Source organism: Phragmites australis, chromosome 3 (assembly GCF_958298935.1).
Source record: "Phragmites australis chromosome 3, lpPhrAust1.1, whole genome shotgun sequence".
NCBI lineage: Eukaryota > Viridiplantae > Streptophyta > Magnoliopsida > Poales > Poaceae > Phragmites > Phragmites australis.
Genome location: NC_084923.1, coordinates 32044780 through 32116868, shown reverse-complemented (window position 1 = coordinate 32116868; position 72089 = coordinate 32044780). Strand labels below are relative to the sequence as shown.

The 72089-nt window shown below is 41.9% G+C and overlaps 1 protein-coding gene and 1 pseudogene across 1 annotated transcript; both read left to right on the top strand.

Moving 5' to 3' along the window:
* The first annotated feature begins 16795 nt into the window (after positions 1–16795).
* On the top strand, positions 16796–17612 carry LOC133910660 (agamous-like MADS-box protein AGL80). The gene has a single exon (XM_062352977.1). The coding sequence runs from the start codon at positions 16827–16829 to the stop codon at positions 17610–17612; it is 786 nt and encodes a 261-aa protein (XP_062208961.1). The 5' UTR covers positions 16796–16826.
* A 30874-nt stretch (positions 17613–48486) lies between these two features.
* LOC133910658 (secretory carrier-associated membrane protein 4-like) lies at positions 48487–70296 on the top strand (annotated as a pseudogene).
* Positions 70297–72089: the final 1793 nt, after the last annotated feature.

Sequence of the window (72089 nt, the reverse complement as noted above, 5' to 3'; positions counted from 1 at the left end):
GAGGAGGATAACCTAAGCATGTCAACACCTCTCCAGGACCTATCTTCGTTCTTGATATTTTATTAGACTTGGTTAGGATTTCAAGAGAGAGTAGTTAGAGTTCGTAGCTCTAAACTTTATCTCATCAAGAGTGAGAGGATGAAGGGCGGTTTCCAAGCCAGGTATCTATGAATCTTGCTAAGTTCATATTTCTATTCATCAGTTGCTTAGCAAACTTATGATGCTTTTGATATCCCTTTTGTTTATCTCTTGTTCTTGAAGTTTTAGTTAATTTTTCACTCCTCACTTGTGACAGCAATTTCAAGTGATTTTGTTGGGTCAAAAGGTTGCTAGGACTTGTGTGAGAACATCTAGGGTGATCCCATATAATCTCCCTCACACGAGCAACTTGAAGTCCTTTTTCTAAACATTTTCCTTTCCACTTGTTTCTAGTCAAATCCACAAAATAGAGGTTGAAATCTTGATCTCTTTGATGAGATCTTTTGGATAAAGAAGTTGTGGCTAAAATCATTGGATTTGGACCATGTTTAGTTAGATTTCTAGTTTGGATCTTGTGTTCTGAACTGCAGTTTTTCAGTACTGCAACCAGTTCATAACTTCCGGTTCCTATCCCAAACATCCGTGAACAGTGTTTTCAACAACCAGATCTTTTTGGGACCTTCCTGTAGGTCGGTGCGCTATTCATCTAGTTGGAATTACTATTCATCAGTACTGGTCAGGATTACTGTTCATCAGTACTGATCAGGATTACTGTTTATCTGGTTGGCGTTACTATTTACCAATACTGGTCGGAGTATTGTTCATCAGACTGGTCAGAATTATTGTCCATCTGGTCGGAGTACTGGTCAGAGTACTGTTCATTAGACTGGTCGGTGAACTTTTGCTGTTCGTTGTGAGCGCACTTTCGTGTTGTTTCTACTGTGGTTGGTGTTGCGCTTAGTTTTGGTTCGTTCTTGAGGTGCGTTGGGTTCGAATTGGAGATATGCCTTATTCTTATCAAAGCATTTATTAAACGCTCCTATTCACCCCCCCCCTCTCCGGTCCTTCAATTACCTTATACTTTAAGGACAGTGATAATAGCTGGATCGTCGTCTCTTCTCGTGAAATTATCATATCCGGTTTTATAAAGGGACAAAACCAGATGTAAACCACATATATGCCAGAATAGGATTTCATACATGCAGCGACTTCATCAGTGTATCACACAGTATCATTATTACAACGTGTAACTTAAACAAAATTGAAAGACCTTAAAGTCTTTAACTAAAATACACTAGCAAAATACAACGAAGCTCCTATCTTCCACAGGCAATCGACCAGGGGTCCACCAGCCTAGCAATCTTTATCTTCGTCGATGAGGTAGTCTAGTTCTTCTTCATTGTCTGAGCAGCGTTTGATATACATTTGGATGGAAATAGCAAGTATGAGTACATATCGTACTCTGCAAGTGTGGAAAATAAATGACATTCAAGCTTAAATAAAGGAACAATCTATAATGGATTAAATTTACATAAATGCAAACTATGCCAACAAAGAGTTATAAAAGCATCCTATTTAACTATGTGATTCATCACTAGACTTCCAATTCCGAGAAACATCTCCATATGTTTCTCAACTACCCAAAAAGCACTTCAGATTTCCAAACCATTCGACTTGATACCCTCCACAGGTAACCAAGAACCATCCAACCAAACCAACTAATCATGTGAGCATCCAAGTATCTCATGACCGTGAGCACGGCTGATATTCAGATTTTACACTCTGCAGAGGTTGTCCAGTTTTCCCCATGAGTTGTGATTTTCTTGTTGTCGTGCCGGCCAAGCACTTAACACATGCCTATGGTGTGTTGCCCGGAGATCACTACAAAGCCGTTAAAAAGTTTCATCCAATATGTGCACGTCTGCTAGGTTTCACTACCATCAAAGTGGTTTTCACACCACCCAAAAGCCCTCTTTTGCGTCTTATAGTTTCCAGTAAGTTTTCACCCTTCCCTTTTACTACACATCTTATACCACTAACCAAATGATTCTGACCTTAGCCATCCCCACACATCCACTCTTCTGTTTGGCACGCATAAAAACTAGAATCCACTAATTAATAGGTCAGGCCTGTCCCACACCAGGTTTCATGGTTGGTACGATATTTCTTGGGTTGTCGCTCCATAAACCAGTCCTTACTTAGGTCACTTGAGCAAACACTAAACCAACAACACAACTATGACCACCATCACCAACATCTCTTTGCTCAAGGCCTAAGGTTCTATATTGCTATACCATTACCAGTATTCCCAACTCATAGTTGCATAGTTCATTAGTCATGTTTAACTGGCTACTCATCCATACCCTTGTGCAAAGCTAAGTATAAGCTACCTAACATAACTACTACTGATAACTAGATGACAAGGAATATATGTAACATGATACTATACATAAATAGGATTTAGAATTAATAGCATGCATGCTTCAAATAAAGGACGCATTTAAAAAACTAGGATAAAAATGTTCAAGGACACTTTCCTCTTCCAACTTGCTGCTCAGTGTCGCACCCTGTTTTTCAATTTTCGCAAATTTCAAAATTTTTCCAAGATTAGATTATCAGTTAAATAATTAGAATAGGAAAATACCTATTTTCTAAATTCAAATTTAAATTTAAATAAGGTTATTATTATTTGTTTGAGTGCATTCATGTTGAAATAGGCATGTAGGGTTTATTTGGTTTTTGTTGGAGTTTATTTGGCTTTGTTTGAGTTGATTTTGCTTTGAATTCAAATTTCAAAAGCATTTAAAAAAATTAAAAAAGAACCTAAACCCTTCTCTCGGGCTGCTCCTTCCTCCTTTCGGCCCAAGCACGCCGAGCCGGCCCATCCCCAGACCAACGCCCCTCCCCTCCTTCCCTTCCCTGCATGGGCCACGCCCTGTCACGACCCAACCGTGCACCTGCTTTCCCCCAGCCTGTTCCCGCGCTGCGCACGTGCCTCGGCCCGTGCTGCCACCACTGCCCGCTCCTGAAGATGCCCCAGAGCCTTGCCATTTTCACCGAGCACCACCTCTGTGTGGGGCCCGCTCATCAGAGCCATCTTCTCCGACTCGGATACATCTGTCCGCTGCCGTATCTAATTCCAACTCAAAGTTCCGCCGCCGCTGTAGAGTCCCTAGCCTCCCCGAGAGTCCCGAGCCTACCTATATATGTGCCCGTTCCCCCTCGTGCTCTCCCATCACCAAATCCGCTGAGTTCCATCGCAAATCCCCGGAGATCTGTCTGCCATCGCCGCCATTAGCGCCACCTCTCGTGCCATCCAACCCCATCCGATGCCGCCAGCAGACCTGGCTGCCCTCACTGAAGCCCGAGCCGCCGTCACCTTCGCCTTTTAGCTACCAGAGCACCCTCACCGACGAGTTCCCGAGCTTCACCGCCTCATCCGTCATCAAGACCCACCTTCCCATGCCACCTCGCCCTCAGTAAGCTCCCAAATCGACTCCCCGTGAGCATCTTCATCTATGCCACCGTTCGTTGTCGCCACCGGCAAGCCAGAACCAGATCCCACGGATTTCCGGTGAGTCCGCGCCGCCTTCCCCTCGATGCCGTCGTGCTCCCTCTCTCCGGTTGCCCCTTCACCCTGAGTCGTTAGATCTATCGTGTGCGGCCAAGATTAGAACCCTGCATACCCCTTTGTCTGCCAGTAGAAAGTCACCACGTGGCACATGTAATTCCAGTCAGCGCATGTGCCACATTGGTTGCCACCTCGCCTTGCCACATGAGCCGATCTGCATATGTGTCAATCCGTGTCATCTGCCACGTGACCAAATCATCTTTTCCAATATAAAAATAAATCTAGATATTCCTGAAAATTGGTAATTTTGCAAATAGATCCTTGAACTTTTCTATAACTACAAAAAGAGCCCTATCTTTTTACACTTAGGTCCCTAAACTTTTCCAAAATTACAAAGGTCCCCTGTTTTTACAAAAAGATCCCTAGAATTTTTGTTAATTATAAATTCATCCTTTTCTTTTATAAAATAAATCCTTATCTTGTTTTTAGTGTATCTTTTTCGTCGTAATTCCGTTTTAAGCGATTCTTGCGTCGTTAGATTCGTTTCTCCGAGCTCTATCTTTATAGATAGGTTTTGTCTTATTGTTATTTTTTTTGTGCTCTGTTATTAGTGTGTTTGTTTATGTGCTTTGTTGGTAATTGTGCGATTAGTCGAGAACGTCCCGGATCAACTTGAAGAACGCCAAGATCAAGGGCCAGGATACACTGAGTAGCAGCAAGGAGAACGCAAGTGTCCTTGATCATCTTGAACTTATGATTTAAACTGTTTTGTTTTACGAAATCGCATGCAGTGTCTGTCAATATGATGAGTAGTCACCTATGTTAGGGTTTTCCCTAGATTTTCCCTTATTATCCCTTGGAACCAGGATGGTTTATGGTTAGGTATCTTTGGTGGGTAGATTGCTTAGCCATGCTTTTAGGATACTGGAAAGTGTCATAATCTTGACTAATAAATATATGCAACAATGGTGGTTAACTTATTAATGGTTTAGCAACATGAAACCTTAGCCCTTGAGCATAGGGATGTTGGTGATAGTGGTCATGGTTATGTGATTGGTTTAGTGTTTGCTCAAGTGATCTAAGTAAGGACTGGTTCGTGGAGCGACAACCCGAGAAGTTCTGTACATCCACCAGACTGATATGGGTAGGCTTAGCCGATTAATTAGGGTTCTTATAGTGTTGTGTGTGCCAGATGGGAGGCGTGGATGAGGGAAGTTAATTCTCAAAAACCACAGGGCACAAGAGGGGGCTTCTAGGTGGTAGCACCTAGCGATGAAATTTGGAGTGTTGGTGACACATATTGGGAGGATTCTTTGTAAAGGCTCCATAGTGATCTCCTGTTAACACACCACTAGCATGTGTATAGTGTTTGGCTGGCATTGCAACATGGAGATTTTAGTCATCTGCTTGCAGGTGATGAAATCACGACTCGTGGGAAAGTTGTAGAACCTCTGCAGAGTGTAAAATCTGATATATCAGCCGTGCCCTCGGTTATGGGAGACATGGATCCTCACATGATTAGTTGGTTGTGGGTTGGTTATGGTATGGTGGTGGAATGTGAATGGTTATGGTCGTGGTTTTGGTTCTAGTACAAGGAGTACTAGGTTGTTGTGGTTTATAAGGTGGGGAGCCTTGTAAGATAGTTGTTTGGTGGTTTGGGTTATATTCACTTAATAATTGCTTAATGCTTTTGAGTCCAAATATCTTTTCTTTACTCGCATTTATGCAAATATACCATGTGTTAGCCTGTTTTTGTTGAAAGCCTACATATCATTATTTTTCTATACTTGCTGAGTACTCCATGTGCTCACCCTTGCTATGTCCCACAATACATATGCTGCTCAGTGGAGAACTTTCAAGACTTTCAAGACGACGACATGTTGTTCTAGGAGTGTGTTCCCCAGTCGGTGCCTGTGGAGTGCTTGGTCACTGATGCTTTTACCCCGCTGCTGTTGTTTAGTTTGCTGTCGTTTAGCTAATAGAGTTGTTTAAGTGAAGTCTTTTATGTAAGCGTTGAATGTTTGTAAGTTAAAGTATTGCTTTTTTTTTTACTTCACCTATGATATCCTTATGTGTGTTAAATTTTCTGGGCACACATAACTCACACTTGGTTTTGTCCGTTAAAACCGGGTGTGACACTCAGACTCTTCAAAGACTTGGTCCTGGAGATTCTCGAACTGCTCTTCATCTGCTCTTGAAACACACCGGAAAAGCACACAACCAAAACTAACTAAGAATAGTATACCAAACATTATTAAAACACTTTAAAAATACTATGGTTGGATAAGTATGATTTTAGAAGAATTTAGACGCAAGAATCACCTAAATCAGAGTTAGAATGAAAGAGAACGAACTTTCGGGAGATGGATTAGGTTAAAAAGGAAAGACTGGTTTACTAGAGTTATCTTCCTATAAGAATAGACATTATTGCACAATCACTGTATCAGGCTTGACAATATGATTGCACAAGGTTCAAAAAGTATTAGGCTGACTAGACTTCGCAGATTGGCTAAGGAGGATGATGTGGTGTTGACTTGGCATGATATGCAAGCACCATCTTGGGTTAAAGAAAAGGTACACTGAGGTCCAGTCTCGATCACCCATGATCAAATGGCTGGAGTTCTACTTCTAGGTTAAGGATACTACCAGTAAGTTTTCATAGTAGCAGCAGCTTGGGTTTCATTGAAGATGGCGATCGGGCACATGGCCACTGACATCTATTTTAGGCTTCAGTGGTGTTTCAACGAAATGATGGAAGCATAGCGTAGAATCTAACTCAAAGGTATGATCGGTTATGGAAGGGGTCATCCAAGGTAGAGGCAAAATAGCAATGACTACTGTTAGGTTTGGTGGTGACCATGAAGAGACGCAGTAACAAAGACGCTCGCATTCCAGGAGATTGGCTATGAATTTGAGAAACTGTTTGAACAAAGACGTTCATATATCCTATGAACATAATGCTATAGCACGGGTTTGGGTAGATCATCCCCTCACAGGAAGAACAACCAGCAAAGATAAGATATGTGGTGGCTGCGATATGCTGCGATTGGCAAAAACATTCCGGTGGAGTCGCTACAACAAGTGAAAGGCTTCTAGGGTCATGTAGAATACTTCATGGGACATGTTGTGACGCAAATGGAACATCCATATGGCTTCCAGATTGACGTGGAACACGACAGCAAACTCGATGCGTGCGCAAAACACGCCCAGAAACTGGACAACGGACATGTCGACCTTGATCTCGGTGGTTTGACTGCTCTACTGGATGACTCGGTTGGTGAGGGTGTGGTAACATCATGGGTCATGCTCTGGTGAAAGGGCATGGTGATTTGACTTTTGGTCCAACGGGAACGTCGATGCCAATCGGCGATGGCAAGGCTGTCCGCGACGACGACGACCATGGCAGCGTAGATCGGGCTTTGGCCAGGGCTAGGGTTCGACTAGAGACTTAGTATGATGGTAAAATAGAGGTAAGCAAGGATAAGGAGGATTCGCGAAGATGACAACGTAGCGCATCACGGGCGGCGACGGCGACGACACCAGTGAACGGCGGTGCACGGGCAGGGCTGCTGTGGTGGCTAGGGCATGGAGGGATGTAAAGGGTATAGGGGAGGATGTGCAACACCTATTTATAGGGCTAGGGGTGGCTGGTTGAGGTGTAGTCCAAGCCGGACACGATTTGGATTCGAGTTCGAGTCAGTTAGGATTTTCCTTTTCGTAGCTCTCTATTCTAAGGATGATATATCCACCTTACATACTCTAAATTGAATATTTCTGGACTCTAAATTATATTACTAAAAAAGATCTACAACTTTGGTATTTATTGGAACTTCTGAAAATGCTATTTTGATTTTCAGAAATGCGTCACAAGATAAATTGTTTGAACTGAGACTTATCTGCGCAGCGCTGATTTCGGGAGCCATAACTCCTAGCTTCATTATCTAAAAGGGGATATCCATAGGTTCAAATTGAAGCTTTCGACGAGACCTACAACTTTGGTATTGTCAATATTTGCATTTGAAGCTATGTTGAACTCTGAAACTGCATCAGAAGATAAGATTGTCTAGGACTCAGCGAATATCCACAGATTTCGTGGATTTTTTGTGTTGGGCCTTCTAGATGACTTGTGTGCCACCCAAAAGCTTGGGCTTGGATAGGATTGGGTTTAATATCACCTTAGGAATATCTAGGGTTTTAGAAAAGAAACTTTTGCAGAGAAATTTAAATAGAGTTTGTAATTGAATTGAGCTTGGAGTGAATTTGACAGAACTAAAAAATGAGGTTGACAAGAATGGGAGTAGATAAAGAATTTGAATTTGGATTTAGGTAGAATTTTAGAAAGAGGAGAGATTGGCTTTAAACAAAGATTTGGAGAAGATTTGAATTGAACTAGAGAAGAACCAGGTATGATCAAGGATTGAATAGATGATTAATTCAAGAATTTTGAATTCCAACCATTAAGATTATTAACTAATTTACTACTGAGTTTTGTAAAAACCTTTTTAAAATCTTTTTCATTCAAAACACCAAAGAGAAAGAAAAAGAAAAAGAATTCTAATGCATTTACGTGGCTTTTAGCAAAACTCAACATTCAATGCATACAAAATAATAATATATATGGATTGATTGTTTATAAAAATAGGTTTTAAACCTATTCTATTGGTAAATCTACTTACTAATGTTGGAAATTTGAAAAAGAGTGATAAATTCTAAAAACTAGGGTGTTATAGAATTGCATTCACTGATCCACCCCAAACATTTAGCACAATATCTCAAGGAAGTGCAAACACTATCCATGTAATTGAATTGTAAGAAGCTGGATTGTAAAATCTGAATTGTAAAAACTAGATTGTGGATTGTTACAATCTGGTGGATAGTAGATTGCTAGATTGTTACAATCTGGGTGTTCGATTATAACAATTCAGTTTTTCCAACCAGCTGTTTGTTTCAGCTTTTGAATTTTGATCACAATCCAACTTTTACAATCCAGCTGTTTACAATCACCTTTGTTCTTGTTTTTCTGCAGGCAACCCCACCTGTTCCATCACTCGCTCCTTTTTACCGAGAGGGAATTGTTGGGGATATACTGATGACCGTAAAAATTGCAGTAGGTACCATGCTCAGTCAAACGCACATCAAGAACTGAGGTTGCATCCCTCGAAAACAACACTTGAGGTTCCATCGTACCCACAGGGAGGAGCATTTTCTCCCACATGGCATCCTTCTATGTGCCCTCACGTGATGTATGGGGCTGCTTGGATCATATTGCAACTTACCCCACCAAATATTGGTCATGATTAAATAGTAGGCACAAGATAATTACGCCTTTAAGATAGATGGTAGAGGCCCGTAGGTGGAGCATGCCCACCTGGGTGCCCACATTTAGGTGGGGCAAAGCCTTCGTGGCGACATCTCAAATAAAAACCATAGGAATGATAAAAAAAACTTTAGTCCCAAATAGGAACTAAATAGTAGGTGAGCCCAAATTTGGTTTGCCAACAACAACAATAGACTTGCATGCCATAGAAAAAAAGAGGTGAGAAATTGCTTATGTAAACGTGGTGATCATTTTTGCCATTCATTCCATTGCCAATAACTTGGTAATAATCTTGTCAAATTCTGTCCTATGCTAAATTTTTGCACTGATTTGGATGGTGCCCAAATTGCCTAAACTTTACCAAATTTGTCACTTGGTGCCCAAATTATGCCAGATATATATCAGTTGATTCCTTTTGATGGGGTTGGGGGATCTATCGAATTTCTAGTCATCAATTTGCGTGGAGATTAGTGTTTACCTGTGGGAGGTCATCTTCTCCTGCGAAGCTAGGGTTTGGGGACGAAGTTAGGGTTTGAGCTCTCCCGGGCTGAGAGCAAATCTTGGGGAGGCAGGCTGGCTCGACGATGGATAGTGGACGGGGCGGCGAGGTGGAATTGGTGCCACCGGGAGCGGTGGTCGAGGACCGGCTGTGGGAGGGCATCGGTGAGAGTGAGTACATGCCTATCGTCAGAGATGGGTTTGCAAGGGAGTGGGCGGCAGATGTGGATCAGTCGGCGGAACTCCTACCACCAAAGACGGAAGAGGGGGGGTGGGGGGTGGGGCGTCTCCCTAGAGACAAAGAGATCGACATATTTGAGGGTGATAAGTCTATCAATAGATAAATATATGTACCTTCATCTTAAAACCAGACAAGCATTATGTGGCAACTTATTGCGCCTCCAACTTAGTGGAAAAGCAGATAAATGACCTCAGAGTTCCGCCATCCTCTCATTTTCATTTCTCTCCCCCTTTCTCCCAATTGATACCATCAAGATCGGCAGCCTTTTGGATTATCCTTGTTACAGTTTTTTCATTTGAAGGTTATCAAGGATTTGTACACATCTTCCTATTGTTTATGATATGGAAAAAAAATGGAAACCTGCAAAGTTAATGAAGTATACCGTGAACAGAGACACAAAGTTAGGTAGGTTCAGGCCCCCCAAGTTGGGTAATAGGCCCCCAAGTGGTGTGATACTTTCTTTGAGAACATTATTCCCATAAAAGATATACATAATACTTCTAGTTAAACCTATGAGATAATTTCTGAACCTACCACACCACTTTATTCTGAACAAACACATGAGCTAATCTTGAGGTGAATGATAGTGAGGCTCCAAGGAGGAGTAAGAGATAAAGGACAATAAAATCTTTTGATGATAATTTCACTGTGTACCTTGTGAATGATACTAGATGCAAACTACTGGAATGGGGCAATTCATAGCAAAATAGATTCCATTCTCGCCAATGAGACTAGGGAAGTCATAGATCGACCTTATGGTTAATAGTATAACCACAAGCCTAGGATGAGACAGACCTCGCCGATTAATTTGCTTTACTCTCAGCATGGTATAGAACATTTGGTTGTATGGAATGGAAGAGTGTACTTCTACGGTTTCCATAAGGTACAAGAGGGGCCTACCATTGTTGAGGTGTATTCACGTGGTGGTGAAATCTTAGCGGGTCTGCACATGTTAGAGAGGCTTTGTAAAGACTTTGTAGTGGTCTCTTTGTGCACATCTTGAAAGTGTGTAAGAGTTATTCATTGACCAACAATGCTCGACAAATATGGATGACATGACTTGTGGGTAATGTGTACAACCACTACAGAGTATAAAACTGGTTAATCATTCGTACTCACGGTTAAGAGTGGCATAGAAAACCTCACATGATTAAAACTTGACAGTTTGGTTAGTTTGGTCAATCGTGGTGGTGTGAACTAAGATTGGGGTGTTGTTTAACCTTGGTGATGGGAACCATGGTTGAGGTGTTGGAAGGTTGGTTAAGTCAAGATGGTTGGAATCTTGAGGTGTTCATTTATTATTATTTACTTAACTATTTACTCACTTTTTAGTTATTTTAAAGTAAATGTTGTTTATACAAAAGATCCATATTGTCATATTATGGTTTAAGCTTTCATATGCATATTATTTTTCTCATAACTTACTAAGTATGATATGTGCTCTCACTTGCTATCACCAAACAAACTCAGATGAAGAAGATACTGGAGAATTCATGGAGGATGCATTGTTCTAAGGTGTTTTCTATGTTGCTATCATGAAGAATAGAGTCTACGTAGTTCCGCTGAAGTTTTATTTGGATCTTGATCCTCGAATGTCACTGTTTGTAAGACGTTTACATACAATTAAGCTAGATATTGTAATGATTATCATCAATGATATCATTATTTTTTGGGATTGATTCCTGGGCTCAATATATATATATATATATATATATATATATATATATAGACACACACACACACTATTATACTCTCTGTGTTAAAAATAGTTATTTAACACCTCAACACCGTCAAACCTGTCCTGCACCCATAAAAAACACCCCGCAACAGTAATCCAATTTATCGAGACCGTAAAATGCGTATGACCATAAAAACCATTCCGCAACCATAAATTCTAATTTATCGAGACCGTAAAATGCGTATAACCATAAATATCATTCCACGACCGTAAATTCTGATTTATCGAGACCATAAAATGCGTATGACTGTAAAAACCATTCCGCAACCATTAAAAATTGGCTTCTGTAATCGCAAAAATGACTCTTGACAATAAAAATTGTGTAGTTTTTATTGTTAATAGTCATTTTTACGGTCATACACATTTTCGGTCTTGATAAATTAGAATTTACGGTTGTGGGATGTTTTTTACGGGTGCAGAATTGGTTGACGGGGTCGGTTTATTGGGGTGTTAAATATACGCATTTTATGTTCTCGATAAACTGAAATTTACGGTTGCGGAATGATTTTTATGGTCATACATATTTTACGGTCTCAATAAATTGGAAATTACGGTTGTGGGATGTTTTTTTACGGGTGCGTGACCAGTTGATGGGGTTGTGTTGTTGGGGTGTTAAATAGCTATTTTTAGCGCAACAATTAGGACCTAGGAATAACAAGCTATTGGTTAATTGAAGAAGAGTAGTACACAACGCACTGCAGTGAATATGCAATACTCTCAGAATCTGTAAGGTAGATTGTGTCACATCCCAAATCCGTAATCATGTAATTAAGCTTAATCATACTTCTTAAGCATGATAATTAATTTTGAGTAAATTCATTTCAGAACATTAGAGCACTTCATTTGGAGTCTAATAGATGAGCAAAGGAAATTCGGGAGAAGAAAGAATGAAATTCGTAGTTGAAATGGACTTCTTTCTCTAGCTAGTGGGCCCCACCCGGTGGGCCAACCACCCCATCTCCAAAGGGGCAGCAACTCACCTGCTCTCTCTCTCTCTCTCTCTCCCCATCAGCTCAATATGATGTTGTCTAACTTAAAATATTATTTGTGATGTTTAGCAAGTGCTTAGGTCATCGGTAGAAGTTGAGCAGTGAAATATTTCATCGTTCGCGAGCATAGGCTTTAATTACTTGTACAATGATCACAATGATAGGTGGATGGTGTTGGTTGGATGAGACAAGATGTGGGCGGTGTTAGTGGTGTTTCTCCTGCCCGGATGTGGAGTTCCCCTAGGTAGATCGGGAGAGGAACCCGGACACCGTAGACTGCTTGCGTCGTTTAAGCACCGATCGTTGTTGCAGTTAGCTTTAGCATTCACTGTACTTACCACATGTCAATTTAATAGTAAGACAAGCCGAATACCTCTGTAGTTGTAATCATTTTAGCTTGAACATCGATAGTGTGAGCGGGTGGGTTTGTAGAGACACTTGTGGTTGCTTCGGAAGTCAACCAAAGTGGGCTCCTCACCGAGCGATGCACGATTTAAATGGTTGTGGTTTATTGGGAAAAGTTGACATGAGTACCTCCTTTTATGGACCTGTGTGGTCGTGCAAGCCGTATGATCCTCAAATCTTGTGAGTAAAGTTGTACCCCCTACAGGGTGTAAAAACATTTCAAAATGCCACGCTCCCGATCATGAGCATGCTTCTATCCATTTGCAACAGTCGTAGAATTACGAATGTGGATTGAGGTGATTGATAGGTTGAGATGGTGTTTTACAGATATTATTCTAATGGTTCCTTTTACATTATGTTTAGTTGATGTTTATGGGCTAATTTGTTACTTTGGTCAAATATAGATGCTCACACATGTCTATGTCAAATTTGCTTTCACATATGAATTTACTTAACCATGTGGTCATATTCTTACTAACATCACAATGCATAATCCTTGGAGTCGAGCTATTTATATGTACCTATTATGGATTAAGTCTTGCGAGTACTTTCGTACTCACGCTGCTATTTCAAGTGCTACCGGTGGGGAGGAGTTGGTCTTTGACTACTTCACGCCCGCTAAGGGTGGTGGCGGGCATGAGTAGGTAACTACTCGGAGGTTGTGATTTTGTGATGGAGTCTAAGAGTATATGGCTTCATCCTTCTTTTATTGTATAGTCTTTAGTCTTCCGCTGCGTAGTTTCTTTTATTGGTTAGGAGTTGAGTCGGTTTTTATCTCCTCCTAGCTCTCTTTTGTTGTAAATTGTAATTACTTGATAAATACTTAAGAACTTGTAATATAACTTCAATTACTTGCTCTTTCTTAAGCTGCGTTGTGATACTATATGTTGGAGAGACATGCATTCCGATCTTGGGCACAAAACACGTGCCAAGACTACCGGAGTGGTATTCTGGTTAATCATAGTAGCCGTGATTACGCAAATAATCGACTTAGTGATTAATTAGAATACTATATGGATAGTTCCTTACAAGTTACCTATTGCCTTAATGTGTTCCATTGGCTTTAATTTGCAAATATACTATCCTACAGAGCACTCTTGAAAGAACACACCTATATGAGCCTGACTGTTGGTCGTTGTCTATGAGACTTGGGTAATCTTTAATAAGCTTCTGAAGAGACCAAGGAGTATGACTTATACGCTCCACCCGAGGGGTAGCCTACTAGCAGCCAAGTATCAGTTATGACTTTAAGTAAAATTTATTTGTATAAAACTTGCAATTCAAAACATAATCCGTTATCCAAGTTATGAATGAGTATAGCTTAAAGCTCTAGGTGGATATTCAATCTTAACAGGTATCCATCGGAACACCGGTATATCAAACCGTATCTAGAAAAGACAAACCTTTGTGGGACTTTAAGATCTGGTGTGGGATTGTTAGATATATAGGCTGAGCCCATTATATTTGAGAAAAATTCCAAATAAATCTCAATGAATCAACCCTGGAGACAGTATTTTGTAGTTTGTGTGTAGTGTTTTGGCCAATTATTAACAAAAATAATGAAATATAAAACGTTAAAAAAATAAAAAAACATTATTGAAAGCAATCAGAAGAGTTCTGCCAAAAATGAAAAGTAGCGAAGAAACAAAAGTACTAATGGAACGTAATAAAAATAATAGGGGACCAAATGGTGTTGCTTATAACACACGAACAAGAAAACACACATATTATTCTTATTTACGTTGATTTTGTCTTATACTATGCAGAAAAAAAAAACCGGTTCGATGACCCTTTGGATCAAAAGACGCCACAACAATGGTTGCAAATAAAGTTGTTACTGGTGAAGCCAAAATATGTTGACCCTTAATTATTTGAAACATCCCATCGTAAGTAACACAATGGTTCGTATATATTTTATGATTAATCAGATAAAATATGTCAAAATCCCAAAATTGAAATACCAAATGTGATGTAGAAAAAAAGACATACCAGGTAAAGAAAACGCGAGCAAGCACTATTACAGAATATATATCACTGCCGGTCTAAAATTGGCATGACTTCTAGTTTTGAAACCGGCAGTGATAATTATAGATTATCATAGTCAGCTTATGTACCGGTAGTAATAGTAAGTATTACTGCCAGTTCAAATTGAGAATCAAGAGTGATAATCCATTCATATGTGCAAAAATACTTTACTACGAAATCTTCAGTATGGAGATCTGCCTAAGTTTGATCTCAAATTTAGATAGAGACACCATACCAAAATTTTCGTGGTAGAGTATTTTACATCTTAAATTTAGATAAATAGGAATGGCTGTTGCAAAGCTACTATACTAGAAGCTCTTTGACTTGAGAACATCAAAGAGCTCTTGTTACAACTGTCTTGCGGCATTCGTTTTACATCTTGCGCTATCCGAGTGACAGTAGTACATCTAAATGAATGGTAAAAACATAATCATCTTGAAGCAAATGTATTTTCTACCACTCATTTAGATATGCCTAATACTACAATCTAGCTACTCAACTTGCCACTCGTTTAGTTAGGGATACAAGAAGATGGGGAGACAGGCTTAGGAGATGGGGCGATGGGCTCAAGAGATGGGGAGACAGGCTACAGGCTCAGGAGACAGGGTGACAGGCTCAGGAGACGGGAGACATCGAGGTTGGCGGGACAGTGATGAGCACGGATGATGTGGAAGTTTAGGCCCCAGGGGTAGAGTCAATCGTAGTGGCGACGGTGAATATCGCACCACTTCGACCGTCACTTCCCCTCGTGAGCGGCTTCAGCCTTGGTTGATGACGGTAGCTAGGTGGCTCAGGCTCGAGAGACAACAATGAGCTCAGAGGACATGGAAGTCGGGCACAAGGGGTAGAGGCGGCCGCAGTGGCGATGGTGACTATCGCACCACTTCGACAACCACTACTCCTAGGGAGCGGCTTCTGAAGATTGGGAACGAAGTGAGACGGGACGTTGCTGAGGGAGACATACTCGGGATTTATAGAAGAATAATCATTGCTAGCTTGTAATATGAGTCAATAGAGATAAGGATTATCATTGTCGGTTTGTATTTGCTCACTTATTGCTACCAGTGAGTTTTTGAACCGGCAGTAATAGATATTATCACTGCTGGTTCGTAATACGAACTAGCAATGACATATCATTGCTGGTTCTAGCTATGAACTGGTAGTGATATTAACTATTATTATTGGTTTTTAAGGATTCATGGTTAGATCTACTGGTTCAGCTTTTGAACCATCAGTAATACCTTATCACTACCAGTTATTTCTGAATTGACAGCGAAAGAGAGATAGAGATAACCCTTTCTATAGTAGTGAATGAATCACTATCCATTACTTTGCATTTTTGCATATATAATTAGACTAAGGCCCTGTTTGGCCAAGCTCTGACGCACTCCCTCAGATCTAAATTGCATGTCATTTTAGGATTCATATTGGTCAAACTTGTTTTTAGCTTTGAAAAATCAATAAATTTTTTTTGTCAAAGTGTCACTTGTAGACTGTGTTGATGTGTTGAACGACTTCTATTTTTGATTACAGGAAGTAGTTACAAAGACTGTAGAGCTAAAACCTAGTTGTTGAAGGCTCCTAAGGATACTCAAAGCGCAAAAACAGGTTTTCCAAATTGCGACATGTTTGGCCAGATATTTAATACTAGCTCTGGCTAAGAAGCTCGGTTTTGGAGTCGGGCCAAATGGCACCTTCCCGAACACATGGAGCAGTTCTCGCCAATCGACGCCATGTTGTGCACGCATCTCTTCCAGATTGATCATTAAAGTTTGTTTTGCTGTGATCATCTGGCTACCAATGGTCATTTCTAGATGTACACAATTAAGGGGGAGAAGATATGCTAGCTAGCAGAACATAAATCAACCGGCTTGCGCGTACTAATTCTTGCGATCTTCCTAATCTTCACACATAATTCCTTTCCATATCACGGCATTGGCTCCAATCTGTATCTTTTCCTTCCACAAGGTGATCCTCTGCTATAAAAACACACCACCTTTCCTTTCCTTCCATCTCGCACCAACACAGCCATTTTCCCTTTTGATTTGCAGGTGCCTTTTTCCATGGCTCGCAAGAAGGTGACCCTGCAGTGGATCGCCAACGACTCGACGCGGCGCGCGACGTTCAAGAAGCGCCGCAAGGGCCTGATGAAGAAGGCGAGCGAGCTGTCCACGCTCTGCGACGTGGACGCCTGCGTCGTGGTGTACGGCGACGGAGAGTCGCAGCCGGAGGTGTGGCCGTCGGTCCCCGAGGCGGCGCGCGTCCTCGCCCGCTTCAAGGCCATGCCGGAGCTGGACCAGTGCAAGAAGATGATGGACATGGAGGGCTTCCTCAGGCAGCGCATCGACAAGCTCAAGGAGCAGGTGCACAAGGCGCAGCGCGAGAACCGCGAGCGCGAGACCACGCTCCTCCTTCACGACGCCATCGTCGGCCGCCGCCCGGGCCTCGCGGGTCTATCCGTCGAGGAGATCGCCAGCCTCGGCTGGATGGTGGAGAATCGCCTCCAGAACGTCAGGAACGCCATCGAGCGCCTCCAGGGGCAGGGTGTCCCGACGACGGCGCTGCAGCTGCAGCTGCAGCTGCCGCAGGCATCCCTATCGCTGGTGCCTTACACCACCGGCGCCGGCCACAGGGACGTGCAGGCGCTGCACCCGCAGAGCTGGATGATGGACGAGACCAAGGTCGAAGGAGACCTTGGCGCGCTAGTCTACAGTAGCTTCGGCGGTGGGCGCGGGAGCTTCGGAGGCGCCGGTGCCCGCGCCGGGGGCGACATGCTGCCGCAGCTTGGCAATATGGGTGCCGGATTCGCGTGGCCTCATCCAGCTGGTCCCTCTTGCCCTCCCATGTAAGGAGGCTCCGTATCGTATATGCATGCACGCATGCATGCCATATCTATCGTATCGTGTCATCGTGTCCCGTTTCGTCTTTTATTTTGTTTACTTCATTTCTGGTTGTCACTTTACCGGTAAGGTTCCGAAATATTATACCTGTCATGTGACATGTTTAAGTTATATTGTTCGTGGATGCCCTGTTATTTTTGTTCGAACAAAAATTATCACTATACTGTTAAATTGTTTCATCCTCGATAGAATGCCAGGGGTGGATCCAGCCAAAAGAATCATTGGTGTGAACTCTATAGAATCATGGTGTATCTCGTGTAATGAACATTTAGTTTTTATAGAGATTATCAAACTTCATCGGTGTCACATGACACAACTGAACCACCCTGGATCCGCCCCTATATGATGCTATATATTGTTGTCAAATGTATGCACAAAGTAGCCAGGGCTCGAGAACGGTTTTGCTTGAACACAAAAGTTTGAGGCAGTTTCTCACGACTGAAATAAGATCGTGCTCCGGTTTATCTTTATCTTCTACACACGATAGAGGCGATATCTTCCTGGTTATTGCCCCTTTGGCTAGATTAGGGTTTGTAGATCCATCGGTGCTCCATGCCCCATGTACTTAGAGGGAGGGCAGAATGTAGTTGGGATGTGAGAGGTGGACGTAAGCAGAGAAACACAGATGAGTTATTAGGAGGAGGTGGTGGTGGATATTTCTATGGATGGTTTCCGCCGGTATAAGGAAAGGTGGCATGGGAGAGTGTGGTCCCTAAAGTAGAGAAAGGATAGTGGTAGGTGTGGTTGGGGGTGGAAAAGGGAGTGCGGGGGCGGTAATGGAGTTTGGAGGTACCCGCCGATGAAGGCGAGGTGGTGCCTCGGAGAGGAGCATGTTGTGGCTCTAGGGAGGAGTGGGGATTAGAGTTTGACGACAGTAAAAATCTAAAATTAGATCATATATATAAGTATATTTACCGAAATAGATAATATGTAGTCGTATTTATTAATTTAGTATCCGTATTCGGCGCACGGTGTACCGAAAAAGCCATTTTCAATACACGGTGTGTCGAATATGGTACTGTTGCACGTATTCGGCACACTGTATGTTAAAAATGGACTGTGTGCCGAATACGGCACTGTTGCCCGTATTTGGCACACTGTGTGCCGAAAACACTTTATTCAGTACCGACATCACCGTGCACCGAAAAGCAGATGTGATATGATCATGTACCGAAAAAGTATTTTTCGGCACACTGTTGCCCGTATTCGACACACCGTGTGCCGGAAAACACTTTTTCGGTACACGATATACCGAAAATCTATTTTCGGTACACGGTGTGCCGAATACAAATGCTAAATTAATAAATACAACTACATATTATCTATTTCGACAAATACGTTCAGATATGTTGTCTAATTTTGGATTTTGGCCTTTGACAACAGATCAAATGTGGTTAATTTATATATTAATTAAAGGAAATAAGGAGGGCCTTTTATGTTTAGGAGGAAGCATGTATGTGGACTGTCCGCTGGCAATCTCGATAGTTCTTGCTCGTCAGAATGGCCCTGCTAGCTCTGTGTTGGCGGGGCTGTTAACTTAGTTCTTGATATGTGTCCTAGGTCAGATTATAGTGATGTATGGAACATGATCTGCATCACCCTAGACATAAGTAGGCCCGGGTTTTCATAGCTGGGCGAAAAAAAGTGTGTTTTTACAGATCAGGGAAGTGTAGTACGTGTGGTTCTTAAAAATACATGAAGCAAATCTGTGGGTTTTCTTTTTGTTACATATGAAAATGAACCTTCGGATTTGAATAGAAGAGACATGAAAATTGACTTGAGCAAGAGTCACTATTTAAAAAACTATTTTTCGAGACACCTAGAGTCTCTTTCTACAGGTGATTCATATGACAACCGACTGAATAGTTGGTGGGACCCCTCTCTGTTTCTGGAAATGACCATTACCACATACGGTTTCTTATAGGGCCATATGTAGTAATCATCCTATAACTACAGACGGGTGACATAAGAAGCCGCCTGTTGTAATGGTCATTTTCAGAGGTGGCTCTTTACGTGGCCCGTCTGTAGTAATTATTTTCAGAGACAGTTCCTTATGTAACCTGCTTCTGGTAATCTCTCTCTAAAACAGTACCTGTTCGGGAGCTCCATTCAGACTGAGCTTGCTCTGTTTGAACAAAGTAGCTCAACGACGGCCGAGAGATTTGAAAATAAAGGGGGAAGTTTTGATTTTGAGTTCCTTTGAGGAGCTGGCTATCTAAGGTAAGCGTATCTCATCTCTAACTAGCATCTTTTTGAAGTTTAGATCTAGATTTAAGACTTAATTAGGGTTTGGATGTAATCTAGAGATGCATATGATTCTAGCCATTTAGATACTTGAATTAGCTAAAATTTGTGGCCAATGTTGATTCAATTGTGTAGATTCACATAATTCTAGCATTATATTTAAAAAATGTAGCTTCAATTTGATTTCTTTAGCCTCTAGGAGGTTTTATCATGAATGAGGATTTTTTTGATATATCTAGATCTAGATGTAGAGGGAAAGATAGAGTAATGAATCCATATTATTTTGAGCCATAAATTTGCATCAATGTAGATTCAATTGCGTAGACATATTATAATCATAATAAGCTCAATTTTTCCCTTTTTTATTATGATTTTCTTATTAATTAATTTATGGATTTAATTTTGTGGTTGAACTTAAAGATGGATAGAACATGTATGTATGTTGTGCCAAGACATGAAGAAATATACATCAAAGGACTCTATACTTTTATTGAAGCCTCCGAGAAGGACGCTATGGCTAAGAAAACAAAGGAAATACACTGTCCATATTCTGACTGCAAGAACCATAAATTCTAGGAGAAATCAAGTTTAATCAAATCACACTTAATCTTGAGAGGTTTTATCAAGGATTACACATCTTGATCTAAATACGGCAAAAAACGTACATGCGAATCAAACGATAACATCGCTGTTGATCAAGTGGATGGTGATGATGAGGGAGTCGAAGGGGACACTGATATTATGATGGATGATGATGATGATTTCGATCTTGAGGAAATGTTGTGCCACGTAGAACCACATGTTTTAAGGGATATGAGAGGTTTAGATAATTTTAAGGCATTACAAAAGGCATCGAAGGAACTTTTGTATGAGGAATCGAATGGTTATGATAAGAAGTTCACGGTGTTACATTCGGTGTTTGAACTTTTAAGGTTGAAGGCCAGTAATGGATGGTCTGACAAGAGTTTCTCATATCCATTGAGTCTCTTAGCAAATATGCTTTTCGAAGGCTAACTCCTTGCCCACCACCACTTATCAAGCGAAGAAGCTTATCTGTCCGTTGTTATTGGATGTGCAAAAAATACACGCTTGTCCGAACCACTGTATCCTCTACCATAAATAGTACGAAGACTTGGATAGATGCCCATTGTGCAATATGAGTTGGTACAAGAGGAATGATGATTGTGAGGACGAAGATGCTTCTGCCAATACGAAGAAAAAGAAGAGTACTGCTGATTGTGATGCAGAATACACTTCTTCCAACGCAGTATGTGCTGCAAGGTGGGACATGATACGACCAAGCTGAATGAGATGTTTGTCTGTATACACTTTTCGGTAATAACACACCTCTAATACTTATATCTCACTATTTATGACGAAGAGTACTATTGAACTAATGAATACGTTGCATTATCATTTGAAGTGTCACAAGCAATTTTATGACAATGTTCTTTGTGGATACTATGTTTGCCAGTTTCTTAGGGTAAACGGGAGGTACACAACGAACCCTGCGGATGTAAGTCATCATTACGCTTGCTAATTCTTATTTGGTTCTGTTTTCGTTGTCACTAGTGTTTTAACTCTTTTAGTTGTGTTTTCATTGCAGGCACAGAGGATCAAATGTACTAACTACTCGCTCACCGATATAGATATCCAAAACATACAACGTGACATGTGACGGTTCATAATGAACAAAGTCATCCACAAGAATGGCAGATTATTCAATCAAGAAGATGAATTGGCTAGCCCTAAGAGGCTTTGTGAGTGGGAGAGGAAAAATACTTTTAGTAATGTTAGTTGAGCTATTGTTGTACTTGTGTTAGATATTGTCTTGTGATGTAAATACGGTATCAAAATACTATTGAAATATGTGATATAAAAATCTATCTTGAAAATATGTTGAAATGTAGAGGGAATAAAATATATATCCATTATAAATTTAGAATGAAATCCATACTATGAGCGGATCCTTATGTCACCCGCCCGTGGTATATTATCTATCTACAGACGGATACTAAAGTGCGCCTCTTGTGGAAACCTATTATTAGAGGCGATCCTATTAAGGAACCGCCTGTAGACATCTGTTACCACAGGTGGTTCCTTAAGTGAACCACATATGGAAACCTATTATATTACTAGAGGCAATTCTCTTAAGGAACCGTCTATGGAAGTGAACTGCTCGTGGTAATAGGTTTCTACCTGCGGTCTCTTTTACGACTGTGAAAATCATTCATTTCCACAGACCTTCAATCAGAGACAGATGGCTAAATGCCTCTGTAAATAGATTACCAGCCACCTCTGCAAATAGTTATATTCCCTCTGATTGTAAATGTAGGTCGTTTTAATCTTTTCAACTATTCTCTAAATATAAGTCATTCTCGAACTTCTATGCATTTGTTTCTCTTTTGTTCCTGTCTTGCTCTTGTTTAATAAATGCTACCACTCTCACAAATGAATGAGTTATCTTTTCCAATACAGAATAAATGAAGGACAATAAGATCATTTAATCTACTTTCTTAATTCTTGTGCACAAATCTAAAACAACTTACATTTACAATCAGAGAAAGTATGTAATAGTGAGTGGAGGACCGATCCAGATAAGGACCACAACAACCACCTATAATTTCCTCTCACAGAGCCGACAACTAGCAATAAATAGTTGTCTAAAATATTACTAAGCAGCAAATATCAAGATGTTTATATGTGCTGAAATTAGGCGCTAGGTTAACCTCGGCAATTTCTTGAATAGAATCGGCCAGCAATTCTATTGAACCCACCGAGGAGCACAACTGAACCGAGAATAAAATCTGTAGGCGCAGCAGAATTAAATCTAACTATTTTGTCATCTCAACAAGCAAAATACCACAGCGACAAGAACAATAGCTTGATCTCTCAGGCCAACCAGCAGGGTAAGCAAGTACTTGTGCCAGTAACAGAAGTTGCAACTATCACCGATAGCGGCAGTAAAAAGAAGCAGCAAGGGTTTGGTTATAACCTGAAGAAGGTGGTCGCCCAAACCCTAACTACTACACCCGTACGTGCTCCTTGTGGATGGATCACGATCAGAGAGGCAAAACTCCAAGAAGTTCAAGAAGGTACCCAGGAAAAAGGTTCCCGATCGATCACGTGCCTAATCTCAATCCAATCAGGAACGGCAACACCACATGGTAGAAAAGACGGCTTCTGCTAACTGGTTAACATCAGTGGTGGAGTAGGATTTTTCGTTAAGTGTGCACTCTAAATTTTTATAAGATTGCAAATTTAATATAAGAGTATAAATTTACCAAATATAGTACAAATATATTAAAAAGGTCCCACAATATCATAAATTAAACAAATAAGTTGAAATTTTCAAAAATTTCAATATAAATAGTTCAAATATGAAATAAAGTTTTACACAAATAGAAGAGTACCATACTACAATTAATCTGACATTATATCAATTTTCCCCTGAGTTAAACTCAACTTGGAAAATAAAAAGAGTATTTATAGATCACTAAAAGCAACTTCATGAGCTAAAACTGTTTTTAGAGTGTTCCTTATGTTCCAAATAGCCCTCCATATTTTTTCCATAATTAATCAATTGGAAAACATAATAGAAAAGGAAAAGAAACAAGAAAACTTAGAAAGAAAAAACCTTTGGACCAAAACTCTAATCCTTTCCGGGTTGAGCCAATGCCAATTCCATCTCTTTTTATCGTTCTTTTCCCAGGCCATCCCATTTATTTCTTCTCTAGGCCTCCTTTCTTTCTTCTTTGAGCTCTATATACTATGAAAATTTTGGGCTAAAAATTTGGGTAGTCCCGAGGTTATCTGGACCCCTACCTGGCTCCACCAATGGTTAACATTAACCAGAAAGCTATCTACTTAAAGGTGTCTCTGTTGTCACTTTCGGCTATGTTGGTCACCCATCCGCGACTCACACTCCCACACAGTGGTCGGTGGGCTTTGTTTTGTCCGCGGTCTGCTCACTTCTCTTCTGGGTTAGCATGTTCCCCTCCCCTAGGTGTGCTCACTTCTCCTCTGAGTCGGCATGTTCCCCTCCCCCAGGTGGGCTCTCTTTGTTAATCACAGTTGTTTGTTCGGATTTGTAATGAGTTTTTGCAAATCTTTTGGTCACCTAAATTGGAACTAGCTTTAGGTGTTAGGAGTAGAGATTTAGGTTGGGGATTTATGGTTTGTCGGTAGGGATTATCTTCGTTCGGTGCTTTAGAGATATAGTCCGGGGAGGCCGGCCTGCGACGACAAATCAGGTGGTGGGAGCCACCGAAGACAGGGGAGGTGGGGAGTTCCGCTGGACTTCAAGAAGAAAGGGTCGCGCCGGTGAAAACGGAGAGAGGAGAAGTGACAGGGAGGGAGAAGCTCCGGCGAGCCTTGCCGGCGCTGTAGATAGGTGACGTGGGTGTGTTAAGGCATCCATCGGGCATGGCAACGCCATTCGAGTCAGGATGGGGATAAAAAAAAAGAACTTTAGAGAGAGGAGGTGAGAGGATAAGATTAAAAAGGATGGGTGATCTATGTGGTCAGATCTAGATCCAACTCCAAAAAAAAGTACTGAGATAAATACTAGATCTCATTGGCTTAAGAAGGAGACGGATCATCCTTGTTTGTTTTTATCTGTTTCTTCTCGTATAGCATAGAAGCAGTAGATGGAATATGCTAAACAACACTTTTACAAAAAGCCCTTGACAGAACCACGTGGAGCATGACGAGTTGGGTAGTTTATCTATTTTTTTTTTTTTTTGGTTTCACGTTTCACGTAGTAGCTTGAGACCTTATATTTATTTTTGCTTCTCGTCTGTTTTTCAACATGTTTCTTTTATATTCAACATTTTCTAAATTTTCTTTTGAGTTCATTTCCCACGAGATATACTATTTACAGATTTTCCTATTTTTCTATTGTATTTTATATTTTGATCAACATTACAAATGACTTGGTAATTCAATATTTTCTTTTTTATATCGCCTGTTGATTCTACATTCTGACCTTTCTGATTTCATTAACATTTGAACAATTTAAAAGGTCATCAGCTAATATTTTGATAAACTATACAGTTAGCATTAGCTAGAAAACTATCTAGTTAACATGCTTTAAGAGGGAAACTAGCTAGTTTCCTTCCCTTTTCTTCATGCGTGCGTTTCTCCGCTCCTCGCTGGGCTTCCTAGCTTCCCGCGAGCGGATGTTTGCACGAACATCCAATCCTGCTTCCTAGTGGCCCGCTTCTTGCTTTCCCTAGTCGGCTTCTTAGTTCTTAGTGGCCGGCTTTCTTTTTCTTGTATTTGGGTTTTGGTTCTTCTTATTAGTGGGCCAATCAGATCCAGCTTCATTTCCTAGCTTCTTTGTCTTCTTTTCTCCAGCACAGACCCACAATTTTTTTCTTTCTTTCTATTAATATGTGTCTTTCTTTTGACTTTTTTTCCTTTTTTTAATAAATTTGTACAAAACTGTTGAAGAATGTCGTATAACCATTATTGAAACAACTTTTTTATGCACTCGACATTTTAAAAAGAGTAACTCGACAATTTAATCTATATGTTTTCAACTTTGTTTGAAAATGTTCAGGCAATATTTTAAAAAATATGACAGCACCCCTTGGAGATGGGAGGAGTGGCGTTTAAAGAGGCAATTCTGGCGTCACGAGAGAGAGGTCTACCGGAAGTGAATCCTGGTGATTCAACTGGCGATCCGGCCGAGGAGTGGTCGGCGGTGGGGCGCGCGACAATCTGTGCCTTCCCTGCCACCCCTATTGCGCAGTTTTGGCCAAGTTCAGCGAAATGCGCACTAGGGTTTGAGGGTTTGGAAGGAGAATCATAGTGACATTAGAGATTTGCAGGTGGAATCTTGGAGTGTTCATACGGGCGGGTCTCGTTCATATGCATCTCCGCAGAGAACAATTGTTCCAAATTCCACTGCGATTTCTTTTGGTAATCTACCGGCGGTGCTGATGGTCTCGAGCGAGAGATTGATTTTTTATTCGAGAAAGGTCTCATCCATCTCCTTGCATGAGGAGGTCCTGGATGCTACAAAGGCAGGAGCCGCCATTGATGAACCTCCAAACTCAAATAGGAATCGGGGTCCACTTGATAGTCCAATTACTACAGGTAAACTGGCCCGACCCAAGTTTGCCTTCAGGACTTGAGTGGACAATATATATGGGCACTCTTGGTCGGATTCGGTAGGTTACTGGGTGTGGTTGCCGAGAGGGAGAGTGCTCGAGGAAGCATATCTATGGTTTCAAGCAATGGCGGCGGAGATTCGTAGATATGGGGCGTCGGCAAGGCAAATTGTTCGAGCAGTGCAACATAGAGTTGACTCTCGTTCATTCGCGGCGGTTGTTAGAGGTGAGATGAATTGCAACACAGGGAAGGAGATGACGACGGGAGGACTCTCCTTTCAATCTGGTCTTGAAGTTGATCCAGATTGAAGGGAAGGGCCTCCGATGGGTAGAGATAGTGAAGAACGACGGCGCTTTGGCAGAAACCAGCAGATTCGCCGAGATGGTCTGTCTAACTTCAGTAGAGATGGTCAGTCTAACTTTGCTAGAGATGGTCCATCCTACTTTGGTAGGGATGGTCATTCCATCTTCAATAGAGATGGTTCTTCCAGTTGTGGTAGAGATGAATAGAGAAACTTCAATCGAGAGGGGTGCCAACAATTTGATAGAGCTCTAGAACTACAGAAAGGTGGAGGAGATCGCTCTGTGCGTGCAGACCAAGGTGGGGGGTACCTTTCATAAGACTAACAAGAGGCGACTTGATGAGAGAGAGGTAAACTCTTTATAGTTGGAGCATGGCCTTCGCAATAAGTTCAAAAGAGACCAAGAGGAGAAGCGCAAGGGTGACTTAGATTTTTCAAAATCTCAAAGAGATGTTGGGCAAGATGGCAATGTGAAAAATTCTGGAGCCCCTGCATGTGACATATACTGCTATAACTTCAATGATACAGGGCATCATAGAGCCTATTGCACCAAACCTTTGAAAGACGCTCGTACTTTCTTGATCTTATGAAGAAGGGGCTTTCCTTAGCTGCGGACTTTGGGATCTTGAGAGTAGACCATGTCTTATGTCAACACTTATTTATGTTCAAAAGCACAATAGCACATGACGAAGTTCAAGTGTCTTCTCTTCAGGAAAATAGAGCACAATTGTTGGATTATATGCGAAGCTGGAGTTTGCAACTTCAAAACTACAGGTTTTAGCCCTCCTACTGGGTGGGCGCTTCCTTCATCTTGTATGCAAGGGAAAGTGGGTTATGGTAAACTGCAAAGTAAACAAAGTATAGAGGTATATAGAGAGGGTTTCCTTCTCCTAATCCATCATCGAGTTTCGAAAGAAAAAAAACTCGATGGTTCGATTGACGGAAGGGTGCGGCGCCCCGAGCTGGCACCCTTCCTCTTGGGCGACCGGAACTAGAGGTGCACCTGCCCGGGTGGGTAGGGGCGCCTATAGTGGAGGGAGCTCTGCGCGCGCACAGCGAATGTGTTACCACGAGAGGTGTTTGAAAAGTGAGATATAGCTTTGTTAAATTTAATAACTTGTAAGCTTGATTTCTCCTTTGGAGAAATGCACGTGCATGTATGCGCATGTACACGCACCTGAACTTCATTCTCGGAATCGGAGATTTTGGTATAAGATCTAGCTCCGCCCTACGCCTTACACTCCATCGGAGGATGTGCTAATTTGACAATCCTTCTATCTGGCCCCCGTACCCGTAGTGGAGTGCCTTGCTACTTTCAATATGAAAAGGAAGATGAGATGGCACGCATGTACACGCACATGCGCATGTAGACTATCTATACGCGCATGCGCATGCGTACTTACTATACGCGCAGGTGCGCGCGCAGTGCTTCTTAGATTAGAGGGGTCTAGCACCACCTCTTCCCCAATCACCTCCTGGCAAAATTCAGGTAGAGACCATTCGGTTGGCAAGGCCGTTTCGGCTCTTTCAAAACTGCGCAGGCGCGCGCGCAGAGCTCCCTCCACTATAGGCGCCCCTACCCACCCGGGCAGGTGCACCTCTAGTTCCAGTCGCCCAAGAGGAAGGGTGCCAGCTCGGGGCGCCGCACCCTTCCGTCAATCGAAAGCTGCTACCGACTCTTTGTCGATGGACACGGATCAATGTTCGTTGTTTGGCGATCGGTTAGCTCAGTCGTGGTGTTATTAAATGAACCAGTTATGTGCTGTGTGCGACTCCCGCAAAGCGAATGAAGGGAATTTGAAGCACCCCTTTTCCATTCATAGAGAGATCCAATCGTCAAAATCACTAACAAGGCTGTGCTCAATGATAGGTTTCTTAGGGAACAACTGATGTCACGACCAGTACTCTTCTAAACGAAGAAAGAGGGATTCGCGCTACCTCCTACCCCTACAGAAGATCAAATGGCGCGAACTTCCAATCGATTCCTGTGGATACTAGAGCTAGTGAAATGGTTGCTACTAAAGCGTAAACTGCTACCTCACCTCAAGTAGTCGCTGCCACTTCTAGCTAGCAGACCCTAGGGAGGAAGTTGGAAAAGATGTTTTCTATTAACCATTAACTGGCGGAGTCATCGGGCGGGACATACTGGAACTTACGAGCAAGAATTGCTCTATGCGAAGAAAGCAAGATGATGAAGCGAAGCTTCGTAGAAAAGGCTCGTTCCGTGCTTGACTTACGAGCTCGTGTAGTAAGGCCTCGCCCTACTTCAATAAGGGCTTATGCACTCCACTCGTAAATGAGCGTTAGAGCTTTTTGAGCGAGCGAGCGAAGCCTTCCTGGAGCTTCCCCCTTCCCTCACCTGAGAATTGCATTTTCACTTTAGTTTCATCGGTTTAGTTGGTTTGGAGGATTAATTGATTGGATACCCAATCCGCATAATCTTTCAAAGTCACTGCTTCTACGACGATAGGTGTAAAGGCATGATTAGTTCCACGAATCTCACTGCACTGAAAGACTCTAGTAAGACAAAAGATTGGTTCTAAAACAGGTAGAGGAGGTAGGATCAACACTCTACTACAGCTGAAAGAAGACTGGACATAAAGCCACAACATCTCAGAAAAAATAGGTCTCAGAGTTTGTGGTTTTGCTTTTCCATGCATGGGATTCTACATCCTTTACATTCCATCTGGGAAAAAGGCTGGTAACAGAAAGGGGGTGTTGTGTGTGATGGCGATTGAGAGAGGTAAAGCTACTTTAGATATAATAGATAAAGAGATGGTACACCTTCTTAGAGGCAAGAAGGGGTGGAAGATCAGATAGATGAGTGACAATGAATTTATGATCACTTTTCCTGATGATGACATGAGATATCAACTTACTAGATTCAAGGGCTTTGAGTTTCAGATAGTGGAGAAGATTGTGATCAAAGATAATGTGAAACCTACAGAAATGTCTGCAGATACTTCCAGTATTTTAGAGGTGATATGGGTAAAAGCCTTTGGTATTCCTGCTTTTGCTAAGGTTGAAGAAGCAATTTCCGCGATACCTTCCCTAGCTAGTGTCCCTTTGGGGATAGATGAGCACTCTTTGAATGGTCCTGGCCCTGTTAGAGTGAAACTAGCATGTAGAGATTCTTGTCAGATTAGAGGAGAGACATAAGTGTTCATAAATAGATAAGGTCATAAGATTACTTGGCAGGTAGATATTGTTGGCAAACACAACTTGTCTACACCACTTGACAATCCCCCCTCTAAATTTGACAAACACAATGACAAGGATGAGGATGAGGGAGAGGATTTTGGTGGAGATTTTGAAGATAGTCATGACTCTGGTTTTGCTAGATGCAAGAACAGGCTAGTGATGAGGAGATTAGTAAGGAAGGAAATAGTAACACCATCAGTAATAAAAAAAATTGATATTGGTGATAGGAATGATGGTTTACAGAGAGAGGAAGTGTTTGAGGAGGCTAAAGCTAATGACAAAAATAAGATATCCATAGAAAAAACAAGTGTTGATAAACAAAATTCAGACTCTTGAACAAAAAGCAGATTTTGCTGAACTTGGTCCACAAGAATGGAGGGTCAGATATCAATTAGAGGAAGAATTAGAGAGTATTTACCACTGTGAGGAAATTCTTTGGCAAGAGAGATGTGGTGAAAATTGGATTTTAAAGGGAGATGCCAATACTAGTTACTTTCATAGTGTTACCAATGGCGCGAAAAAGAAAGTGTACCATTTTTCTCTTGAAGATGGTGATAGAGTTATTTCTAGGGAAACAGACTTAAAGGATCATATAGAGGGCTATTACAAATAGTTATTTGGTAGAGAAGATAGAGATGGGTTGACTCTGGCTACAGATATTTGGTTTGAATCTGGAGCTCATATGAGGAGGCTGCTTGTCTTGTGCAACCTTTTACCTCTAAAGAAATTGAGAAGGCACTTAAAGAGATAAAAACTAATTCAACATCCCTGTTGGCTTCTCAGTGACTTTCTACAAACAGTTTTGGGGGCAATTGAAACATATTTTTCAGAGATGTTTGATCTGTTCCATAAAGGAGAGTTTAACTATGGCTTGATCACTTTGATTCCAAAATTGAAAGAGGTCAACAATATCAAGCAATATTGACCTATATGTCTGTTGGGTGTGGACTACAAGATATTTACCAAGGTTTTGACTTTGCGGCTGACCCCTTTGGCTGGCAGACTTATTAGCAAATCTCAAACTGCTTTCATTCTCGGGAGGTAGATATTAAATGGTATTGTCATCCTGCATGAAGTTCTTCATGAGTTGAAAGTTACCAAAAAATCTGGGGTTATTCTGAAACTAGATTTTGAAAAAGCTTATGACAAGGTCAATAGAGTTTTTTAGAGGAAGTTCTAAGAAGGAAAAACTTCCCAAAAAAGTGGATACAATGGACCAAACAAGCTATTGAGGGTGCTAGAGTTGGGATTAATATCAATGGTTCTCCCGAAGAATATTTTAGAACCTTCAAAGGTTTGAGGCAGGGTTACCCTCTTTCTCCTTTGCTTTTTAATATGGTTGGAGATGCTTTGGATGCAATACTTAACAATGCTAAAAAGGAGGGGCTGCTAAAGGGTTTAGTGCCTCATTTGATTCCTGGTGGAGTTACTCATCTACAATATGCAGATGATACTATTATTCTTCTAGAGTTAGATGGCCAATCAATTATTTACACAAAATTCTTGTTGTACTGCTTTGGGAGTATATCTGGTTTGAAAATTAATTATGAGAAAAGTGATGTGATTGTTTTGGGTGTTCTTGGTCAAGAACAAAAAAGAGTCGCTAACATGTTGAACTACAAAGTGGGTTCACTTCCTATCAAATACTTGGGGATCCCGGTGAGCGATAATCATCTTAGAGTGAGAGATCTGATGTTTGTAGGGGCAGAAGGTAGAAAAGAGAATGGGAACATGGCAGTGTATGTTCCTTTCCTCTGGTGGGAAAACTGTTCTAATTGAGTCCAGTTTAAGTTCTATCCCTAACTACACTATGGGGGTGTATCTCTTGCTAGAAACAGTTCATAAAAAAATGGAATCTATGAGATCAATTTTTTTGGCATGATTAGGGACAGAAGAAGAGGTACCATATGATCAAGTGGGATTTGTTAGCTAAGCCAAAGGACTTTTGGGGGCCTGGGCCTTACTGACACTAGAGTGATGAATATCTGCCTTTTGTCAAAATGGATTGTGAAATTAGAAAGAGGTGATTGTGATCCAGTCTATGAACTTCTGAGGAAGAAATACTTAGGAGGTGGAGGGTTTTATAGTAGCAGCAATTCTGGAGGATCACAATATTGGAAAGGACTATATTCCATTAAAAATTATACAACTCTAGGGTTGGTTTATATCTTAGGGAATGGAAAGAAAATTAGATTTTGGTTAGATGTTTGGTTGGATTCTTATCCACTAAAGATCAAATTTGAGAAGTTGTACAAGATCTGTTTTCAACAAGAAGCAACAGTTCATTAAGTCCTTGTATAGTGCTTTCCTAATCTCACCTTTAGAAGATCTTTTGGACCCCAGGAGGTGGAAGAGTGGGAAACCATGATTAAGATCACAAATCTTGTTTCTTTGTCTGATGAACCAGATTCAGTTATATGGGCTTTTGAAAAAACTGAAAAGTTCAGCACATCTTCTCTTTACAGACATATTACATTCTCAAGGGTTAGAGATGAGAGTATGATGGAGATCTGGGACAGCATGCTACCTCTGAAGATTAGAATTTTCCTTTGTTATTACACAAAAACATGGTTCCTTTTGCCGATCAATTGATTAAAAAAAGTTGGAAAGGTAGTGAATGGTGTAAATTGTGTGGTCTTAGAGAGACTACAGACCACACTATGTTTCAGTGCCCTATTGCGAAATTTGTGTGGCATTCAGTGCCAGATTCTCTTTGGGTTTTTAGAGAGCTGACTCTTAGAAGTAGAAGTTCTAGAGATTATTTGCTTTTAATTTTTCTTTTAGGTGTTCTATGTTAGACTCTTTGGCTAACGTGCAATGATTTTGTTTTTCAAAATAAAATCTGCCCCTCCCCTCAGGCTATCATTTACGGGATGATTTCATTCATGATGCGGTGGAAACTGCTTGCCAAGGCGTCTGATAGTGTGAAGCTAGAGGAAATGATGCAGAAGATCAAGATGGAGGTGGATGTACATCATCAACAACACTTGGTTGCTAGTTCACCAGCAGGAATTGGATAGTCCTGTCGCTTCCTAGCTTTTTGGTGTTCTTCGGACTGATCTATATGTTGTTACACCTGGTTGCTTATAGTTCTTGTTTCGTTAGAGGTTGTTTAGAGCTGCTGGCTGTTAGAGGTTGTTTAGTCAGAGTTGCTTCGGTAGACTTTTCCTGATCACACTTTGTATGCTGTCTCTATATACGCTGGTAACCCCAGCGTGAATTATGGTGCTTTTTATAACGGCGCCAAAGCATTTGGTCTAAAAAAATATTTTAAAAAATATTGAATCAACATTCCAGCAAAGTCTGTCGAGTCGACATATAGTTATTTAATGAAAATGTTGAATCACAACTCTTTAGCACAGCTGCTCCTAAAGAGGCAACAGAGATAAATCAGGCTGATTCCATCTCAGCCATTGCGGTGGTGGGACTGCAGGCACAGATCACGGTGGAAAGCAACCTCCTGCAGTTTACTTCATCGCTGACAAAGAAGGTTGATCCGCCCATCCTCGAAACTCCAAAGAAGAAGCAGAGCACCCGCGCTAGCAGAAGCCAAAAGCAAGTGCTCAGATTGTTGCACAACCAGGAGAAGACACAAGGCGCCGTAGTGAGCGTCTGGCCAACAGGCCGCAGACATCCATGAAAATGGAGCAACAGGCCACAACACTCTGATTAAGAAGAGTGAAACTTTGGCGCCTGATGCCGAGCCTGATGCAGCCTCACACTCCTGCTTCCGTACACATTTTGCGGAGCCTCTGCCGACTGAAACGATCTCAGGTTTTCAGGGACTGTTTGGCATGGAAGGGACAGCCGGGAGCGACTACAATGCCCTGGCCGTTGAAGACGTCGCCTAACCATGGGCGTTCAGTCATCACTGAGCTACCATTTTCCTCCTATGTTAGTTGTAGTATTCTCTGTTGTGATGCTGGGCATGCAACTTTGTGTGTTTTGTATCGTGCTTGTACTGTTTGCTTTTCTTTGTAATCCTTGGAGAAGTGTAAGTAGGATGTTGGGCAAGATTAAGAGTTGTCTCCATGCTGTGTCAGTTGGGATGGACAATATTTAACGGTGTTTTGCTTGACTCTCTCTTGTCTATTTGGTGTCTCACTTTGTTTCCCAATGAGTGAACAAAATTTTGCAGTTCTGAATTGGAACGCCCGAGGTTTAAATAACCTGGCAAGGGAGGGTAAATTCAGTCTCGGCTAAGAGTGATGCCACAAAATCTGTTATTGATTGGTGGATCACGGTGGTGTATGGCCCTAAAGAAGATAGCGACAAGTTAATGTTCCTGGATGAGATCAAACTGCTCCTGCAGACAACATCAGACATATGGTTGATAATAGGTGATTTTAATATGATCATCGATGCGCAGGACAAGAGCACATATAACCTAATCCGAAGAATCATGGGCACGTTCAGGGATGCCCTAGAGGACTTGGAGCTGAAAGAGATACAACTTAAGGGCCGAAAGTACACATGGACGAATGATCGTAGTGCTTTTTGCACGAATGATTAAGAACTCATGCTTCCTAACTGCACGATGCATGCTGTTTCATCACTTGGTTCTGATCATTGTCCGATGATTCTTGTGGGAGATGTTACACGCAAAATCTATATATCGAGGATTCTGATTTGAGTCTTTTAGGAGCAAATTGCAGGGTTTCCAAGATATGGTACAACAAGCCTGGAACCAGCCATAGTGACGAATCGCTTTCTGAACCTGCACATCAAGTGGTCCCGGGACCACTTGTCAGTTGCCTTTGCTGGGTGGATTTGAGTAGAAAAGGTAACTAGGGTATTTAGGAAATTCGGGGAAATCTAGGAAAATGAAGAAGGGATTATTGCCCTATTGTTTAAGCGGCTGAATCTTTTATGAATCACAGAAAACTAAATACATCACCAAAAATTGTGAATCCATTTTTTTAGTCTTCTAATGCTATGTTCTACAGTATAAAATATGTTCTACCATGAAAAAGCTGTTCTCAATACCATGAATGATTTAATGTACGAAACCATTAGAAAATCATAATTAATTTTAACTCCAAACAATGTAGAACCACTTTTACTAGTTTCATTGTGATTCAGGGAAAAAGAGAAAAAATATTGTTTAACTAGTAATTTGGCTGAACCTAGTAAAATGCATAGTAAATTGAATATTGCCCCAAACATTATGACACCAACTTTGTGATTTATATTGTTTTAATATACATGTTAAAAATATGTGCACTCATAAAAATGCTACTGGGATTTTGGTATTTGATAAATGTGTTGTAAATTGATAAAATCATAATTAATTCATGAAATGTCCAAAAGTTGTGAAATCATATTTTTAGTTTCCTTATGACATTCTCTGTGTAGTAACAATAATTTCTCATATGAAAATATTTTTTAACATGATTTTTCATACAATACTTAGAGAAGGTTTTCAAAATTGCAACATTCATACAGAAATTAATTAAACATCAAATAATGAAACAACTTCTGAAAATCTTCTTTAGTCAAACCCTACACAGTAGAAATATATACAAGCATGAATTTTTTTGTTCTTAATATAAGCTAAATTCTTCTTCTCATTTAAGCTATCAGCAACCCTTTTGGACAGACCTGCACTAAAATATTTATACCATGTGCATACGGACTCCAAATTTAATAATTCTTATTTCCTTGTTTTCTCTACTCGATGTACTTCATCTCCACCAATTTTCATACATTTTGGAGCACTTTGCATAGTATTTCATTCATATTCATTGCGATGCACTTTTTCTCTCTTTAGAGAACGACGAATCGGAGAGCGACGGGGTTGTGAGTTAGGGTGAACCTGAGGTTTTGGTTGAGTGTGAAGCACCTGAGATTGAAGGAAACAAACTATGAATATTGATCCCTTTTATTTTGGTGAAGGTGATGATGGTTAAATTTATATTATTCTTGTATGTTGTAGATGCATTCTTAGGGTTTTGGTTATCGGTATTGAGTTCGGGTAGAACCCAATTGATATGCTTGTGCCATCCTTGTTTACCTTGTTCAATCTTGATCCTTGCAATCTAGGAATAATGTTGTATAGGTCTAGAATTAAAATTGATGCGATAATTGCTTAGTTATGCTTTAGGTCATCGGTAGAAGTCAAGTGGTGGAAGGTCACCATCATTTACGAGCTATAGGGCTTAAAACTTAATCCATGAGTATGTTCAGTTATGGATGATGGGGATTATGTTCATGAGACATGAGTAGGTGGTAGGGGTAGTTCGAAAAAGGAGTCCCAGATGTCATAGGCTGTTTGAGTTGATTAAGCACCAATCGTTGATGCCGTTGTCTTGAGCACTTACCATACTTTCACATATTTAATAATGGAATGAATGAGAAGATTATCTTATGCCATTTTGATGTTTGGTTGGTGATCCTATGGTGTGTATGGTAAAATGAATTGGAGAATTTATGGTGGCGAGGACCCTAGGGATGTCTGAGAATGGACCTAAATATCCTTTGCGTCATAGGGACTAACGCAAATAGTTGGTAACATGTATGAGAAAGGTTGTCACGAGGAACAAATGGATAGACTCGTGCCGTGTGGGTAAAGATGTACCCCTGCAAGGTGTAAAAACTATTCAAATAGCCACACTCTCGGTAATGAGCACGCTTAATGTACATTGGACATCATCATAGAGTTTCAATGAGTTTGTGGAGTTGGATATATTGTGGACTCTCATGAGGTGTTCATAATGTTGTCTATGTTGGGATAAATATGTGGTTACAGAAATTTACATTCATGTACTTGCTTTCCTTGGAGGTTATGTCATTTATTTTGATCAATGCTAGTCGTTCATGTCACATTGTTGATTAAAATGCTTTCCGCTAAATCGATTAAACTTGTGGACTTCCATTGTTGAATCCATGCACCCTCATTGGCCAGGAATATATATACCCATATTATGTAAATCTTACAAGTACCTTTTGTGGGGAACCATTCAAATTGTATTCTAATTAATCATTAACATGATCATTTATACAATCACGACCACAATGACTAACCAGAATCCGATCCTGGTAGTCTCAGCAAGTGTTTTATACCCAAGATCGGAACACAAGCTTTTACAACATGATTCATCACATCAAGGTATAAGGTAGAATATGCTTAGATGCTTACCTTAGTGCTCAGCTTCACAACCAATGGCAACAAACTCTGGATCACCCTCGATCACGCCCATATCACACTCTGGTCCTTCTTTCTCTAAAGAAGAGCTCAAGCAATGTGATGAGCATGAATGAGGTGCAAAGTGGTATGATACAAGATGCATTAAGAGTGAGGATGCAATACAACAAGCTAAGAGTACAAAGACATGCTAAAGAACAAGAAGTTCTCTAATCCAAGCAACATCTGAAATTCTGACTAAATACCGGAAGTTCCGGATTAAGGTCGGAACTTCCAGTATTTTTCCGAACATGGGTTCTCGGGTTGGCAAGTTTTATTTAACCGGAAGTTTCGGATTAAGATCGGAACTTCCAGGTGTGGTTCCGAACATATCCCACATGATGAAATTTAATCTGAACTTCTAGATTAAGGTTGGAACTTCCGGGTGGTCTGGCAGACGTGAGTTCGCAATGATTTCCTCGCCGATTCAACTTGCATGTTAAAACATATCCCACATGAGCATGTGTTGGCACTAAAGTATGGATTCTAGATTTAAATTACCCACTCCACAAGCATGATTCACTAGCTCTTGCTCACCCAAGCATTCCCCTACGACCTCCAAAGAAACAAGAACGAAGTGGTGCTTCGCAAGTACTCAATCCTAGCCCAAAAACTCGAACTTAACCAAACCAATTTGTGCATTCTCACAAGGGGATCCTAGGAGACTTACCCAAGGTCCTTTGTTGAGGCTGGTGAATGTCAGTTGAGGAAGAAAAATAGAGGAAAAAGCTTAAGGAAGAGAGGCCAAGCTGTTGTTCCACAAGCTTCAACCAAAAGAATTTAGGGAGATGAAGGATAGCTCAAATCCTTCGTGCATGCGCAAAAAGCTTGGATGAAAGGGAAGCTTAGAAGCTAGGGAACGCAGTGGTATGACATGCATACCTTGATTTTAGCTTCTTGAGGGAGGATTTGGGGGAGAAATGGAGGGAGTTGAGGGACGAGAGCAGCTCCTTTCTTTGGGCTGCTTTGAGAGGGAGTGAGAGCATGAGAGTGAGAGTGAGAGTGAGGGGAGCTGCTGCTCTTGTTGCAGCCAAAAGAGAGAGAGGAAGTGGTGGGGCCAACTTAGCTCATCTGGGCCCACATGTAAGAGTCTCTTGTCTATTTCAGCTGCTATTTATTTTCCTTCTCTCCTCATTTTTTTTCTCTCCTTTTTCTTGACCCAAACCGAGGTACTCTAGTGCTCCAAAAATTCTAGGAATTTTTGTACAACAATTGCATTACGAGATGAACCAATTTTAATTGGATTCACCAACAACATCTAAGCGGAACTTACCTAAAAGAAAACTCCAAGGTCGGGTATTTTCATAACTCAACAAATATTAAGCCACCATTGGAATTAACAAGCACTTAACAAATGCTCAACAATTAAACATGATGCTTGTGATGCTTATGATGAATGATTATGCATAATGACATGTCTACGATATTTGGGATGTGACACCTTTGTACTCACCTTCTTTTGTTGATTGTTTTGTAGGTGAAGTGTAGGTGTGGGTTTCTTGTACACCGCTGGGTGCAGGGAGGTGCTTGCTATACTACTACTAACCCAGTGGTGCTTATGGGCAATGTGCCACTGGTCTTTTGTTTACTTTTACAAATCCTTCCGCTGTGATTTCGAAGTCAAAATGCAAGGATTAAACTTGTTGTATAACTTTAATACCTAGCGATATGTGAAGTTTATTTCAGAACTTGATGAACATGTTGTAGTAAGCTCTCATGTTTAAATTTCAGAACCTAGCACTTATCATTTGGAACATGTAAAATATTTGAAGACTTGTAATGTAATTTAAAATTGCATTCTATTATGTCTTGTGATGAATACATGTATGTGACGAAATACTGATATATGTGTGATCTTGAGCATGTGGATAACAAATATCGGGGACTATCAATTGTTTTTGTTTTAATTGAGAGTTGGCTGCCATGGTATAGGTTTTAGATGTGGTTTAACATTTGAATCACATTGTTGTGAGCTCATGCTAAGTCTCATCAAAATGGACAGCTGACCTACTTAACTCAATCAAGGACGATTTGGATGTTTCTCACACTTCAGTGACCCACTTTGAGATGATAGTACAGAAGCTTCCCCGCGTGGCCACCAAAGGCACACTTCTCGAGGTTGAGGCAGAAACCAGCCGCCTGATGGTTGTCAAAGGTTTCTTGGAGATCCGCCAAATGACAAGCCTCACGCCCACTCTTCAATACATTGTCATCAATTTATAACTCAACATTGTGCGCCAACTGTTGGGCCAGGACCTTGTACACCAACCGGGAAATGGTAGCCTCGTTGTTCCACAACACAAATGGCATGTGAACGAAGTAGTACGTGCCGAAGGGCATGATGAAGTTTTTCTTATCCTTGTCTTCCTTCTCTATCTATACTTGATGGTACTTGGAGTAAGCGCCAGGGAAGCTCATCATCTTACATCAGGCGGTGGAGTCGACCAGCTGGTCTATGTGGCACAGGGTAAAGGGATATCATGGGCACGCCTTGTTCATGCTAGTGAAGTTGATGCACATTCACCACTTGCCCTTGGCCTATTTTATAAGGACGGGGTTAGCCAGCCACTGTGAGGGAACAACTTTGCAGATGACCCCCACCATTAGAAGCTTCTCCATCCCCACCATTTCGTGTTCCATGCGCTCTATAAAAACCTTGGGGAGCCCTTGTCACACATGCTCGATGATGCTTTTGTACACCCCCAAGAGGTATATGGGGACCATACGAATACGTCAGTGTTAGCCCTCAGGACATCCAAGAGCATGGCCTCGGCCTCCGGGGCCAAGTGCATTCCCACCTGTACGGTACGTTCTAGAACACCCTCTTGCAAATGAACGCATTTTACCTCCCTGTCTGGTCAAGGCTTAGGGAGCCATTTTGGTGGGGGGGGGGGGGTCGTAGGCTTCAATGTCTGTCACCCCTGCATCGAGGGTGTGGACGTTCTTTTTGGCAAAAGCCTGCTTGTATTCTATGTGCCTCACCAGCTCCTAGTCGCCGCAGATAGTGATGAGGCCTCCTAGCCTGGGATCTTCATGGAAAGGTAATTATGGTGGGGGACGACCCCGAACTTGTTCATGGTCACCCGCTCAAGGATGACATTGTAGTCATATGGTACATCCATGATGTTGAAGGTTATTAGCTAAGAGCGGGCTTATGGACCCATGCAAAGATTACGGGGAGCTCCAATTGCCCCAACATGTCAATTGATCTGTTGTTAAACTAGTAGAGTAGCCTCTGCTGCAAGCTCAATCTATTGTAAGGATACAAAGCTGATTGAAGGCTTGGACAAAGAGAGGTCCACAAAGCTCCCTTCCTCGACAAGCACCCTTCGAACCTCCATGTTCGCAATGTTGGCGGAGGTGACTAGTGCATCAAAGTGAGTAAAGTCCACCCCTGCTACATCCTCAGAGGTGAAGAAGATGGGCACATTAGACAACCACGAGAAGGCACTCGATTGAGAGGTCATGCCATGGTTGATTCTTTGGGAGTAAGCACATCATTGCCGCTTGGAAGAATACCTAGCTGCACCACCTCCGGTGATGGTGAGGACCACTAGTTTGGCAGGTCCTCCTTTATGTGTTTCCCTATCAGAGGCAGGGTAGAGAGAGAGAGCCATATGCTCGATCGATCTTCCTCCCTCGACATGTTCCCTAGCTTCCCAGGCTACCAGCCACACCGGGTACCCTTTGTGAAGCAAGACGAGGGTCTGGCAGTCATCGATGTTGTGCCCCCAGCCCATGCCATGGAGGGAGCAGTAGTAATCATCGTCGATCCCTCGGGCCTAGTCTCAGTTCCTTCCTATGATTCTACCTCTGCGCTTGTGCTTGCACCCGTGGCCTCATCCGAGCCCCCCCCCCCCGGCATGGTGTGGTGTCCATGTTATAGACTCGGCGCCATTTGTGTAGTTGGACCCGGTGACCCCTGGAGCCTTCTATCTCATCCTGGGTGCATTTAGGGCCCACTAGAGCCCGGGCACATATGGAAAAGAATCCCGTGCTCGGGGTTGTGACCTTGGCCATGGGTGGGGCTAAGTCATCAATCCAGCCCTCATGGTGGATTTTCTCTTCCTCTGCATGCACGTACTTCTTGAATTTGTTCATGAGCTCCTTACAGTACAGACCGGCTTTCTGTTTAGCCGATCAAGCAATAACCCCAAAATGAGCCCCTGTATAGCTGTGTCGATCACTGTCATTGCAGACATTCCCCTCACTTGAGACTTGACCTTTGTGAAGCGGCAGAACAACTTGCAGAGGGTCTCCCCTGGTCGTTACTTGATGGCGCGAATATGTTGTCGGATGTGGTCAGCTCGACATAGGTGCCCTAGAAGTTGTTATAGCAGGTGTCTCACAGGTGGGCCCAGACGTAGATAGAGCTGGGGTCCAATGAGTTTTACCATCATAGCACCACCTCCTTTAGTGCTATGAGAAAGCACTTCACCATGGTGGCATAGTTGCCCTAGTTTGGCTCGATGGCTAACTGTAGGAGTGCGCTAAGGCTATGTTTGGTTTTCCATACCATGATATTCATGCATTGGATGGTCCAGGATCGGACCTCGTCCACGCCTTTGGTTGGTTGGACCAAACCAAACCATCATGGATGGAGAGGTACCAGTTTCGAGAATATTCAATCTAGATGTTGAACCGTCCCATGCGCTGCAATCGAGTGGACCACACCATCCAGGAACCATACCATTCGCCCTTTTCTTGTTCCCCTTCTCCTAGATTTCGCTGGGCAATCGAGGGGAGAAGAGACAATGTTGTCCTCCATTGCCCCCTCACAAGTCAACGCGCCGGCCGAGCATGCCTCAATCCGGATCTAGGAAACCTCTTTCCTTCGAATGCGACTGCACGTCTCTTCCTTCTCCCATAGGTGCCCTCGTCGTACTCCTCATCTGTCATGTGCTTGCACAGAGTGGAGATCCATCCATCCAGACTCAGTTGATTCATCCTTGTGTTCATTAGTTTGGATGCCATGGCTTGCTTGGATGGATCGCTTGTTTTGTTCTACGGAGTTCTGTTTATTGCGGTCAACGCTCAAACCTGAATCTTTTGTTCTGGGATGGATGCTCCTATCCAAATCCTTCTGGGGTGAATTGACCTTATGGATGGATTACTAACGCATAAAATAGTTTTTTTTATTGAACCAGTCTCTTGTATTTTAAACAGTCTTGCTAGAAATTGAAACACATGTTATCGTTCACCTCGTATGTGCATTCGGTCTCAAATTATAATTGCTGTCAACCATAAGTTTGGCTGCATTTGCATGGTTTCTTAACATATATCTAAAAATTCGATATGGTTGTGTCGACCATACTACCTTTTGCTGAACTGGCCTTTTATAGTTTTATACGCTTGCATTCATCAGTCAGCAAGCACTTTACAATCAGTTTTGCTGTCTTAGTTTCTGAATCTTGGTGCTTGATAAGAATCTTAAACAAATTGCAATGTTAATTTTGGAAACTTCAGAACTCGGTTCTTAGTTAACTTATGTGGACAACTTAAGGACTTACTATAGAACGAGTCAAAAGTAGTGGTACATCAGTGCTGGTTGTACTGGAACCGGAACTAAAGATGTATCAGTGCCAGTTCTTAAGCTTTCACGTGTGAACAATGAGTGAGCCGTTAAGAATCTGCACTAAAACCATTTATCAGTGCCAGTTCGTGACTGGAACCGACACCGATACATTAGTGCTGGTTCCAGCTATGAACCGGTACTGATAAATCAGTATCAGTGCCGGTTCTAGCCACAAATCTGTACTGATGATTGCTACTATCACAGCTTATCTTAAAAAAAATCATAACTTTTACACACGAAGTCAAATGGGAAAAACCTTATATGAAAATTGTAGATTTCGACGAGATCTATAACTTTGTAGTTGATAACTTTTTAATTTGAGATCATTTAAATGTCCAAATAATCTTAACAAAGTTTCAGCTGTGTTTGATGACAACTCATCATAAAAAATTCATAACCTTTTCATACTAAGTTGGATGGAGACAAACTTTATATGAAAATGCTCTCAACGAGATCTACAACTTTGTAGTTGATCAGTTTTTTATTTGAGGTCATTTAGATGTCCATATAGCCATTCAAAGGTTCGGTTAGAAGATGTCAAAAGAATTGATTTTGCTATTATAATCGAGAACGAACGATAGCTGAGATGATTAGAGCGGTCACGCGAGAGGGTCTGCTGTGAGGTCATGAGTTCAAGTCCTTGTTCCCGCATATGAGCAAAAATCGCGTGACTTGTGCGCTCGGGAGAGCAGCGTGACTGGTCGGGTGCCTCTGGTTGCAAAAAAAACATTTCTTGCTTTTTCAGCCCCAAAAAGTTTGAATCGGAGAAAACCATATCAGTGTCGGTTGGTGGCTCCAACCGGCATTGATATGATTTTTAGTGTCAGTTCCAGACTCGGCACTAGTAGTCATTGACTATCAGTGCCGAGTAATCAGTGACGTTTGATTATCAATACCGAGTAATCAGTGACGTTTCAAAACCCGTCATTGATGACGATTTCAAACCGCCACTGATGTCGTGTTCTGCAGTAATTGATTTCAGATTCTGTGGGCTGCTTGTCAGATCATATGTGTCAATATTGCTCTATTTGTAGGCTGCTTGACAGATAATGTATGTGTGTATATGGAGCTACTCTTTTATATAAGTCTTCGAGAAATTTTAGGAACAAATGCCATAGATGAGTTTCGGATTATACATAGAGTTTTATGGTGAACCCTCCATTGATTTTTTGACAAAATTTTCATACATGTTTGTATTTCCTTGAGTCATGTAGATGGACAAGAGGAAGCTTAAAGGCAGAAAGTTGTTGCTCATTGGTGCTGCTGCATGTGGCTGCTTCTATGGTTGTTTTCTATGTCCGGTCTAGATTAAGAATAGGAAAGAACCTATTACATGTGGTCCAATTGAGAAAAGGGATAAGACTAGAATTGACTATATGAACAATAAAATCTACAAGAATAATACAACCTGCACAAATATGATTAGGCTTAAGAGAGAATCATTCTTCCAAGTTTGTGTTCGTGTTTTAAGGTTGTGTCCTTGTGCTGATAGCCATAACATTTCGACTGTGGTTTTGCTAGTTCAGACTTGATAAGAACAAGAACAATGATGTGATAATCTAGAATATTATAGACCTTTGTCTTGTGTTATTGTTTGGTGAACCTCTCTTAGTACTTGAAATATTGAATTGTATGTGTTCTTGCATTTTTGCAAGCAAGATGAATTCGATTATCCAATTGGTTTTTGTGTCCAAGGTATATTTGACTTGTATGAGTTCTTTTATGTTGCTAGCTGTTGTAACTTGTATGGATCATAGATTTTTTTTCTTTGAGATGATTAAACATGTCCAGGTCGAGCCAATTATTAAAAAAACATTACTAGCCTTATGTAACATTTATATTCGTGAAATCAAATTTGGTATTCATCTAAAAAGAATCAAATTTGGTCTTATTCACAAACTACGTGAGCAAAAGAACTTGAAAAAGTATGTAAAACAATTAGTGGAGATAAACTCTCCAAGTCAAAGCTAAACCATATATCCTACCAACCAAACAAGATCTTGTACCAGCTCATACCATTCCGTACATCCAACCAAACATAAGTCCGTATCATACCGTTCAACTAACCAAACATGATATTGTATCATCCCATACAAGATCATCCCATTCAAAATGAATCATCCCATTCATGTATCATTCCATTCTAGAAACCAAACACAACCTAACTCATCTGGGTCAGTCTCCCCCTCATACATAGGGAGCTTGGGTATGTGGAGGGGGACTCAGGATTGTATGATGGTGATTCGTGGTGTCGAACCCTCCGTGCCAGTCGCTCCGGCCCTAGGATGATCACGTCAACAAGGTGCGAGGGCATTGGCTGGTGCGGTGACTCCGATGATGCCAGTTCCTTGCCCAGACGATGGCTTGGACCTGGATCCTCCATGAGGTGGCCCTGGTGGACCTCCAACCCCCCAGAGAGAGGAGCCATGGATGGCATCGAACCCACGGTGGCCAGTTGGTAGCTGCACCGCGAGAAGAGCGTATTGCAAGTATGCAGCAACTCCATTTGCGCCTGCAAGGCCATGATGTGGACTTGGTCTTCACCCTCATGTTTGGCAGTGAGCGCGGCGGCGCTGGAGCGTGTGAGGTCGACACCGTCACCCCTGTTGGCCCTCGCAAGTGGTCAATCTACCCCAAAGGTGGAGCCTCGTGTGAACGTCTTGCACGGGTGCCTTGGCTCCTAGCACTACTACAGAATCCATCATAAATAGCACCTCATCAGTGTCGGCTTAGTTAAAATTAGCACTAATGCATCATTAGTGTCGGTTCATACCAAACTAGCATCATCAGTATATCACTGCCATTTTTTAATAATCATCGTTGCCAGTTCGTAATAAAAATTGACAGTGATACTAACACTGCTGGTTTTTAATACTAACCGGCAGTGAAGCCATGTCCAGACCCGAACTTTTGATGGATTGTAGTTTTGGCTCGCACATTGACGTCCAGCGCGGCTCGCTCTTTGTGCCTTATCCGATCACGCATAGCCCTTCCCATCACTCTCTCTCTCTCTGTCCTCAGCTATTCCCTCCCTCCTCCACCTCTCTCCTCAGCTCCTCCCTCCCACCTCCGCCTCTTTCCAAGATCTAGATCTCCACTCCCTCCGAGCGCGTGCGGTGGCCTCTTCCTCCCCTCGCCCCTCCCCCACTAGCCCTCCTCCACTCGCAAGATCCATGGCGAGATCCAGCCATGGATCTCGCTAGGGCAATGGGCGTGAGGAGGAGGCAGAGGTGTGCATGAGAGACTGCCGCTGAGATCTCGGAAGGGAGAGAGGGTGGCGTGGTGTGCTAGCCTACGATGGGAGTCGGGCTCGTCAATGAGAGAGCAAGGGCGCGGCGGAGCTTCTTGGCCGAGTGGCGGCGACGCGGAGGAGTTACGGGCCGGCTGGCAGTCGGTGCGGAGGACGCACGAGCACGAGCGCGGGTGGCACGACTTGGCGCAATGGCCTTGCATAGACCAGGGTCGCGACGCGAAGGGACGGCATGGCTCGGGCTGGCTGCGCTAGAGACAGGCCACGAAGGCGGACAGGTGGAGTAGTGGCACGGCGGTAGGGTGCACGGCGGCGGTGCACAACGGCAATTGCGCACGGGCGAGCGGTGGTGTGCGCATGATGGTGCGCATCGGTGGTTCTTTGGACAGCGTGGTGCTCTGTGATTGGCATGTGTGATGTGACAGTGGCCTTCTTGCCGGCTCGTTTTCTGCTGCAGAGCGGAACAAGGACGAGCTGTGGTACGGCAGTGGCATTGGAGCACGCCAGCGATAGTGATAGCTGAGCCGGCTTGATTTTGAGTTGGCTCCTTTTTTTTCTCCTCAAAACACCTATCCCTAGCCCGACAGTGATAGGTTCCGATTTTCACTACTGAGTAAGCTCGGCTGTGATAGAATTTTGGAACCTGTAGTGAACTTGCTTTATGTGGTAGTGCTGGTGGGAGGCGGTCGTGCGCTTGACCTCCGCTTCCCGGACCTGCCCGTTGGTGGACTCATTATCCTCCGCGTGTCCCTTCGAGCTCGCTAGGCAAAGGCTTAGACGCTTCACGCGCTCAGATTTCCTCTTCGCTGCCATCAGCTGCGAGGACGAGTCAGCGGCCTTGGGTGTCTTCTTCGCAGGCCCTCTTATGGGTGCCATTGTTCAGCTCTCCTTCACTTCTTCCCAATGGTCGCCGCTAGTTGTTGGGGGATCAAAGATTGTTGTGACAGGAAATGAGGCGAGCAACCCTCCCTTGTGGGGAGTCCCAAGCTTGGAGAGAAAATGGAGAGCCTGAGAATGGTTTTCTGGGAGACATATACCGTTGTGAACGAGAAGAATGCAACTGTTGCTGACTTGTGGATGGTGAAAACTTAAAATGTACTTTTCGCAGATGCGTTAGTGATAGATTAATGCGTATGTGGTTGGAAGTCTGTCAATTAACTCAAACTATTTCGTTTCCCGATGAAGAGGATAGTTTGGTTTGGCAATTGGATTCTAAAGGTCCGTACAGCTCAGAGTCCTTGTACAAGATAATCAATTTCAAAGGTATTATGCATGTGTGCATTCCCAGTGTGTGGAATATCAACATACCAACGAGAGTCCATTTCTTTTTATGCTGCTTTCTAAAAATAAAAACTTAACTAGAGATAATCTTAGTAAACGTCAAAATATTAGAGACCAATCTTGTCTCTTTTGTGCTGAGCCAGAAACAGGGCAGCATTTGTTCTTTAACTGTGCAATTGCTAAGCATATGTGGGCAGTGGTGTCTGAGTGGTTAGGTGTTGAAATAGGATGGTCTTATGAACATGCTGCCAAATTTTGGCTTAGTAATAAAAAGTACCTGGTTTTGAATATGGTTAGTTCTGCTGCATTGTGGGGATTATGGAAGTTAAGAAATTATATGTGTTTTCAGCAGGTGGAGTTGAGTGGAATGAACCGATTATGGAGAACGGTATCAGGTATGTTGAGGAAATGGATGGTGCTATGTCCAAGGATCAACCTCGAGGAGCTGGAAAGGGTGATCAAGAAGATGGAAGAGTACATGAGCAGGCCTATCGGACTGTCAATCGGAGATCAATGAAGACACCGAGGTACATCATGGGGGTCAAGAGAGAAAGCCAAGACCAACAAGAGGATGGCGCTGCCAGATGTGGAAAATGTCAGAGTTTATTTGTAAACAAAATGATCTGTAGTTGATCAGGTGTTTTGTTGGTCAGGAAACAGTAGAGTAAAAAGAGAGAACTTATCCTGGATGAGATGAAGAACTCTGGTACCCTAGAGTCCAGCAAATGTGTGAACATGAATGTTATATGGTCCAACTATTTTTAGTTGAGACCGGGGAAATAAAAAGCTCTTTAACTCTAAAAAAAATTTAGTACAGAGGGTGTTAAAAAGGAGTTTTGGACAAAAAATATAAGCCTGCTGGTTGCATTCTAAGGAAAACAAGCAAACTAGCCTGTAAGATTTTTTGTAAGATATTATAATGTTGGAGTTCCTTTTCTCCAATTTTTTCCTGTAGAAAATCTGAATTTAGCATTCATATCCTATCCTCTATTTTGTGCTCGCATCTTCTTCTTCTTCTTCGAGTCATGTAACTATTGAGCTTGCCGCATCTGGCACCTTCTACGAAGCTAGCATCACCCCTTGATCCCAACAGGATTATCGAGAATAAAATTTAGGGCCAAGAAAATAGGCAAGATGTCTGCTCTAGGACCCGATAGGAGCCTGCGCATTATGCTGCCATTTGGGCGGCAAGGCGCGACCAATGCAGGTGCACGTTTTCTGAGTATAGTGAAAAACTAAAAGAAAAAGCACATACAACAATTCCGTCGCTATTACCGGCTACCATCTAACCAAATGGCATTGATCAAACGGCAAGCTGGATAGGCAGGTACGCCAGGAACATATCGAAGTCCGGACAAGGGATCGAAGAAATCATCAGCAAGGACGGTTGGAGAGATCGTTACTATCACCACATTATTAAAATTCGCGTCTTACCGTGCAAGGAGGAGTACCAAGATCAGCTTCATTCTTAACGTAGTTTAGTTAATTGTTGGCATCTGTCAGGATGCGTGGCTTGTCGCCAGGGGCGCTGCCGCATGAGCAGACGGCACCTTGTCTGCAGGCGGGCAGTATGTACAGGTTATGCAGGCGGCATAAGCTACCATTTGCGGCATAAGCTACATACAAGAGCTGTAGAAGAAGCTCGATCGAGGCGGTCGAGGAGAGGAGAGGATGGCGGGGAGGTGGAGGCACGACAACCCGTTCGAGGAGGGCGAGGGAGACGTCGTCAATCCCTTCTCGGTACGCACGTTTCTGATCCATTGAGCAAGCGCTCGACCGGCCCTCCCCTGGTTTCTCCATCTAGCTAGGTTTAACCTCGTCTTTCATCAGGTGCTGATTTCATTCTTGCACTGTCAATGCGTGCTTGTTTAGCACTTTGCTAGGTTCTTGATCGGTTGGGTTAATTTTTTCCTACGAGTCTAGGCACTTTCGATGTCGATCGTCCACGCACAACCTTGCAGTTGCTTCAGAACTATTGCTCCTTGCGATTAGATTACACCATGTCGATCTCCTCGTCATCTCATCATGTTCTCCCTTTATTGGACAAGCGGACAAGAGTCGCGACTAGGCAACCTTTACCTTCATTTCTATTTTCGTGGTAACATGATGGAAACGGTATAAAAGATTTACATTTTGAAAGTGCTTCATGGAACAAATACAATTATATATACTCAGCCGAAGTAGTTTAGCTGTTACGTATACACACTTGATTAACTCCAAAATCAGCACACAACTACACGAGAAACACTCCAATAACCAAACCAGATACAAGTACTCAAGGTACAAACTGAGAGCCTGAGAAAGAAGTCTATTCTGTGTATTCTGTTTGGTGTTCCCTCTCCTGTGACGTTGCCTCCATTCATAAGTGCTTGCTGTTTTCACATCATGTGGAAGTAAGACAAAGAAGAAGGAACTCGTGCCACTGCTCAGCCTTAAGAACAACCTCTATTTTAATCCTGCATAGACCACTAGTTTCTCTGGCCTCATTGCTGTGATGTTCGAACACCCTCGTGTTGCGCCTTTCCAAATCTGCCAAAGTACAAGAGTGATCACTTTGTTTTGGTCCAGTCTATTGGAGCAATCAGGGTTTCAAGGTGAATTTTGCAAAGAGGGCATCAATCGTTGTTTGGCACTTGTCTGAGGCAAGCTTGTCGTCAATTAAGGACTGAGGACTGATCTTTTATGAGTAGCCATGCAATGATTTTGCAGTTTTGTGATTTTTTAGAGATAAAGAAAGTACAACTTTCAGCGTCTATACTAACATGACCTTGAAATGTCAAAGATATATATAGCCTTTTTTTTTATAAAGACGAGTAACTGTGTCGAGTCTAAGACTCAAACCCGGATAAACATGTTCCACCGTAAGGATCTCAACAAACTAAGCTATCTGAGCTATGCTCACTCCTCTGCAGTTTTTTTATGCCCATGATTTCTAATAAATACTCAAGGCTTTTTCTGCTAACTCTCAATGAACTCTCTGATCCCTGCTCCTTACGTCGGCAATCCACTTGTTTCCAATTAACTCCTCCTTAACTGTTATGTTCTTCCTGTTCATGATACAGAACAACTGCAGTGCTACCTTTGTCAATGGTGTGTAGTTCAGCCAAGCGTCTCTCCAGAACCTTGCCTTAGTTCCATCACCTAGATGAATGTGGATGATTGATTGAAGAGTGCCCGCTCGCCCTCGCTGGCCGGAACATCCGTTCCAACTTCCAACCCAAATTACCCTAGGGCCTAGGCTTTTCATGTGCTTTCGGCTGGAACCAGACTTGTCGAAGGGGAAAAGATTAGTAACATATTCACTTCTCTAATCTGATAAGAGGAAATAAATTTATAAAACCTGGTCAGATATTGCTAAGAACAGTGGCGGAGCTCGGATTTTTACGTTAGGTATGCACTCGAACTTTTCATAAGACTTTGAAATCAATATATAGATAAAAAAATTCTTAAAAGCACAATACAAATTATTAAAAAATATATCATAATATCATAAATTCAATAAATAAGTTCAAATTTTGCAAAAATTACAATATAAATTGATCAAATATGAAATAAAGGTCTTACATAAATAGGAAGTTACAATACTACTCTAGATTCTTCACTTTGTGCTTTCAAATAGCTATAAAAGTCTCAATTATACCATCCTTATTCACTTTAGAGAAAATATCCAGCTCAATAAATATGATTAAACCATATAATAGTTCAAAGTTTGGCACAAACCATAGAATCTAATTTCTAAAATTTTGTTAATGAAGTACCATATGAGTAATCTGAATAATAAAGAAAAATAATAAACATTAATATCTGCATCAAACAAATATTAAAACAACTAACAAGATATCAATCCCAACAACAACAACTAGTACTCTATCGTCAATGTATCTGCTCCAACTGCTAGCTAGTGCTGCAGCCACTTCGCTTTCCTCTCTCTTTTCCCTTTTTATATATAAGGATCAAAACTAGTACTTGATTTTCTAGGCAATGATAAAGCAATTAGTAACTCACCTGTTGTTAAGCTTTTACTAAATTTTATCAATAACACCAAGATACATTTTCTTCTATAATGATCATCAACTATTTGTACCGGATAAATTGAAGCTCATGGCATTGCAGTTTTAAAAATTGCAATCAACATTGATCATACAAGATAGGCTAGATGTCTCTTAGACCCACCTAGACTGCTCACTGGATCCGCCTATGACTAGAAATACTAGCAAACTGTTTATAGTATACCTATATATTTTTCACGATGTGATCTATTCTACCGTAGCTTTAGCAAACGATATTACAGACTCTTGCAGTGCGACATACCATAGCAATCAATCAAACGATCTTGTGCAGAATAATTTGACACCATAAAACTATGGCACCTCTACATATCGTTTTCATTTGTTGCATGCCTTGACAAAAACGAGAAGAAAAACCAGCGGAAGGGGTTTAATTCGTTGATAATTCTTGGAGCGTGCATGGCACAAAAACGAATGCCTAACACATACTCTTAGTTGGTGTTACGTGGGATCTCAAATGTTTCCTCGCTATTGTGCTGGGTGGGCACTCGTGCTCTTCGTTCTTCGGAGTTGACAGCGTGGTCGTTTATGTCTAGTGTGTGGCGCGTCTGTTCACTGAGAAAAGGGATAGGGTGTGTGTGTGCACTTATTTTTGTTTTTCTTTCATTTTGGCTGTTGTTTTGTACCAGTTAGCTTCCTTTAATTTCTACTTTTAATATAATGGCTGTTTGGCACTTGTCTGAGGCAAGCTTGTCGTCAAGTAAGGACTGATGACTGATCTTTTATGAGTAGCCATGCAATGATTTTGTAGTTTTGTTATTTTTAGAGATGAAGAAAGTACAACTTCCAGCATCTATACCAATATGACCTTGAGATGTCAAGGATATATATTGCCTTTTTTTTATAAAGACGAGTAACTGTGTCAAGTCTAAGATTCAAACTTGGATAAACATGATCCACCATAAGAATCTTAACAAACTGCTACCTGAGCTATGCTCACTCCACTGAAGTTTTTTTATGCCCATGGTTTCTAATAAATACTCAAGGCTTTTTCTGCTAACTCTCAATATGCGCTTCATGACTCACCTTGTCATTTATTCACCATATGTGTCCTTTTTCAGGTTATATTATTGGGTGTTTTGGCCGTTAGCTGAACATAGCACAGTGTGTCAGAATGCCTAACAAATTGCACAATGAACTCTCTGATCCCTGCTCCTTACGTCGGCAATCCACTTGTTTCCGATTAACTCCTCCTTAACTGTTATGTTCTTCCTGTTCATGATACAGAATAACTGCAGTGCTACCTTTCTCAATGGTGCGGAGTTCAGCCAAGCGTCTCTCCAGAACCTTGCCTTAGTTCCATCACCTAGCCTTAGTTCCATCACCTAGATGAATGTTACTGGTTGCTCTGAAGAGTGCCCGCTCGTCCTCGCTGGCCGGAACATCCGTTCCAACCCAAATTACCCTAGGGCCTAGGCTTTTCATGTGCTTTCGGCTGGAACCAGACCTGTCGAAGGGGAAAAGATTAGTAACATATTCACTTCTCTAATATGATAAGAGGAAATAAATTTATAAAACCTGGTCAGATATTGCTAAGAACAGTGGCGGAGCTCGGATTTTTACATTAGGTAGGCACTCAAACTTTTCATAACACTGCAAAATCAATATATAGATAAAAAAAATTCTTAAAAGCACAATACACATTATTAAAAAATATATCATAATATCATAAATTCAATAAATAAGTTCAAATTTTGCAAAAATTACAATATAAATTGATCAAATATGAAATAAAGGTCTTACATAAATAGGAGATTACAATACTACTCTATCTTCACTTTGCGCTTTCAAATAGCTATAAAAGTCTCAATTATATCATCTTTATTCACTTTGGAGAAAATATCCAGCTCAATAAATATGATTAAACCATATAATGGTTCAAAGTTTGGCACAAACCATAGAATCTAATTTCTAAAATTTTGTTAATTAAGTATCATGTGAGTAATCTGAATAATAAAGAAAAATAATAAACATTAATATCTGCATCAAACAAATATTGAAATAACTAACAAGATATCAATCCCAACAACAACAACTAGTACTCTATCGTCAATGCATCTGCTCCAACTGCTAGCTAGTGCTGCAGCCACTTCGCTTTCCTCTCTCTTTTCCCTTTTTATATATAAGGATCAAACCTAGTACTTGATTTTCTAGACAATGATAAAGCAATTAGTAACTCACCTGTTGTTAAGCTCTTATTAAATTTTATCAATGACACCAAGATACATTTTATTCTATAATGATCATCAACTATTTGTACCGAATAAATTGAAGCTCACGGCATTGCAGTTTTGAAATTGTAATCAACATTGATCATACAAGATTACAAGATCAATTAAAGCTCATAATATTACAATATTAAACCTCAAACATCTATGATGGCTGAGTGGCTATGTTATGTGCTCATAGCCTCACGCTATCTAACCCCTACACATACTTACATAAAATAGGCTAGATATCCGGATAGTCTCAGGCCCACCTAGACTGCCCACTGGATCCGCCTATGGCTAGGAATACTTAGCAAACTGTTTGTAGTGTACCTATATATTTTTCACGATATGATCTACTCTATCGTAGCTTTAGCCCATGTATATTGATAATGAATTAATATATTACAGACTCTTGCAGTGCGACATACCATAGCAATCAATCAAACGATCTTGTGCAGAATAATCTGACACCATAAAACTATGGCACCTCTACATATCGTTTTCATTTGTTGTATGCCTTGACAAAAACGAGAAGAAAAACCAGCGGAAGGGGTTTAATTCGTTGATAATTCTTGGAGCGTGCATGGCACAAAAACGAATGCCTAGCACTTACTCTTAGTTGGTGTTACGTGGGATCTCAAATGTTTCCTCGCTATGGTGCTGGGTGGGCACTCGTGCTCTTCGTTCTTCGGAGTTGACAGCGTGGTCGTTTATGTCTAGTGTGTAGCGTGTCTGTTCACCGAGAAAAGGGATAGGGTGTGTGCACTTAATTTTGTTTTTCTTTCATTTTGGCTGTTGTTTTGTACCAGTTAGCTTCCTTTCTACTTTTAATATAATGACATGTGGTCTCCTACAGATTAGAGAAGAAAAAAAACAAGAAAATTTGTTGTGAACAGCACACGCGCGCACACAATAATGTCTAGTTTAGAATTAATCCAAAGTAAAAAAATTCTTATGGCACCAAAATTATTTGTGTTTCATAATCTTTGCTCTAGCTCTTCTGTACTAAGGACCTGATCATATCTTCGTATTCATGTAGCATCCACGTCCAACTCCGCTCCCTCCTGAACCAGCTGGTTTCTACAATGACATTGGTGCATCGGTCGATATCCCTCTTGATACGAAAAAGGTAGTTGGCCGCTTGAATTGTTTGTGCTAACTATTATTTACTATTTAGCTTTATTTGTTGGTTTTGTACTATCTTTCAATCACTGCGAAATTTCTAACTTATATGATGTCCACCTGATGTTCGGTTCCATACTTAAGGTAACTAATAATTAAGTTTGGCATCCCTTTTCTGATCGAATCTGTTATTGGTTCTTGTCCTAAGAAGTCACCAATACAGAGTGTGTACAAGTGCAGTATATTGTGGTTTCGTGAAAATAATTAGAAAATACAAAAATCTATTCCGCAAGTGTTTGTAGGAAGGTGAAAATAAAATGTGATTAAAAAGCTAAAATATTCTAAATAATTCTGTTTGACGACCAGTCATACAAAAGAATTTTGAAGGCTGTGGAAAGCCTAGAAGTTACGCTCATGCAGAGGCATATTATTAAACTTCAGCAACAGGACAAACCTGACACGTACGGGAAGGGGCAATAAAGAAAGACTCGAAAAGAAAATGTAATATACCCCAAGAATTACCCTTGATAGCATGTGTAAATCAATCATCCACGTGCTCAAACATGACATAGTCTATCGATCGATCCTTTCACTATTATTACTATTACCAATACTATTTTTTATTTTTATATCCTTATATTCCTCTCCTATTACTATTATTGGTCGCTTTTCTTGGGTTTATCTCTAGCTACCTAACTATTGTTGATCGTTGCTTAGGTAAGTCTTTGTTACTGTTGTAAATTTTTTGAGTAAGGGTAATACTATCTCAGAACGGGTTAATACAGACAGATTTTAAATCGTATCATAGACGGTTATATGTTTCATTTCTACAAAAATATTTTTGATATCGATCTTGTTACAGACGGCTATAACTCTGTCTGTAATAGAGATACACACATAAAAATTTTCTGTAAACCGTCTGTGAGTAATAAGGTATAATTCGTTTATGTAGTAAGAGTCACAAAAGGTTTTCGTTGAAACCCGTCTGTATAAAATGTTACTATCGAAGGATGAACTCCTCAAGCGGAGATCCTGAGAGACCCTTTTAAGATTCAGCCGGGAGGATGATTCTGAATCTACCTCGTACGTAAATTTAATGCGAGTATACGAGATGTAGGCGGGGCGGATGATCAGATCCTAGTGGGAGTGAATGCTCGAGGCATTTTAGACAGGTTCGGACCGCCAAGAGCGTAATACCCTACTCCTGTGTGTATGCTATTAATGCTCTGGTAATGCCTTTCTCTGGATCTCTCGTGTTACAAGGTTTTTGTCTAAGTCTAGAGCTTCGGTCTTGCTTCGAGCTTGGTGAACCTCTGCTCCGCTTCTTACACTCGTGTGCTTCGGCTTGTTCAGCTTCTAAAACTTTTCTGAACCTTTTCTTCTCTGAGGTGCACCCCCTTTTATCCTGTCGGGGGAGGCTTAGCGTGCCCAGAAAGGAGGGCATGAGTCCCTATGAGCCATAAATGGAAAGCAACTATCATGGGCTGCAGCTCGACGTTACTGGAGTTGAAATGTGCGTCCCCGGCCGGCCTTGTCGCCCATTATGCTCGGCTTTAGCAGTTGCAAGAGGGGGGCCCACTGGGCAGCCGCTGAACCACCCCGCATGCCCGCTCGGTCAGAGCGGGTCTAACACAGCAGGGGGCAGGCAATAAGCCTCGAGCCTAGCGATGACATCCCCCAGCCGCGCAGGGTGACATGCGATGGGACCCGTCGCATTAAATGCCCCCACGCCTCCCTGCCAGGAGCTGGCAAGGACTGACAATAGGCGTGGGGGGGAGTGGTTGGAAGTGACAGACCACGCTCGCTCTTAAATGCAGTATCGGGCCTCTCACCAATTGACATCTCACCGCCGAGCCCTTGTGGGGTCCACCGGCAAGGGGCTTCTCAGGTCCTCGGGGAACTCTGGGTGCTCGGGGACTACTGTTCATAACCCCGAGCGTCCTCTCCCGGATATGTCTTTTCTCGATCCTCGGGGAACTCCGGGTACTCGGGGACCACTGTTCATGGCCCCGAGCACCCCTCCCAGAACTGGCTCTCCTCGGGTCCTCGGGGAACTCCGGGTACTCGTGAACCACTGTTCATGGCCCTGAGCGCCCTCTCCCGGAACTATGTCTTCTCGGGTTCTCGGGGAACTCAGGTACTCGGGGATAACTGTTCATGGCCTCGAGCGCCCTCTCCCGGAATTGTGTCTTCTTGAGTCCTCGGGGAACTCCGGGTACTCGGGGACCACTGTTCATGGCCCCGAGCGCACTCTCCCGGAACTGCCTTCTCGGGCCTCGGGGACTACATACATACTTCATGATTCACAAATTAAACAACATCACAAGCATTATTTACATATCACACATTGACACATTGTTCAGAACATCGATCAGACATTGTTTAGAACTTCAATACAGTGTGAGGAACTGTCCAAATTATATTCGGATTAATCATTATGAAAACCATTTAATAAGATGAGAGGTAGCACACACCCGTTTCACGACAAGCCATGTGCTAACACACATCTCACCACAACGATCGGGATCAACAACGATTAACCAGAATCCAACTTCGGTAGTCCTGGTATGTGTTTTATATCCAAGATCAGAATACGCGCCTTTACAACAAGCTTCATCACATCAAGGCATAATAAAGAGTGAGTAATGTAAATATATTATAAGCCTTTAAGTTATCACATGAAAGGATCGATGATGTTCTAAGAGGGGGTTGAATTAGGACACTTAAAACTAATCATCTATAAAAAGTTCACAAGATAAACCTATATCAATTTCTATCTAAATGTGCTCTAGATTCATTTAGTGTGTCAACTCTACCGTTCAAATATTTGCAACCTATAGCCAATCCAAGCAAAATACTCTATGAAGGTAAACATGCAAGGATAGATTGTAAGAAGTAAATATGGAAATGTAAAGATGGTAGAGAGAGCAAACTCGGCACAAGGTATTTTTATCCCATAGTATCGATGGTATAAACGCCACCCATAGTCTAGGTTTTAGCAGCCACCTAGGCTATAGCTCACAGATGGCACCCGGTCATGACCTTGAGCCACCAAAGGTTCAAATGGGTAAAGCCACCAAGCCACCAAGGCGAGGCTTCACCACAAGCCTTTCTTCCACTCACTTGTCACCGTTTTCACTTCAGAGCTTGAGCAACCAGTCAAGGGTCTCCGTGTCCCTGTACAAGAATCTTGCTGCCATTCCACATTAAGTTGGAGGGTCAACATCTTGACCCACCAAGACCCAAAATGCCGCTGAGTCACCAAGACTCCAAGGTACTGGCGTACCTCTCGGCACAAGCTAGGATCACTCCTTGATCCCCTTCTAGGTAGCAACACCTAGACACAACTCTCTCTAGGCCTATTAGCACTAATCACTCCAAAAATCTTGTGCTTAATTGCCTTGGATGATCACTTTTAGCACTTTGGTGGCTTGAATGTCTTCTCAAGTGTCTATGAGCTTCCCTAGACTCCAACACACTCAAATGGCCGTGGAGGGGTATTTATAGCATCAACCCCACAAACTTGTCATTGTTCCAATAGCTCCAACAAACTGTAAACACCGGACCATCCGGTGTGTATAGCAGTACAAACTAGCCGTTTGAACTCCACTCAAATCTATTTGTGAACATTGGATATTCCGGTGTAACCTTCAACTCCATCACCAGACCATCCGGTATGTAGACTTGAGCCTGATCGAGCCATTTCTTCACTATTTATTGTCCGGTGTGCGTAATCTTCTAATTACTGGACCATCCGGTGTGTACAACTTCTCACACCTCTAAAAACCTTCTAGAAAATCCTCCTGTGAAGCCTCCGGTGTATTCTTCTCTTCATCGCCGGACCATTCGATGAGTTCAAAGCTCTTCTGCATTGAAAAAATTTCTCATGAAAAATGCTCTGGTGTGCACTTTTCCTTAACACCAGACCATCCGGTGTGTTGACCTACAGAACTTCTTCTGAGACAAAATGCTCCAGTGTGTGCACCAATCAGAACACCGGACCATCCGGTGAGGTCTTCAATTTTCTTCTCTAAGTCAAACACTTTGTTGAGCGCTGGACCATCCAGTGAGTTCTTTTTTCTGAGCATTGGACCATCCGGTGAGTTCATTTTTTTTAACTCATCCAATTCAACCATTTTTGAGTTCGGCTTTGATGGCTTCTTCATGTATTGCATTCATGAGACCTACTAAGGTATATACTTGACAAACATGTTAGTACCATTGACTATGTTGTCATTAATCACCAAAATCACATGCATGCCCTAAAAAGGCCATGTTCGCTACATCACAAGTTCAACAATTTACAGAACGACGAACGCCAGAAGAACAAATACCACAAGTTCATCTCCCAGAGTTCCTATGCAACAGAATTAAAGTTTATGAACAGCAAAATGCAGGTGGCTCCATGTGCCCTTAGGCACCACCCCAAAACAACATGAGTAGCCCATACTACTTTTGCCCATCACCGACATCAGCGAGCATGAAGTAACTGTACACTACTTCTTCCTCACTTGCAAAACTCAACAAAAACAAGATAAGTACGAAGGTGCTCGCAAGACTTACTTCAGATTGGGTACATATAATAACCCAACTCTAAGAATTATGCATTAGGGGATGCGTAGTAAGGAATCGACCACAAAGTTAAATGGATTTATACGCAAAAACATTTTACCGAATCAAGAGTGTGAGCATCTACAACTTAACAACTTGTATCTTCCTATCATAAGATCATAACCATAAACATATCCGTCACCTGATCATAATCTTCCCAACATAACCAACACTAGTCACTTCCCAACATACCACAAACATCCCAACATTGGAACTCTATGATTGATGCGAATGGACATAAGCATGCTCATAACCAAGAGCGCGACAATTTAAATTGATCTTACACCCTGCAGGGGTACATCTTTATCCATACGACTTGGGTCCATCCACTTGGCCCTTGAGATAACATTTCTCATACCCAGAACTACCCACTTGCACATGCCCCTATGGCACCAGGGTTACCGCGAGCGTGTCTCGGATATCTCCGGCTCCGCGCCACCTTACTTCTCCTCATTCTTTTTTCTTTTACGCATCATAGGGTTGTAAGTCAAGCATTAGCACAGTGTATGATAATCGGCTCATTCGTATATTTATTGAATATGTGGAAGTACAGAAAATACTTAAGCCAACGATAAACAATGGTTGGTGCTTAATCGATGCAAGCGGTATATGGCATTCGGGTTCCTCTCTCAACCTACCCCTGACACCGCTCACATCTCATCTTATTCTCAAAACTCATCCATCCTAAAATTTATTTTCATTGTGAAGAAATAATTAAGCCCTATAGCTCGTGAACGATGGTTGAACCACCGCTCGACTTCTACTGGGGACCTATGCATTACTAAGCATCTTGGATAACTTCTAAGTTGGACAACAACATTGTTATACTCAGGTTAAAAGGATGAAGATCATCAATAATTCAAGGTAGGAAACAATGCATCACCATAGGTTCTACCCACAAATTCCAACATTGACTCGCTAATAAGCACAACATATATAAAGCGATAAGTTATCAAATTAGACACCATAAGATCCAAAGTAAAAGGTGAAAAATGCTTAGATACTTACCTTGCTGCTCCGACGCTTCGCTCATGTATAGTTTTAGTTCGGTGTCGGCCTCGACCGCTTGATCCATCGACGCGTCACTCTCTAAATAATTTAAGAATGCATTGAAAAAACAAACGGATGAACAAAATTGTATGCTTATGATGCATGATTGTGAGGTAAGATAAAATATGCCATGTTACGAAAACATTTGCAATAGAATGCCTAAGCGATTGGGTTAAAAGAGGTTTGAACTTCCCATGAGACAACCTAAGGTCACAGGGTACTAAGTAACTGGCGGTCAGACCGGCCCAGGTGATGGTCAGACCTTGGGGTCAAACAGAGAAGAAAACAGTACTGAGTAGACTTGGCGGTCAGACCAGAGCCATGGCGATCAAATTGTAGGTCTGGCGATCAGACCGGACCTAGTGGAGGTCTGACTCCTGATTATGGAGTTTGACTGGCCAAGTCACAACCTGGCAGTCAGACCAGCCTTACCGGCGGTAAGACCACTGGGCCTGGCCGACACCACCTCGATGAGATCACCAACGAAGGCTCCGGTGATGCCTTCGATCATGAATGGTACCAAAACACTCTACAAGACTAGGGAAGTGTTTCTTGGGTGATTTGGACAACATGCATGGGGCCAAACTCGAGGACCCCATGGATGAAGTCCATGGTTAGGGTGGAGCTCGGGTCTAAATGAAATGGGGACCTGTTAGAACTCGAGAATGATGTGGAAATGATAGGGGAAGTCTCACCTCAGCGTGGGGAAGCTTTCTAGGAGGTTGGCCAACTCCGGGGAAGCTTCGATTCAATGATTGGGCTCCGGAGTGGTGATTGGCCTCGAGGTGGAAGAAGTCGCGTGGAAGCATCTCTGGCGAAGAAGACAGTGGGAAGGAGCTTGAGGAAGCCTTCGGGGAAGTCTTCTCCGTTGATCTTCGGCCATCGAGATGGTCTCCTCTCTCTCTCTAGGTTTGGTGAAGGGGAGGGGGTGAGGGAGTGAATGAACAAGAGAGAGCGAGTGAGAGATGGTTGATGGCTTTAAGTGGTGCCTCTGCACTCTAGTGGTCAGATCGTGGGCAGGGCCCACATGCTGGAAGCCTTTCTTCTTTTTCTCGTTTCTTCCTTTTCTTTTTCTTCTCCTTCCTAAAAGACATTTGGGTCTTTCTAACTATCTCTAAATGATTTTCACTATAAAGATATGGTGGAAATACGCATTGATAAAAAACATAACATTTTCGAAACGTGTTTAATTACTTAAATTAAAATCAACATGAAGCATAATGTCATGATGCGTATGCATGCTTAAAGACTAGATTAGGGGTTTGGGGTGTAACACACATGCATTTACATATAAAAAAGGTTAAGAACATCATATAGATGCACATCACATATTGTTCAGAACACATATCCCTATACACAATCCCTAGCTATACATCATTGGCAATGCTGTCTTCCAAAAGGATGAGATAATCGACAACATTGGTGACGCCGTCTTCCAAAAGGATGAGATGCTTGCTATCACTGGCAATGCTGGTAATTGACATCATTGGTTGATGCCGTCTTCCAGAAAGATGAAATGATTGATATCATCTTAGCCTCTTGTGTTTTTCAGCACAATATCAACCAAGCATCATCTTCAATGAGTATCTCGCTGTCATCCAGATCAGACTCCATCCTGACTAACTCAGTCATGTGCCAGAACTAGACTGCATTGATGTCAAACCACCAGCCATGGTTAAGCAAGAAATATGTGTTCAAACTAGTCTTGCACTTCACATAAAAATCTCCATTGTGACAAAAAGCAATAGAGAAATTTCCATCTGCAAGAACAAAATGGATAACACGATTCATAGCAAAAATAGGGTCCACAGAGGGGCCCTTCATAGCAGTGAAGAACACAAAGTCCACATGACCGAAATCGACGCCAAGCATCCGCACCGTGAAAGCAGGCATAGGAACAACCCCATCCTGCCACTGCCTCATGGCGATGAATTGAGCAATTGCAGATCTACGATGGAAACACCACATTACCCTCAGTTACACAGATCGAAGCAAACTCTAAGAAACCCTAACAAAACCGTGATGGGAATCCTACGATACTCACCTCAGTGCAATGAAGGGGATGATGTGTCCAGATCTCGCTCCTTCGATGCAGAAAAAATTGTAGTTGTGTGTGTGAAAGATGAACACTTGGATGACAATGAGTAGATCGAGGAAGATAAACAGTCCACGTCTCTTTATATTGAGGGGAGACGAGCAGATTGTGTGTTTGGGAAGCCAAAGAGCCAAAGGAGATGAGTGGGTTGTTTGTGTGGAAAGCCAAAAAAGTTAGGGGAGACGAGCGGTCAAATTTAAAACAATTCCCGGGTCTGTAACTACAAACGGATTTTCGGAAAATACATCTATATCTATCATACATACACAGACGGATCTTACAAGAAACCTTCTGTAACAATATCACAGACGGGTTTTTCTAAACGTCATATGTGTTTATACAATAGAAACAGGTGGATTTATAAAAACCGTCTATGAGTTTAGGTACACCTAGATGGCGATCTTGTTACAGACACATCTGTCTTATCAACCATTTAAAAATAATTTGTTAGTGATAAGTCTAAAAAATTATCTGTGACATTCCATTCGTTTTTACTGATTCTGTTGTATTGTATGATAAAAAAATTGAAGTATTTAATATCTTTTCAATGCCCAGGGTGTTATACTAACTTTATATACGGACTAGTAATTAAGTGTAAAAGGGGACCAATTTGATCATATATGGTGATTTTTCAGTTCAGGCCATAGAGGGGGTTACTATTAGAGTTTTCCTTTTCCTTTGGCAGTTCCTCTATGTTTCTTTCTTTTGATATCAGTATCATATCCTTTTTACGAGTTCGTCTACAAAATCCAGGATCTAAAGAAAAAGGAGAAAGAACTTTTGGCTAAAGAGGCGGAGCTAAACAGGAGGGAACAGGTACATACTAATTAAATCCAGTATATGATCGCCCATTTATCCATTATTTTTTATCAAGTATGCAACTAATTTTACAGAGTTGTGAAGTTTACCATTTATTCTCTTCGTTATATATATTGTATAAAGTTTGTTCCTTTCCCTAGGAAACAAAAAGAAGGGAAGAAGCTCTTGCAAGAGGTAACCTTCACTTTCTTCCAGGCGTGCAACATTTTTCTCTGAAATATCCCATCATTTTTAATAATCACCCCTCTTTTACACGCAGCTGGAGTTTCTATAGAGCCAAAAAACTGGCCGCCATTCTTCCCCATCATTCATGTTGATATTTCAAACGATATACCAGTGCACTTGCAGCGAGTACAGTATGTTTCTTTCGCATCATTGCTAGGTACAAAGCTAGGAAATGCACCAATTACCTAAAAAAAATTCTCTTCAAGGACTAACGGCTATCAAAAGTATCACTTGTGACTAATATTTGCACATTTCTCATGCAGGGTTGGTCATATGCCTCTTCTGGAACATTATATGTGTAACTGGTGCTTGGATTGCAGGGGATGGTATATTCAGAGAATATACTTGCATTTCGTGTGCCACTAATAATCATTTGATTTTAATTTGTTATTTCTGTTGTTAATTAGCATAAATATTCTTCCATGCAGATCCTAGGATCTGGTTTCTGGCCGTCATTTACGTCGTTACTGGATGCCCAGGGGCCTACTATTTATGGTACCGACCTCTTTATCGTGCCATGAGGTACTATATTCTTACTGATCCTCCAACATTATTTTTTACAAAAAGGTACAGTATTTCACAAAACACACATGGTTAAAATCTTTCGATTGACCTGATATGGTAACAATTTCACTAGGAAGGAGAGTGCATTCAGCTATGGATGGTTCTTCCTGTTTTACTTTGTAAGTTTTCTGTAAAATAAAAGGAACTGTAAATGCTTTTGTAGATCTTTTTATGGTCTACTTGTTGTTCTATGGAATAGCTAATTATCTCTGTATGATCTACATGTCGTATTGGCTGTGCAGTTTCACATTTCCTTCTGCATATACGCTGCTGTTTCCCCCTCCATCTTTTATGTGGGACGATCATTGACGTAAGTTCTCTTTTTTTTTGCCAGCAAATTATTCAGTTTACATTGCTAAACTCACTTTTTCCGATTTAGTTATTTTACTGCATGGGTACAATTTTAACATTCTAAAGTAACTATTATCAAACTAAAGATTTTTCAGATTTAATTATTTTACAAATCAGAGAATATGCTTCTCAGCGGATGTAAGATAAAACCTACTTTTCTTTTTTAACATTTAAGAATTAGAAGTGACAAACTTACTATCTTTTTATTTACATTTAAGAAATCGATATGACAAACTTACTATCTTTATTATTTGCTCTGTGGTACATTATTTTTAGAACTACAATTCGCTTCATTCGTGCTATTCTATTATTTGCAGCGGGATTTTTCAAGCGATCAGCTTAATAAGAGGCACTGCTACTCTTGGGGTGAGTCAACAATACATCAATATTTCTACCGTGTGAGCACGACTGCACGAGGCACTAGGAACAAATGGCTGTTTTGCATACATTGAAATCATGACAGAAGTTAGAACCAAATGATTACTAATCCAGTTCCACCTGTTAATATTTTAATACTGAATTAGCATAAAGGATCTGGCTCGCTGTATCATTGTTGTCCATTCCATAAAAAGGTATTAGGCGAACTAGCCAATTACGAGTTACCACCAGGACCTGAACCCTAGGCATTATTTTGTCAACATTTTGCATGTGAAATATATTCTTCATACAAGGGCTTGCTGCAGGAGGTAGCAATCAGGGTACAGTTTTAGGGGCACTAGTTGTCTTGTTCCATCAGTCATTCAGTCTTGTACCACCAAGACCTTTCCATGCTTACATAATTGCACGCACTATTTTTGTTTTCAGATAATGTACTTTATGGGCTTCGCGATATTTGTCTTGGAGGCGTTGTTGAGCATATGGGTTATCCAGGTAGGCATACATTTGCTTCAAAACTTGCCATGCCCCTATCTGGTGTGCATACACTGTTTTTGACAACCAAATTGATCTCTTGCAAATGCCTGTTTTTATGCTCACAGAAAGTATATTGGTATTTCCGCGGCAAAGGGAGGGAGACGGAGATGAGGTCTGACGCGGCACCCCGCGCGCCACCGTATTGATAGCTTCCCTCGTAGCTCCCATATGGGAAGTGTTACACCCAATTTTTAAGAGAATAAATTAAATATATTTTATATTTATGTCAGGTTTAAATTTTTATGTAGTGATTTCATAAGTTATAATATAATAGTGTTATTAAATAACGATAATATTTATTATAAAAGGACCTGCATGTCATAAAGAAAACACTACAATAACTTCCAGTGATAGCAAGTCTTCCATCCATTCACAGACGTTGTCCAAGGGAGCGACAGCCTACGATATAGTCTTCAAGTCGACATTTTCTCTCGCCTAAACTCAACTCCAACGGTCGGGATGTCCTCGAAATCCTCGCCTTCTGAGCAGCATCAAGAGATTAGGAGAAAGCAAGTGTGAGTGTATGGAGTACTCAGCAAGTGTGAAAAAACATGACATGTATGCTTAAGACAAGGAAAAACTTGACTCAGATTGACTGCAACTATGCCAATCTAATCTAGAACTCAAAAGACATAGCAACATATTTACTACGTGTGATGATACCAACATTAAAGGGACAACTTATCGGATTCCATCCAACTACCAGACTCACCAGATATCCCATATCTAGCTACCAACTCATCAGGGTTCCACCACCCAACTACCCAAAACCAACCATCCAAGATTCCCACTAATTATGAAGAAGTCCAAGCCTGTTCTTAACCGTGAGCATGGCTGATCGATCAGTTTTATACTCTGCAGAGTTTGCACATTTTACCCGCGAGTCGTGATTCCCATTTTGCTTTACAATTCCAGGGTGTAGAGTCAGGGTCTCACTACAAGGCTTTTACAAAGCGCCTCCAAAATTCATATGCACCCACTAAGGTTTCACCGATAATAGGGATTTTATCCACTATAGAGGCCCCTTTTGCGTCACTTAACCGTCCAATTGTGCGTACAGAATAAATAGGACATCTAATTAATTAGCTAGGCTATACCCATATAATCCTCGTGGTTGCGCTGTTATGTCGGGTTACAGGCTTCACAAACCAGTTCTTAGGATCTACAACAGGTATGTGCACATCACCCAATACGCACACAACAGTCATACCATTCAAACCACCATGCCTAGATCCCTATGATCACAGTTGCTATAAAAATTACCCAAACCGATTCATGTTACATAGAACATTATTCAGATTAATATTTAATCCACCTGACTTGACAGCACAACTAAGCATGTCTACTATTAACACTCAAACTATAACACATATGACAAAGACAATAGGGAAAAATACTAGTAAAATCTTAAACATAGAATTCATATTGACAAGCATGCATCTAGAAAAATAAAAGTTACACTTTCCTACAATAGGATCAAAGTGATCAAGAACACTTGCCTTCAACCGTGGGTTGTTCAGAGTCCTCGAACGTCTGATCTTGCAAGTTCACACATTGCTCATCTCCTATAGCAATCGCGCACACCGAAAACAAACGAACACAACATCTAAGAAAACTACACAAAACAGTAGCAATGCACTATAAAAAGATTACTAACGGATAGTATTCGCTGCTACGATCACGGGAGCACAAGAATCATCTAAATCGGAGCTCGTATGAAAAAGTTGTGAGGGTTTTAAGCCAGGGGCTTTTCTGAAAAAGTACAAGGGCTAAATTGTAAAAATAGAAAGTTCTAGGGACTTATTTGTAAAATTTAGGGACCTATTTGTAATTATAAAAATATTTAGGAGTTAAAAGTAAAATAATAGTACTAACCAGGGCATAATTATGAAAAAAAGATTGGGGGTCTATATATAAAATTACCTAATTTCAGAGAATAAAGGAATTATTTTGTATTAAAAAATCCTAATTATCGCATCAACACATTGATTGGGCTCGGGTGTGCTGACGTGGCATGACACGTGGGTATGGGTGTTGAGGTGGCTCGCTGAGGTGGATGCTGACTTGGCACTAGCACTGACTGGATAAGAGCATTTAAATCTAGGGCGCATGATCTAGATTGGATAGCTGTGATTTAAAACGTGAAGGGGTATCTGGGTTTCTAATCATGGCCGATGACAAAAGGGGAAAAACGGAGTCGGCTGGTGGAAAACGCGGCCGAGCAACGCGTGGCGTGAGCTGATGGTGCACACGGCACAGCGGCGCGCACGACTGCGCGGCGATCGCGTGAATGACACTGTGCGGTGCGTGTGCAAGACAGTGCGGCGCAGCGGCAACGCGCAGCGCGGCTGCTCAGCAACGGTGGTGCGCACGGTGGTACGGTCCGCGGGAGGCGCAGTAGAGTAGTGACGACGTGAGCTGGCTGGCCAGGGGAGTGAAGGTGGCTCCGAGCGGCAGGGCCGGAGAGAGGAGGCCGATCGGGGTGAGAGGGCGCATGCGCTGGCGCTCGGTAGCGCGACGGGCACTGCACCGGTGCGCACGATGACCGAGCAGCGGTGCAGACCGGTGCTGCCACGTGTGATGCTTGTGTGTATGTGTATGATCGAATGGGTGGTTGCTTGCAGGTGAAGGTCGGCATCGGCGCTGGTGTGCTTGTGAGGTGCTGGTGCCGTGTGTGTGCATGTCTGTGTGTATGTATGGTGGAGGCCTGCCTTGCAGTGGAAGGAAGAGGAGAAGGAGAAGATGGAGTTTGCCATCCAGTGGAAAGATCAGAGGCAGGGCATGGGCCGCGGTGGCCGGTGCAGAGAGATGTGAGAGTTGGGAGGACTTTTGGGCTGGTGATGAGAGAGTGAGGTGAAAGATCATGAGATAAATGAGAGAGAACGTGTAGGACAATTCAAATGGATATATTTGAATTTGAACTGGATTTGTATGATTCAATTCGAATGTAATTAAATTGAATTTGTAATTTCAATTTGAGTAAATAGTATTAGATCCAATTAGATGATTTGAATTGAATATAAGTGGCGTAATTCAATTGTATTTGAATTAGAAATTGGCAAGATTTTGTAACGAGGATTCGAGATTTGAATCGAACCAAGTTTGACCCAAGATTCGAATCGATTGGATCAAGTCTGCGAAGCGATTAAACTGGAAGAATTGAATATATCTCGGATGATCGAATTTGCATTTGAATATGAAATCGGTGATGATTCAAAATAATGAATTGGAATGGAATTGGATTTGGATAAATCAATGAATGAATTGAGAACTTGAATTGGACTATAACTCGAATTATTCGAATTGCATTGGAATGCAATTCGACAAGGATTTAGATGGATCTGGGTTTCAAATAGGATTTGATACTAATTCAGATAGGGGTATTTGAATTAGGAAAAGATTTGCACTGGAAGCATTGGGATTTGGATTAGGAGATGCCGAGAAGAACTAAAATGGATTCGAATTTGAGAGAACTTCAAATTCGAATCGCCACACAAAGAATCAGGAAAATATTTAAACCAAAATTCATATGATGAATTCATTGCAACGATTAATTTAGAAACTAACTTAATGATCTATAGAATACTTAGCCAAAGTAATATATTTAAATACCCACATACAAGTATATACATATTCAAATATATATTTCCTTGATTTTATACTTGTTTAATAATTAGAAAAAGTTTTAATTTGGAGCAAATTTTGCTATATTTTTATATGCTAAAGCTTAGGTGTTACAAGCACACATCCCAAATCTGGGCGCGAGGCAATACAATACACCGAGAACGGCTTCTGTGTGTCAGGCATGATTAGCACTAGGGCGGTGGTTAATCTCTTCTTTAATTTGTTAAAGCTGGCCTCACAAGCGGGAGTCCACTTAAATTCCCTTTCTTTCTCCAGTAACTCCGTCATTGGCTTGGTGATCCTGGAGAAGCCTTCTATAAAGAAATGATAGTATCCTGCTAAATCCAGAAAACTTCGAATCTCTGAAACGGTCTGTGGTGGCTTAAAATTTAGGACCTCCTTCACTTTGCTAGGGTCAACGGATACTTCTCCTGCTGAGATGTTATGACCTAGAAAGGAGACTTCCTTCAACCAAAACTCACACTTGCTCATCTTGGCATACAACTGATTTTCCCTGAGTTTCTGCAGGACCATCCTCAAATGCTCCTCGTGCTCTTCCTCATCCTTCAAGAAGACCAGGATATCATTGATGAACACAATCACGAACTTGTCTAGATAATCCATAAAAACCTTGTTCATGAGGTACATGAAGTATGCTGGGGCGTTGATCAATCCAAAAGACATAACTGTAAACTCATACAGACCATATCAGGTGACAAAAGCGGTCTTGGGAATGTCCAATGCTCGAATCTTCAGTTGATGGTAACCTAACCGTAGATCAATCTTGGAAAAGATGCATGCTCCTTTCAGCTGATCAAACAAATCTTCAATGCGAGACAAGGGGTACTTCTTCTTAATGGTCACCTCATTAAGTGCACGATAATCAATGCACATTCTTTGAGTTCTATCTTTCTTTGGCACAAAGGTAACGTGGCTCCCCAGGGTGAGGTGCTGGGATGAATAAACCCCTTGTCTAATAGCTCTTGAATTTGCTCCTTGAGCTCAGCCAATTAATTAGCATCCATCCAGTATGGTCTCTTATATATGGGAGCAATGGCAGGTACTAATTCAATAACAAACTCAATGTCTCGGTCTGGTGGCATACCTGGCAATTCTTCGGGGAAGACATTCGGAAACTCGCTGACTACTCTGACTTCCTCCACTGCCTTGGCCTGGTTAAGCTTGATATTCCCTTATGATTCTGTTGTGGCCTTGAACTCCACCTTGGTGCCATATGTATGTGTCAACTGAACTGTCTTGGTGACGTATCCTATAAATCTGTCGAATTTAGCTAACCAATCCATTCCCAGAATGATATCTATCCCTTTAGATTCCAAGACGATAAGGTTTGCAGGGAATTCTACCCCTTCTATTGCAAGGCTTATCTTAGGGCATACATCCCTTGATTCCATTTCTCCGCCTAGAGAAGTAACTACTAATCGATTTTTTATTATGGCTATTGGCAGATTATGCTTTTCTACGAACTTAGTTGAAATAAAGGAATGTGTTGCCCCGGAATCGAATAAAACTGTAGCAGGGTGAGAGTTGGTGGGAAACATACCAAGTACCACATCTGGGGTGTCTTGGGCATCGTCTGCTATGACGTGGTTGACTCAACCACTCATGAAGTTCTGACGAGGCTACTGCTGTGCTACGGCTGACCTGCGGGACAATTCTGCTGCTAGTTGTTGGTCTGACCCTGCTGCTTCTTGGGACACTTATTGGCAAGATGCCTAAAGTTCCCACAGCTGAAGCACTGGCCAATGGTATTGGTTCCCTGGCCAGTGCGACCCTGCTGCTGCTGGTTCTGGATCTGGCTCATTGGGCGTGAGGCCTAATAGTTGGAGCGCTGCTTTTGTTGGAACTGCTGCCTTAACTGATTGAAGGATCCTGAAGTCTGTTTAGATGCCCTTTGTTGCTGGTTCTGGCCTGACTGATGGTACACTTGTCTTGTGGGGGGTGGGTTGAAGCAGGGACGGGTGTTGCTACCTGAGGACTGACCCTGCATCATTCGCTTGTGTTCTTCTCTTAAATTCTGCTTCTTCTTCTCCAGAATGAAGGCTCTGTCAACAAACTTCTGGAAGTTTGGGTACTCATTGGCTAAGAGGGAGTATTGAAGTCCAGGGTTCAACCTTCCAAGAAACTCTGGGCTAAGAGGGAGTATTGAAGTCCATTGGCTAAGAGTCTTGTTTCTTTTTATCCGTGTCCACATCTCCGAGGGCATAGCGGGATAGTTACGCGAATTTGGTAAGGTATTCACGCGCTGACATAGGACCTTGCTTTAATTCAAGAAACTCTCTCCATTTCAGTTTCACTTCCCCTGCTGGCACGTGGTGCTTGCAGAAGCTATCCTTGAATTCTCTCCAGGTAATTTCTTGGGGGTCATCATGGGCTACAGTGTAAGCTACCCATCAATCTGAAGCTGGTCCTACAAGCTGGTGATAAGCGAAGAGGACCATTCTCTGCCGGTGCATTGAGAAATCTGTAGCTTGCTTTCAATTGTCTTGAGCCAATCGTCAGCATCCATTGCCTCAACTGCCTGTGCAAAAGTAGGTGTCTTGGTGCTTAAGAAGTCCTTTAGCTTATTCTGCGACTGCATTTGCGGTGGCGGAGGAGGTACCTGATAAGCTGGGGGGGCTTGTTGAAGTCTTGCCATGGCCTACACCAGTCCCTGTAGAATCTGAGTTTGCACGGCCATCATCTTCATTGGGTCCACAAGGTTTCGGTTGGTTCGCCTGTTCTAGGAGGGAAATGTGTCCGGGTTGTTGTCCTGGGGGTGACCATTGGGGTTACCGCCTTCAGCGTTGTTCCTGTTCACATTCCTCGTATTCACCATCTGACAGTTGCAAGAACATGAGATTGGGGTACGAGAACAGGGCAAGGACAGATGAAGCATAACGAAGAACTCATAAACTAATATATATAGATCGAAGATGGATACAACTGCGAAAGGCAAACTTTCACATCGCATCGACACACACAAAACAAACCTAACACCCAAGTTCATAGCATCAAAAACAAGCAGGACCATGACATCATGAAACAAACGACTCTAAACGATGCTAAGCTACTACTGGGAAAAACTGCTAATTCAAGAACTATCACCACCCTCTGAAAGGTCATGTGGTGCAACACGCAGAAATGGCTTCAAGGCGGAGCTTCTTGCAGGAGGGAGAGCGGGGCAACTCTGGCTCGGGCCTCTCCTCTGGTTCCTCCTCTGAGTCATCAGTCATCACCGCCTGGAGGGTGCGAATCCTCTCATCTGCCTTGGTGAGCCTTAGGTGCATGTCGTGTAACTCGTTAAGGGCTCCGTCCAGCTCCACCAGTCTAGCGTCACCCTCTATGTTGGTGCTAGCAAAGTTGACCTCCATACTACCACTCCTACGCTGAAGGTAGAAGCTGTACTGCGTAGTCTGAAGGGTGCCATGGTACTCTGCGCAGATGACTGAAAGTGCCTGGCGAGCAACGTCACAGATCCCAGTTGCAAAGTTCTCTCTCGGTGCGAGGGCTAAATGGATCCGCGCACCTTGTGGCCATCGCCGTCCGGGTGCTTCTCAAAGATGAGTACCTCCACCATCCAAGCATATCCATGGCCACTGAGCGGGGTCTTGATTCCCTTGTAGA

Excerpts from the sequence above, each read along its gene's own strand:
- LOC133910660 (XM_062352977.1), top strand. The coding sequence starts at position 16,827 with ATGGCTCGCAAGAAGGTGACCCTGCAGTGGATCGCCAACGACTCGACG.